The sequence below is a fragment of the Vigna umbellata genome, chromosome 7 (genome assembly GCF_029865625.1).
Source record: "Vigna umbellata cultivar VRB3 chromosome 7, Vumbellata_1.0, whole genome shotgun sequence".
Taxonomy (NCBI): domain Eukaryota; kingdom Viridiplantae; phylum Streptophyta; class Magnoliopsida; order Fabales; family Fabaceae; genus Vigna; species Vigna umbellata.
This window is the reverse complement of record NC_142171.1, coordinates 49,558,051-49,627,974: the sequence shown is the minus strand read 5'-3', so window position 1 is coordinate 49,627,974 and position 69,924 is coordinate 49,558,051. Positions and strand designations below refer to the sequence as shown.

The following is a 69,924-nucleotide window of genomic DNA, read 5'->3' as shown; positions in this document are numbered from 1 at the left end:
TGGTATGATTAAATAAATTATGTAGTCGGTAGAGAGCGAAAGGAATTATAAAAAATTTACAGCAACATATCCGCGCGTATTCAAACCCAAGTTATATATTTTATTAATACACGTGAATTAAATGAGTGTCTCTTCATAATATTTATAGATTATAATATAATTAAGTTTTTAACTTATGAATATCTTTTAATTATTTTTTTGGTCTAACTAACATTTTACAAAAATTATTTTGTTCTAACTTAGATTTGAAGCATCTATTTTTAGACATATAACAAGATCTTTGTAGTGACTTAAATTTTCTCTATGATTATAATCAAATATTTCTTTGTTCAAAGAGATAATATCAGCTTGCAAAAGACTTTTTAATGTTCAAATCAGTAAGAGAGCTTTAGGATCTATATAAATGTATGAGTAAGTAAAAAAAATTGTGTATTTCTTGGTGCAATAACATGTGTATTTATAGGTTCTGTAATGTTTGTTATAAAAGTTGATAATATAAAAAGTATATCAAATATAACAACTTACCACGTATATGATAATTGACAAAAAAATAAAAACAATATGATACCTTATCTGGTATACCAAATATTTTGAAAATATATGATATTAAGAAAGATCATAACAAAATTAAACTACATTTGATCATATATTGTTAATATATTAATATCACTTAAACAATGAGTTACTAATATATTAATATCACTTAAACAATGAGTTACTATCACATGCATATCTAATGTTAGTCAAATGTTAACATTTAAGTAATGAAACATATAATTTAAGTTATGATTTGTAACATAAACTATATATGTTAAGATAATTTTTTTCTCATTTGAATTAAGTGAAAACTTGAGTGATAGAAGGTTTAGACGTTAAGATGTGAGGATGGTATATAAAGTTTCCTTAACATGTTACCAAGTAACTACACATCATCATTTAAATAATGATGTAATTACTTAAGCGATGAGATGAGAGTGTGCTTAGAATTTTGGAAATTGTTCAAATATACAATGAGTTAAGTAAGTAGATTTGTAACCACTCAAATATGACAAATAAAAAAATAAACATATTATCGGTTTCAATTGAATTTGAGTTATAATAGATGAAAACATATCAATAATAATAGATTTTATCGATAAAAATAAAAATTGAATTACAATTTTATTAATTAATACCTGAACCGATATTAATATCATTATTATTTTCTAAATAAAAGTAAACATAAGTTTTACATTTAGTCTTATTTAATATTTTATATATATATAGTTAGTACAATAAGCATATAGGTCTTAGTTGTATGTACATAATATGCGAGTATAATATGTTTTTCATAGCGTTATATGTCATCTACATTATTTTCAGTTATAAAGGATAAAAGAAATACACGGCGGCTTCATTATCAAATCCGAATCTAACTGTACTGAGATAATTTGACAATTAATCATAAAAAAAAAAGGGTGACTTCATGGTTTTTTTCTCGACGCAACTTCAAGTTTTAGTTAAATGAGGCACGACGGGATGTTAATTTAATTAACTAATGATGATATTTGTTCATTTATACAATAACAATTATTTAGCAGTCTAATAGGACTACTTAATCTGACCACATAAAATAAAGTTCATAAATGATAAATAACTACTATAATTGTTTTTTTATATTTACATGTTACTAAAAGTAGTAAATGATTGCATTTGTTATTTATCCAAATAAAAAGAGACAATAGAAATTAATAATTCACGGTATTAAGTGATATGATAGGGAATAGAACACGTGTTTGTGGCCAAGAGAGATATTTAGTCGCTTGAATTCGCATTAACCGAGTCAATATTTTGTAAGAACGTGAAACATGATACCCTAACTCGCGTTGCTCGCTCGCTGATTTGACTCGTCTCGAGTGTATTTAACTGATTTGACTCGTCTCGATTGTATTTAACTTAGCCGTGGACGACCGAGTGTTCATCTCCTTCGTTTCATTTCAATTCAAATCAAAACCTCCTTTCTGTTAATCTAAATAATAACAATATGAAGATCCAGTGCGATGTCTGTAACGAACACCAGGCTTCTTTATTCTGCATCGCCGACGAAGCCGCCCTCTGCGACGACTGCGACCACCGTGTCCACCACGCCAACAAGCTCGCCTCCAAACACCACCGCTTCTCTCTCACCCACCCCTCTGCTAAGCATTTTCCTCTCTGTGATATTTGCCAGGTACATCAACTAATAACAATTATATGTTAATTACTATAATTATTACATTAATATTGTTACTTATTATTACATGGTTTAGTTTGAGTTAACGAGTTTGCGTTGTGTTGTAGGAGAAAAGAGCTTTTGTGTTTTGTCAGCAAGATAGAGCAATTCTGTGCAAAGAGTGTGACGTGTCCATTCATTCTGTCAACGAACTCACCAAGAACCATAGCAGGTTTCTTCTCACCGGGATCAAGTTTTCTACTTCCGCCATACCTTATTCTTCTTCTTCTTCTTCATCATCATCATCAGCAGCAGCAGCCAAGAAAAACCCTGTTCTCGATACTTCACACCCACCTTCCAATCCTCCTTCAACACCCTCACGGCCTAAGCCTGGAGGAAACTTGCAAACAAATCAAGAACCTGGTTTCACTGGTAGCAGCATATCAGAGTACCTGATAAACACTATCCCAGGCATGAAGTTCGAAGATTTTCTCGATTCCCATTCAACCTTTGATTGCTCTAAGGTTAGTTTGTTCTGCTTCCAACCTTCCATCAATTAATTGCCGACCATATTTAGTAATAAAAATGTTTCTTTTTTATTTTACAATTGTTGGGGCAACTGATGTTGGTTTTATTGGATCTGCGATTAACACGTTGATGTTGAATATCAGAATGGTGATGAGATGCTGTCGGTGTTTGGTGAGGGAAACATGGTTTCGTTCTCCTCTGGTGGGATCTGGGTTCCTCAAGCGCCACCTTCTGCTGCTGCATACTGGGAACAGATGGGTGAGCAGAATGGGTACAGAGAGGGAAGGAAAGGTAGCGTCAGATCAAGTTTGGGCGATGATAATAATTTCGAAGTTCCTCAGATGAGTCCTCCCAGCAACGTTTCGAAGAAATCCAGGTTTCTTTGGTAGAAATCCAAGTTCGTGTGGCTTCGTGTGACTTGAATTTCTCTCCCCTTGCTTTATACTATAAATTTGTTTTGTTTCCTTCTTTATAATCCTCAACTACACTCTGCTAGCTGCTCCTCTCGAGTTATCTACATATTACTGTATCTCTTCTAAATTGTAAATACCAACGTTTCGGCAGAGCTCTCTGGGTTCAAAGTTGGAATTTTTTTCTGTTTCTGCTGCATGTTAGAAAACAACCAAGCTTTTAAAATTAGAAGTAAACGCTTATCGGATCTGGAGAAAAGTCTTAAATACATTACTCTGTTAAACATTATGAGAAATAGACTACACCACTATTATCTGGTGACAAAGATAACTTTGGTCTATGCAAAAATAGAAAGACGAAGAGTTTGTTTCCTCCATGGTCTCTAAATTAAAGAGCATCTCTTATTATTAGATATTAGGAGTTTTTTCTAAAAAAATATTTTCAAAATATACTTCAAGTGGTATATATATAATATGCTGATAAAAATTGTTTAAAATACAAGTTAGCTATTCCTCACAATTAAAAATATTATCTCAATAAATACTATTATACATCATAATTAAGTCTAGATGAGAAATCTAAAATAGTAAATTATTTAGAATTGTTTGATATTTGTTTCTTGGAACAGAGACAACAATTGAACTGAAAATTACTTTAAAATAGTAAGATATTGTATGACACGCTTTTCACATCTTCGAACGATAAAAACTGCTCATAAATGGTTCCGTTAGAGACAGACGTCCCTGAAACTTGGAAACCTAAGACTACGATGAAATCGTTGAACTTTTCGTTAAGGATAATGTGAAACTAATTCTGAAAAAAGGAAAATGTTTTATCAATAAATTTTTTAATAATTTTTTATAATTATTAACGTGATAATTTGTGATTGGTTGATTTTAAATGTACGAGTTAATAAAATAGTGACTTATAATTTATTATAAAAAGAAATTGTTAAGAAGAATTGTTAACCAGTCGTATAGTCCTGAGAAAAATAACCAATAGATATCAAATTCAGTCCAATTTGGAATTACAAGTTCACCAGAGATCCGAGAATTCCACTTGCCTTAAATATTCACACCGCGTAAACAAAAGGACAACAGACTCAGGCGATATTATTTTTACTCGCTTTTACATGTCAATTTTTGAAAATAATTTTTAATCTTAAAAAATGATTACTTATATATTTTGCATTTATTTTATTTAGCATGTCTTTGTTGCGACATTGAAAGAGATGTAAAAGAAAATGAAAACAGAATATTGAATATTGGAGGCAGAGGAACTTTTCCAACATTTTAATATATTAAGAAGAAAGTTTAATGAATACACACGATACCTAAGTTCAAGCATATAAGATTCACACCATTTTTAGCTTAAAATTTAAAGTCAATAGATTTATAGGTTTTTATCTTGATCATCCTCGTAATTTTCATTTTCGTATTGAAAAAAGGTTGTGGTAAAGAATTTGTTATTGTTGTGAGGTTTGGCTTAGACAATAAACGACACGACAGGAGTAGGTAAAAACAGTTTGCGATGAAAAAACAGGATTGGTTATATCATGAACACTGCCCTATAATTTATCATCACGCTGTCAACAATTATTGTTCATGTTTGATTGGCCAACAAAGTATCAAATCTTGTCAAATCTCCCCTCCATAAAATAAAATATAAACAAATACATTATTGCACTGTCATATATAAATATTTTAAATTTGGAACAACACTTGTTACAGTTCTACTGAGTCATATATACGAAAAAAGATCTGCTGGAAATTGTTTATGGCTACACTAAGAAAGTGACATTAAGAAAATGTAATAGAAAAGATAAAAGTTATAGGAAAATCCGAAGACATCCAATCTACTTTAGGGAAAAGATTTAAAAGAAGGCGTAGTGGTGGTACCTTCCTATTTTTTAAATGGTCAATTTTCATCACTCCTTCGCATGATCCACATTATATAATTCCTGTTCTGTTACCATGTTACCAAATCTGTAGTATTTAGTTTCTAAATATACATTTTAAAACAAACCCCACCTTTACAATTTACTTTTTCAGAAATAAAGATTGTTAAAAACTTTATATTAATATTAAAATATTGAATAAATAGAATTTTGATAACATCACAAAGTTATTCAACAGTAAAGAGTATTTGATAAGTGTATTCCGGTAATTAACCATTTGAAGACTTAATTCATGAATTAAAAGCTCAAAATAAGAACCGCAAGATCTAAGTAATTATTATTGTATTTTTTAAAATAGTTTATGTATTATTGGTTTTACCAGAAAGAAACAAACTTAAAACATTTTTTTTTCTTGGAAAAAGTTATTCAAAGTGAAAGAGAGAGAATGACAACTATGACCTTCAAAAGGAAAAGGTACAATACAATTCACATATTATGAGTTAGATGGTATTTTTTTGAATTTCATAAGATAATAAAGTAATAAAATAAAATTAGGTGAGTTGATGAACCAATCCGACTCACCACGGGTCAATCCAAATGAACCGAGTTTAAATAAAACGAGTTTAAAATTGACCTGCATAAAAAGAATACATTTTTTTAAACTCAACCTAACTCAAACATGTGATGAGTCGGATTGGCTTGCAGATTATAACACATTCTGACAACTTTATTTTTGTATTTGAAGTTGTTTCGAGTATATTCATACGTTTCTGTACCACTAATATATTTTAAAAATTGAGATCATCGTTGAATTGATCTAAGACGCATTCAAAATCTATTTGTCAAATAGGAGGTTTAAACCATAATATAATAACATATTTTATAAATTTTCAACATTCAAAATACAAGAATAAAATAGAATATATTGTTTTGGTTTAAATTTCAATAATAATAACAATATTATTTAATAAACAACAAGTTTCTCTTAAAATGCTAAACATTTTACATTATTTTAAAGAACTAATAGAAAAATAAAATAAATAAATAAAATTAGAATAATACATTAACACACTTTAAAACTGATTTTCTCTTATTTTTAACCGTTCATTTGAATAAAATAAATTTTATTATTATTATTATTATTATTATTTTGTTATTATTGTTATTTTTATTTTTCTTCTTATTATAATTTTTGTTATTATTATTATTATTATTTTCGTGATTGTTATTATTGTTAAGTAAGTTTTTAATTTTTCCTTAAAATTAAAATTAGTTTATTTAGAAATTTTGGTCTAATTTTGTAAAATTTTGAAAAGAAATTAATTTTAATTTCAATTAAAAATTAAGATATTACATATTTAAACTTTATTATTATTATTGTTATTATAATAATAATAATAATATTGTTGTTATTATTATTAATTATGGAAGCATCAAAATTCATGGAAATTGATTATTGAAAGAACCAAATAATGGGAATCGATTCCCTCACTTCATATGCACCCGCAAAATCAATTCCATCTCCACATGTGCATTCACAAAAATCGATTCCATCCCATTTATGAACATATAATCGATTCCATCCCCACACATAATCCATAGTCCATTGTTCCACATTTTCAACCTCTTCACCAGCATCACAAACCATGTTTATGCAGAACCTCTTTCACAATTTCAGAGGTAAATTTTTAGTATAATTCTAATTTTATTCCCTATATATTTTTAAGTTCTCATATATTTTAAAAATAATTTTTTCTATCGTTTATTAACAATATGACAATATAAATAACGTTTTGCTCATAATGACGAAACTTAAATATACAAATTTTTTTCTCAGTTATATATTATATAATATATATATATATATATATATATATATATATATATATATATTATATATATATATATATATATATATATATATTAATATATATAGTTTTGATGTTATGAGTAACTAAAGGTTGACATTTTACGTGTTGACTAAACTTTTGACATTATTGAGCACACGTTTCATTTCTAAATATTAATATAACATTATTTTCTAAATACATTAATATACACATATATAAATTATTTCATCACACTAATCAAACTAATTATACTCTTTTCATTTATTTCTCTTTATTTTTTTTCTATTAATTCAATTAACTACTTGGCATATTTTTCCTTTCCTTCTATATTTTTTGTCACTCCCTTTCCATTCAAACAAACCATTATAATTATGTATTGGTAAATAATGCATCTTTTATTGAAAAAGAAAAAGCCTAATAACTATTTTTTTTTTCAGATAAAAGAAAAAAAGGTAAAGATTCCGGTTGTACAATACTATAAGAAAAGTCTCTAATATTCTAACGTGGTTGCTGACTTTACTTTGTCTTAATTAATTATGGATAGTGTGTATGGGCATGCCAACTATAATCAATAAAAAAAAACACAGGTCTTCAATATATGTAGTGGCAGGAGTATTCTTTACCCAATACAATCAAACAATCTTTGTAGGATATATATTATAAGTATTCTTCCTAAACTTTTTAAAATTTAAAAACCTATGTCCTCACCCTAGGTCACTCACCACAAACTTCAAAAAATTCCTTACTATAAATAGCCCTAATATTTGTGAAAGAACGAAAGAAAACCAAACACAAACAATTTTAAAAGTATATAAAATTAAATATTTTTTAATTAAATATGTTTTTAAGGCTTGTTAATTTATGATATTTATGCGGAAATGTTTCAAACGAGGTTTAAATATATGTTTAAAATGTGTTTGATTCGTCATAAAAATTTAATACAATTAAATTAAAAAAAACTATATATATTTATTTTAAAATTTGAAAATCTCAAAATTTAAAATGAAAATAAATTTTAATTTTACAATCAAAATTAATAAAATAAAAACATATTTAATCTAATTATATAAAATATATACTTACTGGATTATATTGTTACTTGAACTTGATTCATTACTCTACTGACACCTTCTTTTTGTAGGACTATATCAGAGCCATTAAAAATCCATTTAGGATTTGTTTTAGTGGAATTCACGTGTCAAGAGGGGAGCTCGACACTCAGCTGATGGAAGACAGGTGTTAGCAAATGAGCGGACGTTCGTTTTGATGTTGGAAGGAAAACTTTGATTTTCAGAAATCCACGCCACTCATTGCATGCACCCTTCTTTCCCAGATTCTGAAAAATCTCATTTTTCTCCTCCTTCTCTCTACATCTCCTTCATCTTCTCTCTAAGAAAGCCTCACTGTTTCTCCTCCGATCCTCACTCAGGCAACATTTCCACTATGCCGGTGTCAAGAGCTCCAATTTGAGACGATCGATTTTGGGTTCTAAACTGGTAAGTTCTTCTTCTCCTTTAGTCGTTCGTTTTCTGGCACATGCAAACCACATTCTGGTTGCATGAGTTCATAATCTCGTTCTGACCCCATTTCTGGCCTTTTGTTTGGTTTAGTTTCATAAAGAGTGAACCGTAAGATTCTAAGAGTTTTGGTGGTAAGCTATTCTATACGAGCTGTGAGCGTTCAGTCACATTAGAGGTAAGGGAAGCTTATTTAATTTAATTTGTATGTTGCTTGTATTGCATGTATGTTTGTTGAATGGTTGAATTGATATGCAATATGATTGTTGCTATGTTCTGATTGTATGAAGTATGGAAATTCAATATGATATGAATGTATGAGATTTTGAAGATAAATAATTCTAAGTATGAAATTCATTATGATAATGTATGTTCGTTACTGAATGGTCTTTGACCGTTCATTTTTTCTCGGGGACTCGTTTAAAACTGAACTCTTTCATTTGGAAGGAATTTATGGAGGACGAGCGTCTTCGTCTAGTACATTTTGTGTACAGGCGTTCCACCAAGGATATTCTTTTCTTGACATTTTGATATAAATTTAAGTATGTCCATAGGTAGTAGTATATTCGTTCGTTCTTGAATATTAATTAAATAATATCTTATATTCCAAGCGTTCGTACGATTTAGTGCTAGGCCTTTCACCAAGCGATCGTGCTATTTACTCATAGGTCTTTCATCAAGCGCTCGTACGATTTAGAGCTAGGTCTTTCACCAAGCGTTCGTACTATTTAGTGCAGGATCTTATACCAAGCGCTCATTCTCTTTTCTATAATCTACCTTAATGAAAATAGCGTTCGTCCAAATTCAATAGTGTACTCTCTACCGTGTTCGGTCTTTGACTAACATTCGGTTTTCTTGATGTTAAACTCAAGTAATCTAAATATTTATAAGCGTTCGGTCTCTTCATATAATTCTTTTAAGTACTACCCTTTGAATGTCTTGCAGTGTCTGTCTCCATTGGTTTCGGCCTAGAGTCTTAGTACTTGGCCTGGGCTTTTCGGTGTTCGGTTTGAACTCTTAAGAGTCAGTTCATTAAATTGGTTCACTTTGTAAATAACATTCGTTTCTATTCGTTCTTGTGAAATATGAGTGTATTCGGCTTCTTTTTCCACCCGATAGTAACCCTCTCAGTCTTAATCTGTTTTGGGACTGGAGAGCTCTTGGTCTCGTTCCAACTGTGCGGTCTCGTTCGGGGTTGAAGGTGTACGTTCGGTATTTGTCATCCTAATGGATTTTTGTTCGAATTGATTGGAAATTGAAGTTTGAAAATGAAAGATGATGAAGTATGTTATGGAGGAAACATATTTGATTTTGAACGAGTATTCCGGGGAGGAATATCTCATGAATGGATATTGAAATTTGGTAAAGTATGAATGTGGACATGCTAAGCTGGCTGTTCATCCTGATGTTTCGTGATTACTCGTCCTCATGTAGAGGAGGGTAAGTCATGTGTGGGAACGACAGGATGTCCTAGTCCTTATGGTTAATTTGGACAGATAGGACTAACCTCGGGTGCCAGCTGTTGAGGGTATCCCAGTTACTACATCACCCGGGTGCACGAACGTCGTAGCTACACAAAATTCATACAGTCCGGACAGTCAGTTTAGTATTAGGCTTTGCATGAACGAGTGATGAAATTATCTTGTTTGGTTGATTGTGTGAAATATATGTTTATACATGAATTGAATTACATAAGCTTACCCTATGTCTTTTTGTCTTGTCTGTTTTGTACGTTCGGTTGTCTTTCTGTTGCAATGATCATCCATGTGGATGTGAGCAGAAGGAGACGAGCTACTGGAAGAAGCGCTGGAAGAAGAAAACTTAGTCGAGGTAGAAGTTAAGACTGAACAGTAGAACCGTTCGGTCAGTAGTATAGCTTGATATTAAGGTGATCGTTCGATCACCTTTTCCCTGTTCTTTTGTATACCGTCCGGTGTGGGTTTTTGTAAACTGTTCGGTCAGAATTATTTATCTTGTACAGTTTAAGTTTTTAGTTCTTTCTATAAGACCGTTCGACCACAAGTATACTTCTCTATTAATGTAAGATTAACCTGTAATATTATTAAATGTGATTATTCTATTATATAGTTTTAGAATGTATTTTTGGGATGTCACACTATATATAATAAGTACATTATTCAACAAATGTTAATATTTTTAAAATTTGTTTTTTATTTGTAATTTTTTTTTAAAAATTAGAATCTTAAAAGTTGAGAAATTTACTGCTTATTCTGTTTTGATCTTTGGTTAAATCCATCGCAAATGTTTCTTCTATAAATAGTTATTCAAATCACTTATTATTTTTCCATGCTGGATTGTGTACCACGTTGTTGGCTATTATTATGAGTTTGTTGACATAGTTTTACGTCAGGAGGATGCGGCGACAGTGAAGGAGATGTTTAGCAGCAAGAGAGAACATCATAAGATCATGTTGATGTCGCTGTCAATCCTTGAGATTTGTGAGTTCAGAAACTATCCGCAGATTGTGAAGGGACAACAAGATCAAACACAACTTTGCCTAACAAGACCAATTCGCATGGAATGAGTAAAGCCAAGTGGTTTAATGACTATCACACGTGAGTTAACCAAAGCCTCACACAAAAAAAGTAAAGAACTTTTATTTTGTTTTAAAATAATTAAAACAATTTGGAAATTAAAATGAAATTTGCTAAATAGTATCATATTTATGGCCATACTCCAAATAAAGTTATTTAGAAAAGTTAAAATATTCATAGAAAAATGGTCATTAATATGAAAAGAAAATGAGACACGGGAAATAAAAAATGTATATATTTATAAGTGATAAGAGAAAAAATGTGTAACCTGGTAAGAGAAAAGGGGTTTGGTGTCTAGGTTTGGTGGCAATGAGCCTTACAGAAATTGTGACAATCATAGAAACAAGGTCCTCCACAATGAAGGGGGCATTCCAACCTCATTCCCCAGCATCGTGTTCTTCCCTTGCATTCTGCATATTCTCCCAACCTATACTCTTCCTCCTCATACACCTCTTTCTTCTTCGCTTTGTAATCATGCCCCTTCCTTCTACCATGCCCCCTACATCTCCACCCACTACCTCCATCACCACCACCACCTCCTCCTCCTCCACCACCCCAACCGCCTCCTCCTCCTCCTCCTCCACCTCCACCTCCCCATCCACCACCTCCTCCACCACCACCTCCCCCTCCTCCACCCCCACCACCACCCCATCCCCATCCTCCTCCTCCTCCTCCTCCTCCTCCACCGCCTCCGCCTCCTCCATAATACAAGCTGTTCTCGACGTGAACTTTATCATTACTGTCGTATGAACTGTCGTGTTCTCCTTTTAGTTCTGCATTTATCCCTTGATTAGGGAACGTTACAAATGTCGCATTGTTGTGATTATGACTTGAAGAAGCGTTTCCATTTTTCATATCGTCACATCTAAGCCCAACAATTGTTATCAACAGTGCAAGGATTAGACAGAGGACCCGAGAACTTGTTCTCGAGGTCTCCATCTTCCACTTCACAAACTACACAAAACAAAATTTTGTACTACACATAAACCACAATATGACTTATATAAAGGAGCACATGGTTGTGACAATTTTATTAGGATGTTGGATCAACAACTCAACACCGTGGGACCCCACTAACGTTGTAGTACCTCGAAAGCAGCGAAACCCGCTTGTCCCCAAACCTCTCCCACTAACGCTGCACACTGGATCCCCTTTGCCTTGTTGCTTTCCAATAATGGACTCCCACCATAATATTCTATTTAGTATGGAAAAAATTAATGTTTAATAAATTGAAAATAATTCATGTAACAATTATTAAATGTAATGTTGTAATATTCCTTAAAGTTAATTAAAGCTATGCATCATCAATGCTCTGTTAAGTATGTCTGTGTATATATATTATTTAGTTACGACTAAATGCTTGGCCTTTAAGCCTACGATTTCATAGAGCGAATCATAAAGCATAGCTTAATGGGAAAGTTGGGTTGCTGTGTATACCATCCACACCAGATATGTAATTCAAAATACAACCTTCCGCCATACACGTGACCACCGATACAAACTAAAAAATCGATACCTTATTATAGTATTCAGGTATATCATAAATAAATGAAATGATGCTATAAGCTTGAAATGAACGTCATAAACATTTGGTCCTACACTTTGCTTTAAATTAGAAACTGAGGATCATTGAGACTCAAAATACACAGAAATCTTGACCATTCTATTTCAAGTCTCGAGCACCAATGTAATTTGGCTTAGCTACATCATGTTGGGGAAAACTAATTATTTTCCAAAATCTTCGCCTATATATCTATATTATTAATTTATTCTCAACACATATTTATTTGTTTAATTTTTTATTTTTTAAAGTCTCCACGTAACATGAAGATCGGTATGAATTAAAGACTTTGATAGTCTTCCACTACCTAATAAACAACTGTATTTTAGATTAAGATACAAGCACTAATCTGTTGAATAAACAATATATATATTGCTTGTCTCCTTTCACAATAGATTAATTAGCTTGGGCAGTGTGTCAATCAAACCTGTAATGGTAAGCTTTTGTTGTCTGTTTTCTTTTGTTTACTTCCCGCCGCGATGGACAATAATGCACTGCCAGACAGTGCTCTCCATCTGCAGCTATTTACGCATTTTTTTTGTCAATTAGTGAGCAAATAGTTACCACTAATAATTTAAACGAAGCTATTTATGTCTTACTGTCCATGTAATTTTTATGTAAATATAGACATGGAAACATATTTTCAATCTTTCTTTCCACCGCACCATAAAAAAAAGCACAAACTTTCTTATCCAACGTTACATCTTTAAATAGCGTTTGACCAATTTTTTAAACTTAAGTCTTAATTTAAAGTTATTTAACAATATAGAAATTTATGTTAAAATTTTCTAAGTAATATAAAGTTCTTAAATCTTGAGAATAGGATAAACAAAAAGAAAAGGTCAAAAACTTAATCATTGTAGCTTTTTGGTGAAAATATAATTCATAGTTTTTGTACATAAACAATATAGTAGACAGCTAAGACACAGATTGTAGTTACAATTAAATGTTCTTTAGTAGCTTGTATATAAAGCTTCATTATACACTATTCCAGGTCCTAGCCACATTTTGGTAGTTTATGGTTCAGGTGTGGCCTTCCTTATAGTCTGTTTCCAAAAACTGCCAAAAAAGAAGTAAGCGTATTGCATGTGTCTATAATAGATAAAGCATAAACCTTCTATAAGATGTGTCACATTCTGAAAACAGCACAACAGTTGTCCAATTGAAGTTCCTCCAGTATTTTCTGTGTCATCTGAAGGTAGGAAGAGTGGCCTTCTATAAGATGTGTCACATCGACCTGCAAAGCAACAAAAAGAAAAAATGGCACCTTCAAGCAATAAATCCTTGCAAATAAATAGTTGCATTGAGCATAAAATGGAAAATAGCTTACATTCTCAATGCCATGAACATCAACAGATTGGATTCCAGCTAATCCTTTAGAGAATAAACTGTGCATTCAAAAAAAGATTGGAAATAAATATACGACCTTGTGGTCTTTGACTAGTGTGATTTGTAGCACGTCAAAATTGATGGAAATCATGTATTTCCTTCCGGTTAGCACATACCTGGCACGGAAAGTTACACCTAACGTCCAGTCATTGGAAGAGTATGCATTCACAAACCTTCCGGCCACCATCTGCATGGTGGCACCATCATTAAATGCTAAACAATAAAAGTTCATGGATGGAATAATAAGAAAAATTGTTGAGAAGTTTTAGGTACCTTTCTAGCCTTCTCCCAGCTTTCGTCCGAAATTGAGATAGGTGCTCCAAGCAAAACAACCCTTTCCACTATTCCAGCTGCATAAGACAGCACGGTATGAAGAAATTATAAAGCAAACAATATGAATTTCCAATACACATGGGGGATTCCAGATTACCATTGTCTCCTTCGGAGTGAGCCAAAAATTGAAGACACTTGAAAATAACGCGGGCTCCCAGTGAAAAACCTACTAGTGTCACAGGCCTGGATCATACATAGAAAGCTACCAAATATATTACAATGAGGCAACATTATTGTCAACCTTTTGCAATTTAGATGGTGTCACCTGTTTCCTTGCAAGCCTGCCAACAGCACTTCAGAAAGCACCTTACCAGCCTTGTCTGATCTGCTCCAATAAAGACAAACCGAGGCTAAATATAATGTAAAAAAAATTAAATGGTCATAATATATATGGCTCACAACAAGATACTTTTCTCCCACGGTTTATACTTCCCACGACGTTAAAATTGTTTATAGTTGCCACGACGAAGACAAATTTGACATAATGGCAACTGAAACATTGATGTCCACAACCCAATTAACAAATTTGAATTCGGATTCATACGTATCAAAGTGTAGATGTATGCAATCTTTGCTACTTTAAAAAACCATCATAGCTTTACTAAATGGATACTACGTACCAAGAAAGGCACTTACCTGTCCACTGCAATTGCCCATTTGCTGTCAATAATATCAAATGTGGTAAGTAAAGCTGTTGGCCATGCTAGTGCTGTAACTAGTGAGCTTAATACTGTCATCATGGCACCATCTTTCATCAACCGAATCGCAATCTCTACAATATTATTAATCACCGAAACCTTAAGTTTGATGTCAAATCTATTTAATCATATAAAGGGGATTCAGAGAAACTACGTGAAGTAAGCCAGTCCCGGACGGCTGTGCTCAGTGCAATCAAATTTTTAGACTCATATTGGAGCACGTACCTATACGCACAGGTTGTTAGTATAAAATATTAGAAATACTAAGAATGTAAATTCAGGAAGAGGGTGTTTGATTCCATCAGAATCATATAACATTCAGTAAAATTAATAATTCATCAGAAGAAAGTTATTTACTGAAGAGGAGCACATAAGTTCTTACAAGACTTGAGTATTTACATAGCCTTCCCTAGTAGGTACGCGCTTTTATGAAAATAACCAATTAAAGATTGGGAATGAAGTTTTAGGAAAAACAAAATAAGCAAAAACCGATGAAAAAACTTGACCAAATTATCAAATAGTGTGAGAGAAATTTTGAAGTAATTGACTTCTGCTTGGCCCACAAAAAAAAAATGTATTAAAGGTGTATCTCAAGAAAAACAAAGCCACAAAGAGGAATCAAAGATAAACCTGCTTTTGACCACAGAAGAGCACATTGTAGAGGATTTTTTTCATACCTCTCCATGTTATCATTGAGACCTTCCCAAGGTTCTACGAAATCTTTCTCCTTAAATACTTGCCCAGAAATGGAGATTCTAACTGCTAGGTGCTGAAAATTGAAAATAGAGGTTTCGCTTCAAATTTCAACAATCATATTAGGGTATTTCACAATTAACTTCAATAAGATCCTCCTGGGTTCATCAAGTCAAGCACAATACAGAGTGCCTCCTAATGAACCTACCAAGTGTTCCTGATCCAGCCAACCCTGAAACTCCTAACTGTCAGAAGTAATCAGTATAATGTGATGACATTTTGGAACTTACTCCTTGATTAGTGCCTCCAACACTTTTTAACTCAAATTCATCTAGACTTCCAATTCTTGTTGCCATCTTACTACCAGTAAGGCTAGCTCCAGCAGCTGGATTACAAAAGAAGCAAGTCACTTAGCATTAATCCATGTACATTGAAAAACTAGAAAAGTCCCTTTTGCCTCAAATAATATAGGTTGGACGTATATTTTTAGTTGTTCGATGCTGAATGATTTCACAACGTATATAAACCAAATTTAGTTTTTACACCTCCAAATGATGCAGCCACAGCCACAGATCCAGCAGCAGATCCTGTAGCAGTTGCGGCAGCTGCAAATCCACTAGCTCCGATGGCAGGAACAAGACCTCCTAGCGCAGGAGCCAAAGCACCCAATCCATGGGCAATTGCCGGCGCAGCCAAGCCTGTCAAAGCATTTCAATGATTAAAATATTGCTATTATCTCACCTTACTTTGAGTTAGAAATGCAGTATCGGATACATGCCACCAGTTACAGCCATTAAGGCTCCTCCAGTTACAGCAGCTGCTCCTATGATACTTCCACGCTTCCATTTATCCAGGCTAGTTTCTGAACCTACAGATTCTTCTTCCTTAGCACCTTCTTTACTCGCTGAATTTATTATAGAAAAAGCAACCATAGCCTCCATTGCTTCCTGCAAAATATCACGAAGAAGGTAGACTTTCAGAGATACAGAGCTGCCGGAAAACCAGCAAAGCATTGAGACATTCGAACATATACATCACATTATTAAAGAAAGAACTTTGTTTTGTGAAATTCACACATCACAAACATAACATACAAGATTCACATGTCACAAACGTAACATACAAATTATAATACCATATGGTGTTTGAAATGCAGGCTAATGTTCCAAGCACACAGACCATTTCAATCCATTCGACACCAAGCCATACAGAAAGCAACCGCAGAGCCACACGGTGACGAGCATCGTAGCCCTTCCTTGACTTGTCAGTGTCTGCCACACAAGCCGCAACTAGTGTGTACAGAACTGACACTTTCTTCTGGTAACCAATAAGGGTTGCCTCCTCTAAAGATTGTTCAAACGTTGCGATTTCTAGTGTACCAGAAGCTTTTTTCTTTTCAGACAGCATAGCTGAGCTCTCCATACTGTCACACATATCATCTTGGTTCCCAGTTTTCTGCCCACTTGGACAATGGGTAGCAGAAGTATCATTCAAGCTCAAAGCCGAGGCATCAACAGCTTTGGTCAACTCAGCTTCTTTCTTTGATTCACCACCTTCCTCTGATAGTAATGTCAACAACTGGAATGAAGCAACCATCATTTTATTGTTATATTTTAATTTTAACAAGAAAGAAAAGAAGCGATATGTAAGCCATGAAACATTTCTAATCCACAATATAGAAAATGGAAATGAAGGGAATGAACAACATACAGATCCAAGGTGATGTCTGAATTGAGAAGAGGAACAGGCAGTTTCCTTTATGCCCTGCCAGGAGTCCTCATCCACTTCAAGGAACCTGACAATTTTTATCATCATATTGTTATTACGAGTTTAATCCTGATACCACTTACACTTCTAATACGATATTTGGTAATTATTAAAAAAATCAATCAGCATAATCATCATACACATAAATGCCAACAACCTATAATTTGATCAAACTACAACTTTTTAAAACTCTCCCTCGATTCTAATTAAGATGAATTCTCATAAATGGGTTCTTAATTTAATTCCAACAAGTATAGAAAGAAACTCGTAACAGAACAAAACAGAATTAAAGATTATATATATATAAAGAACAACCTGATAAGTTTAAGTTTTAAGAAGAATCAGAATTGACAAATAGAATAACCTATATATTCAATTATCATCTTACAACACAGAATCAAGACCCGTATATTACAACATTGATTTCCTTGTGTTTATTTATGAATACCTAAAAATTGGGCCGAGCAAATGAGAGTTCTGGTTAAACCAGACTTCCGGGTCTTGAGTTTGAGAGTCGAGAGAAGTAGCCTTTGTTAGACGAATCTGAGAGTGGTGAAGTGCGAGAGCGAACAGAGAAGCTGCTGTGTGTCTACAAGTAGGTGACAAGATCGAGGTTCTTTCTTCCATCGTTTAAAACCAATGGATACCAAGGCGTGAATTGAACTGAAATGTGGATGCAATAATTACAATCTATCATCTCCCTACTACTTCAAACACAAGAAAAAGAAACATGCAGTTTTTGTTTAGATCAAAATGTAGACCTCACTGTTGCGATTTCCTTCACTTTTTCAAACTTCAGAATCGCTTCTGGCTTAGACGAATGAATGATAGGAAAGTGCTATTTCCTCTCGCACTAGCGGGAAACCATGTTGCTCGCCGTAACTGGAGCACGCTATCACCACCTGAAGGAAGGGCCCTCCTCTATTTCATTTTTCTTAAAAAATTATAATTTTTTTATTTTAAAAATAGTTTCTTTATAATTCTATTAAAATGACAATTATATTCTTTATCATTCTGATTACCACATTCATCTTTTTCGAGGGAAATTAGCTCTTAAATTAGAAGTTCTTAATTCCAAAAAAAAAGAAACTTTTCCGTTATCTAATTCAATCTATTTATACTCTTACACAGTCACATTACACAGATAACATCATATTATAGTTTCCACACTACAAAAATAAGTAATAATTTATTTTGAACAGTAGAATTTTGAGAAAACCAAGAGATTCTGAAGATAACGATGACTATATGCATGATACATCATGGTAATTTCTGTTTATGTTGCTGATGAGGAATGGGAGCACCGTGACCTATTCCCCAATAACCAGTAGAAGGGTTCCAAATACCATAATCGTCTGCATCATAAAATCCATCACCTTCATCCATGTCATTGAGCTGTTCCGGTGTTGAAGATGATGATATCAGTGTTGTTGAGGACGTAGATATTATTGCATACATTCCTATCGTCACAACCACTACTATCTTAATCAACTTCAACAATATTTTAGAGGTCATGATTTTCGTTTGAATCATTGTTCTGTCCCACACAATTTCACTCATTTAACTGCTAAATGTAGTTTTTGCGTCACTCTAACAAAGTCTCATATTATAATGCTAATTTCTATCTGCCATAATTATAATTTTTAGTTCACGATTTTTCTTTTATTTTTTCTATTCTATTTTTTTTTCTTAAAACTATATCATATATTATAGGCATTATAATGTTATAGTAAAATTATTATTTACATTAAAAAATTATATGTATTTTAGATTTTTATACATATTCAAATTCAGGGATAATATTTTTTTACCTTTTTTTTTTTTATAGTTTTTCTATCATTTTCGTGTAGTTTATACATTTGTTGTGTTTACTCAAATGCATTCCGACTTTCTTTTCTGCTTTTCTCATTCATTTTCATGTTTTCTTTTACTCGTACAAATAAATAAATGTTAAAACTTCATGTTATCGATTAAATAATACTAAAACCTTAAAAAATCTGAATCCAATACTAACATATTATCTATCATGTTCAAATGTAACATATATAAAAGAAATTACAAGATCTTAAGACAAATATTATTTGTTTATCTTAAAATAGATGCTATAAATTAATAATAATAACTTCAATTTATTTAAGAGTGAGATAAAATAAACATACTTAGATTAAAATAAAAACATATATAAGGGGCTCAAAATATACTTAAATTTTTTAGAAACTATTATCCCTTGACAAAATTCTTTTGCTCACACTAAATGAATGATATATCATGATTCTTACATGTTCTTGCTATCCTTGCATGCTCTTGGTAGTAATCAGCTTATGAATAACTAATATGTTTAATATGTTTTTTGGATGTTAGGGAGTAAATGCAACAACTAATATGCTTTCTGATTTAGTGAGGAAGCTTGATGATTATTTTGAGAGTTAAAGTTGTAAAACATTCACATGCACTCCAATTTAAAAATAACATAATTATATTCAAACTACATGGTAAGGGTGAAATGAAAAAAAAAAAAAAAGTATCTGTGGTGTAATAATGCGAATAATTTAACATTTTAATAAATTGTACGAAATTATTAAATTATAAGTATTAGCTATATTAAATACATATAAAATTAAGATTAGGTCGCGTTGTCTTTATTGATGTATTTTGACAATTTAAAAAATAATAATAATTGATGTAAAATAAGGTTGATTAAAATTGAAAACCTTAAAATTTCACTTTATCTTAAAATGTAAAATATATCCACGTGATATAAAATAAATAAGTGTTTGATTTGTCAAAGAGAAGTGACATGTCGTAATATACTCTTAATATAATTTTAATTTAATAAGAACTCAACTTTATAATTCAAGAGTGATAGTTATATCCTTGTAAATATTAATAAAAGCTGCGGTTTTTTCAGTAGATACGGTATAACAAACTATTTTTTATGTAAGACGTATTAAAATAATTATTGTGGAATAGAAGTATTAAATTATTATAATGTTATTTTTTATTTAGTTATCTGATATCTAAGTTATCTTCAAATAATTGTGTGATTATAATGTAAAATTGATTAGGTTGGGCCAATAAAAGTGGCTCATGGAGTTCTTAATTCAGAATAATAGATTTGCAAGTTAATTATTTGATTTTATTTCTTACGAAGTCATTTTAGTTTATTAATGATAAAAGTTAATAAAACGTATATTATAAATAATATAATATCATTTTTTGGTAATAGAAAGCAATTAAAATCAATTAAAATCCCCATAACTTACACGAAGAGAAACAGTGTAGGGACTGAGGAGTGTTCTCTCTTTCTCTACGTGCGACGACGGAAGGCGGTCTGTAGACGGCGGGTGATTCAGAAGAAGGAAAGAACCAGTGCGGGGCAACAGAAGAAGAGTGAAACCCTAATCTCTAATCAGTAAGTTTTCTTCACTCTCGCACACCAAACCACCATTGTTTAGAGTTTTAAAAAATCTTCTCTTGGAACTCGCCAATTCGATTGCAAAATCGCGAGTTTAGCCGAGTTCAACTATTCTACCGACTTTATATCAAAATTGAGCTTGTTTATGAGTTGACTTATGTGTAGAAACGTAAACTCGTACTAGTTAACGAGTTAACTCGCAATATAATCATGAGTTAAAACTAGTAAAACAATTATTCACAGAAACAGAACTGAAAATTGGAAATTACTGAATGCTTATGAAACTGAAACAAAAATCTAGGATTAACTACTACTAAAATTTTAACAGAATTGAAAGAGATAGGGTAAGAAAGGTAGAACCAGGAAAGAACTGCAGCTATTAATACGTGGATGATGTGAGAACTGATATTAGTGCAGCAGACATGCTGCTTAGTAAAAAAAAATAATTAGATTTTCCAGCATCGATTTCACACCTTCTTCAATGAAATCTGCACCATTCAGTGAGCATTTGCAATCATCAAGGTTTATCAATTATTCATGTATGAATGAAGCTTATTTGTGATATTCACAAGGATGAATTTTATTGTGTGTTAAGTGGAAAAACTAAAAAAAATGTTCAGCACACCGAAATTTACGTCCAAATCAACTTATTACAAAGAAAATTTCCTAAGTTCATGATATACACAATGGACTTTGAACTTCAGCATGTAATCTTCAATTTGTTCCAGACTCTGGGTTCACCAATGGTTGAGCTGGAAGAGCACTTGATCTTTGGTGTACCAGTTCATTCGCAGTTGAAGCTAGCTGTCCTATTTGAGTCTGCAAATCCTGGATAGTTGCTTCGATGGAGGGATCAATTCTGCTGTTTTGTTGTTGTGCCACGTATCCTTGTGGCCTATCAAAAGCTGAGTATTAGGTGTAGGCCTAGGTACAGCTATGGTATTCTGGAAATACTGTGCGTGTGGTAGAGATGGATCTGCTGGAATGTAGTTTTGGTTAGGGATCCATCTCGGGTTGCCTTGCTGCTGATTCCCCTGCTGATTCTGGAAAATTCCAGCCACTAGTTGTGCATCCAAATTGGCTACATCTTGCAGCTGTGGGCGTTGGTCCGTGAAATGGTCATCTGCAGCACATAATCCGCAATGTAACCTACTGATTCAAGGCCATCTGCCCCATCATTGTAATTGTTGACTATAGTTGAATATACACATATGGTCCTCTGTTTATAATAGATGAAATATGGGCTAAGCCTAAAATACAAATAAAAAATAATAACAAACTAAAGATAAAAGATAAATATAAAATAAAGATAATATATCTCCTCAAGCTAGTGCATACAAATCGTATGTACCAAGCTTGTTACTAATATAATCCATAAAGACTTAGTGAAAATATATGCTTTTGCACTCGAGTGACACCAAATTGATAATGATTTGCAAGACGAGATAAAAGACGAAATACCAACCCAAAAGGCTCCCCCTGAGCAACAAATTTGGGAGGTTGCTCCATGTAAATCTCTTCTTGCAAATCATCGTTGAGGAATGCCACCAGTGGATAAAGAGGTAATTGTTGGAGAGCCACCACGGGTATAAATAAACTAACAAAAACCATCTTTTTTCATGGGAAAAAAACATATATGAACGGGGCAAACGCAATGGTGACAAAAGAGAGGTCAAAAGAGACAGTAGCGGAAGAAGCTATGGATGAACAGGAGAGAGAAACTATAAAAATAAAATATTCTCCAATCAAGACACCTGAAAAAGGAAAAAGAGCAACCTCGATGCTCCAGATAGCGGCCTGAGAGGAGACGGGACGTGCAACAACACACGATGAACGCGACCTCGACGCTCTAAATTATTACTAGACATGTCACCATGCACGACGGAAAAGGGAGCAAATCCATATCTTCAAAAGACCCTGAGAGCGCGTAGGAGCTTCAATGAAGGCGTCGTTAATGACATGGTGGTTGCTTGACCGAGACGATCAAAACCATGTGATCATCGATAGAAACTTGAACTCCGACAATAGCGGTAGACGACGGTGCCGCCGGCTGTAGTATATGGCGCCACCGCTCGTAGCAGTATATGGCACCACCGCCAGCAGCAGCGGATGTAGTGACAGAGACACCAATAACTTTTTCCTCAAAAGAACTTAGCTCTAGATACCATGTTGAATATAGTGAAAAACTATATATGGGATTAATCTCCCTTGTGTTGAATATACACATATGGTCCTCTATTTATAATAGAAGAAATATGGGCTAAGCCTAAACTACAAATAAGAAATAATAACAAACAAACTAAAGATAAAAGATAAATATAAAATAAAGATAATATATCTAATAGTAATCAATTCCAAAGTTGTGTTGCCTATCTTCATATTATCTTCAGTCAACAAATTTTGTCCTTGAGTAGCATTTACTTCAAGCTCATGAACTCCCCTGATGGTACTTCCCCTAATGATGAACTGCTGGCTGTTTTCAGCTATGTTAGAAATCAAGTAACGGCCTGCAGCTGGTGTCTTATCCATGAACACCCCTCCACTAGCAGCATCAAGCAAATTCCTGTCAACCAAGGTCAATCCTTCGCAAAAGTATTGTAGTAAGAGCTGTTCACTAATTTGATGATTAGGACAGGTTGCACACAACTTGTTAAAACGTTCCTAATACTCCGAGAGGCTCTCTCCTTGTGATTGCTTAATTCCGCTGATTTCCTTTCTAAGATGCTGTCCTAGATGTTGGAAAGAGCTTCTCCGGAAATTTTCTCTTCATTTCTACCCATTCAGCTATGGGCTTTAGTTGAGAGAACAACAATGTTTTGGCTGCATTACATAGAGAGAAGGGAAATGCGTTCATTCGAACCACTTCTTCAGAAATGTTGGCCGGTTTCATGGTTGAGCATACAATGATGAACTCCATCGGGTGTTTATGCAGATCCTCTCCAATCATTCCATGAAACTTTGGTAATGATTGAATCAGTCCAGATCTCAATTCGAAGCTAGCTGCTCCTTTATTCTGAGGAATCTGAATACACAAGGGTTGGTAACGAATATCCTATTGGCAAGCTCCATCAATGTTCTTTCCTGCTGTCAAGCCATCTCCTCACAGCTATCAATTCTTGTTTCAGAAGGTGCAGTGAACTCTAAGTTCCTCTGATTCAGCTTAGCCTTTTTCTACAATCGCAAAGTTCTGTCAATCTCAGCGTCAAATTGGAACAATAGACCTGATTTCGACCTTGTCATGCATTCTTAAGCTCATCATAAACTGGTTAGCTCACACAAAAATACAGAGCAGCAGCAAAAAGAGAAAAATCATCATTTCTAAAATTTATAATCTTCAAACACACAACACTAACTCAAAAATCACTCAAATTTTTCTGTCAATCTCAGCGTCAAATTGGAACAATTGACCTGATTTCGACCTTGTCATGCATTCTTAAGCTCAAAATAAACTGGTTAGCTCACAGAAAAATACAGAGCAGCAGTAAAAAGAGAAAAATCATCATTTCTAAAATTTATAATCTTCAAACACACAACACACTAACTCAAAAATCACTCAAATTTTGCCTCTCCCCAGCAATGACGCCATTTGATAAACTCTTTTGTCACTAAGAATTTATGCAACATCGATTTCCTCACTTCTATAGTATGGTGTGAAACCAAAGATCAATCCTAGGAGAGACAAACTTGCTTTTTGCCTTTGAGTGTGTGCGTATGCAAATTGGAGGAAATCTAATTATACTAATCTAAACAAACTAAAATCAACCTAAAAAGAATACAAATCGTGTTAAGAGAACCTAAATGTAACTCTGATTAAATTCTTAAGTCAGAAAAACTAAGAAAACTATGAACTAGGTGTACTCAACTTCAACTTTCCTAAATGCACTAGAATGGAGTTTTTCACAATGTAGCTATCCTAACCTAACCTCTATGCTTAAATTAACTCAATTACACTACTTAAACTAGATACAAACCTATATGTCCAAGGAATGATTGAAGTCTTATAAGAATATCTAGTGATTTTGTGAGAGGAAACGAGTTATTTAATATTTTGCTGGGTATAGTATTTGTCTTATAATTACCTATTTCCAGAAATATCATTCCGGAATATCTTGTTCCCGAGTACTTAACATTCTTCATCAAAACAAATGCAACAATTTTCGTTCCCTGACAATTTTAGGCAACTTATTTGCTTTGGAATAGATGGAGGCCAAATTTTTTCGCTTTCTCAAGATTGTGGGTGTTGGATACAAAGCCAGAGCTGAAGCTGCAGGTCGTCTATTGTATCTCAAATTGGGGTACAGCCATGAGGTGGAATTAGCTGTCCCTCCTGCTGTCCGAGTTTTTTGCTTCAAGAACAATGTAATTTGCTGTACAGGAATTGACAAACAAAGAGTGCACCAGTTTGCAGCCACTGTTCGGACCTGTAAGCCTCCTGAAGTTTACAAAGGCAAGGGTATAATGTATGTTGATGAAGTTATCAAGAAAAAACAAGGAAAGAAGTCTAAATAGTCATATAATCTTTAGGTGATTTCGTGAAGTCTAGACTGAGATGTACATTGGCTACACTCTGTCTGCACAAATTGCTATGATTAGCTCTAGCCTTCAAACAATTTTAGTGTTGGAATCGTTGAACATTATGGTAATAATTTATTTGCTTTGAAATAACTATAATTTCTTGTTTCAGTAGGATTGATATGTACTTTTAGAGTTTATCTTACTTTGCTGAGACATTTTGTCTAAGAATATAACATTACTTTGAAAGGCTCGTTTTCTTTTCTTCCTTCTGATGGTTAAAATTATTATAGGATGGCTCGTCTTAATTTTAACCTCACCTCTTTCCCATTTTCCTCTACACAGTTTTATTTTGCTTTATTTTTTATAATTAAAAGCTCTCTTGTCCAAATTTTTACCCATGATTTATAACTAACTTCAATTTTATTTTAGATATGTGCGCATTGTAACGGTTTATTTTGATGTTAACAACGTGGTTAAATGCCTATATTGTGCTCTAGGCTTTTAATGTAAAGAAGCTTGTTGTGCTGGACGAATCCACCATAGAAATAATCTGTAAGGAATCTGAATGATCTTTTCAATTTTGTTATCCCACGTAGAGGCTGGATTATTTTCGCCTGAGAAAACAAAGAGATTCTGAAGATAGCGATGACTATATACATCATGGTGATTTCTGTTTATGTTGTTGAGGAATGGGAGCACCCTGGCCTATTCACCAATTACGTCTGCATCATAAAATCCATCACCTTCATTCATGTTACTAAGCTGTTCCGGTGTGAAGATGGTGATATCAGTGTTGTTGAGGATGTGGATATTATCGCATACATTCCTATCATCACAACCACTACTGTCTTAATCAACTTCAACAATACTTTTGAGGTCATGATGATTTTCGTTTGAATCATTGTTCTGTCCCACACAATTCCACTCATTTAACTGTTAAATGTAGTTTTTGCGTCACTCATTTAACCTCATTATAATGCTAATTTCTATCTACCATAATTATAGTTCACGATTTTTCTTCTATTTTTTCTATTCTGTTTTTTTCTTAAAACTATATATCATATATTATAGGCACTATATTGTTATAGTAAAACTGTTATTTACATTATAATAGGATAATATGAAGACATGAAAATATGATCAAGACACAAAATTATGATATATATATCCTTTCGTCGCAGTGTCGTTCATTTTGACAGACGAGACATGAAGTTTAATGGAGAGACACAATATTAATAAAATCTGAATTTAACACAGAATTGATATCACTTTCAATCCAAAATATTAAGATAATTGATTAATGTGTTTTCACTTTTATTGATGTTTTACTTTTTCATTTATATTCAATATAAAACTTAGATTTACTTAAATTCTTGACAATTTGAGCTAAGTAAATATTTTACTAAGTATAATTATTTGACAAAATAATTGAGAGAAAATTTAAATCTTCAATTTTGATTGTTTTTCAATTTTAAAAAAGAAAGGAGAAAAGATATCCAAATATATTTTTTTCAATAATTTATTTCATAAAATATGTTAATTAATTTTAATATACAACCAAAATAAATATTAACGTATTTATTAAAGATTGAGAGTGCGGAATTAAAATAACATTCCATAAGATGAGTTATAAAAGAACTACTTTATTGACTGTTTGATAGATAAAATATGACGTAAACAATTGTGTATATATTGTATACTATAGATTGAGAATAATATTGTATGCATAGATTGGGATAGTACTGGTATTTGTTGGTTTATGAGGTATAGAAAGATAAATTATTTTCTTACAACTTAACAAGTACTTGATAATCCATTTTTAAGGGTATATATCATTTTTGAAAAAATTATTTATTAGAAAAAGATAAAAGTAAAATAATTAATATAAAATGGGTATAAAAATTTGTTTATCAGGGCAAGTAAAAGAATTGTTAATTTAAGTAAGATTATTAATTAACGTTTAAGATCAACTTAACTCGTTTTCGTATAATAAGTTATGTATGGATTATGGAGGCTCTAACAAAAATATTAAAAAAAGGGAAAAATTAGTGGCACGTGTCAGAGAGGGGGTGACATTGACACGTGAAGATGAGAAAGATTTTGATCGAGGGTCAAAATAGTGAATGAACTTGAAAATTTTAGCGGGGTTAACGTAACTGTTTTATGTCTGGCCGGTGGGTGCGGAATCCAGAAGCGTGGAAAAGAACACAACGGTTTTGCCATCCATTACCAAACCTGTTCTGCTGTCTCTCTTCCTCCTCTCCGTTCTCTCTTTCTCTGGTCACCGCCGGTGACAAGGATGCAGAGAATGGTAATTCTGTTTATTTCATCATCCACATTTTTGTATTAATTGAATACAATCAATTGTTGATTTGCTTCCCAGATATTTCATTATTGCGTGGTTTCGTCTTTCTATCTGTAGGGTTGAGACGCTGTGTTTAGGAGTGCTAAGTGCGTTTCTCGTGGATGGTGAAGACGAGAGACAGACCGTCCATGGCGGACGCCAGAGAGGAGCGGGGGAACTTTGCACTTTCAAATGCTGAGGAAGAGAGGATCTTCGTTTCGATCAGAGTAAGACCTTTGAACGAGAGAGAAAGAGCGAGGCACGATGTGTCTGATTGGGAATGTGTTTCTACCAACACCATCAAATTCAAGAACAACGGCCATGCAGAGCAGCGTCCTCTGTCAATGGATACATATACCTTTGGTGAGAAACATGAAGCTGCTACTTCTTCCATGTCCATGTGTAGCCTATACTGACATCATTAGGCTTCACGTGAATCGTTATAATTTATGGATTTTTGAATTTTTTTTTTCACAATTTGATATCTCAGTTTTCCGGGTATTTGTAATCTCTGTCACAATATTATTATTTAATCTGATGGTGTATTGGAAACAGACAGGGTGTTTGGGGAAAAGTGCAGTACAAAGCAGGTGTATGAAGAAGGGATTAAGGACGTTGCCCTTTCTGTAGTTAGGGGTGTCAACTGTGAGTAATCTTCTTCATGTTTGATGATTCCTGATTGTGTAATGTGTTTATTGCTGTATTGGCTGGTGGTTTCTTTTTTTCTTTTAAGGGGTTTCTCATTGGTGAAATGTAATCAGCTAGCATTTTCGCATACGGGCAAACAAGTAGTGGAAAGACGCACACAATGACCGGCATTACTGAATTTGCAGTAAGGGATATATATGAATACATAGAGAAGGTATAGAACAATTCAAATCCTGGTCTCATCTTGCAATGAAATGGATATTGTTGTTCTTCGATAGCTGCCGAAAGGTTGACATCTCTTGTTACGTTTCAGCATAAAGACAGAGAATTTGTAGTCAAATTCTCTTCCATGGAGATCTATAATGAAGCTGTTAGAGATCTTCTCAATGCAGGTTCTACTTCACTGAGAATTCTAGACGATCCAGAGGTAAGTTGGGTGGTATAATTTGATTGCTCTGTTGAAGAGTTCCTTGCTTAGTTCTTTTGAATGATTGAGAATATATGCGCCTCAAACAGAAAGGGACAGTTGTGGAGAAACTTACGGAAGAGACACTGATAGATAGGGGACAGTTACAGCGACTCCTTTCGATATGTGCAGGTATTGGGTGCTCAATTACTATATTGTTTTACGATTTACAGCTTTATAGGCTTTCCGGTGCTCTACTTCAAGCCATATATGCGTGTGTTCTTGCAGCTGAAAGGACAACGGAAGAGACAGCGATGAACGAAGTTAGCTCCAGATCTCACCAAATTATTCGATTGGTATTTCTTTTATCGTTAAATTGCTTAGTAATTGAGATAATTATTCTCATTTTATTCCTAAATTTTCTCAAAATGATTATTCCTGCAGACAGTTGAAAGTAATCCTCGTGATTATGCAGACGTCGCAAGATCTGGAGCTCTATTCGCCAGTGTGGTATGATCTTTGTCCTATCCCACATATATTATTGTAGGATTGTCTCTGTTTGTTAATTGACTCGTAGATGAAATGAACAAGATTTGGTTTCTTTTGTACAGAATTTTGTTGATCTAGCAGGAAGTGAACGTGCTGCTCAAACATTGTCAGCTGGTACAAGATTGAGAGAAGGTAGCCACATAAATCGTAGTTTACTGAGCCTTGGAACTGTAATCCGTAAACTAAGGTATAATTTACTCCTACGTACTAATTTAAAATTTGGGTAATTATACCTAATTGCTTTAATAAATTAGGTGATATATGATAGGTGATATAGCTCAACATGATTAGTCCGAAAAATGACCACATAAAGTATGTACCAAGATCCATCAGATTAAACTAAAGGCACGATAGCTAGATTCTTATATCTTTGAATGTGGTCACTGGTTTGATGATGATTATGTACATGGATCCGATCCATGAAGTCCGGCCCGTGGACAATGTTCTAATGAATCACTCTTTATGGAAAAAAGAAAAACAATAGCCGGTATCTCATAAAGCAATCATTGTACTTGAGGCCACTCTCCCATCTTTTTGGGACATGAACACCGTGATAATAGAGATTTCCAAAGGAAAAAGAGAAAAGAATTTATATGATCAGTGATCCAGTCTGATAGTAGAGATCTAGGGAAAAATAAAACAGTTACTCTAATTTTATATTTTATTGCTTCTTATTCTCTTTAAGTTTGTTCGCCATGCAAAGACAGGATCTTGATACAGTTCATTGAAACTGCTGCTTAAATATGCTTATTCAAATAAACGAAACATTAAAAGAATTAAATAATTAGTTTTAATATAAAAAACAATGCGTCTCCCGAATTTATTTCAAAAATGTTATGACTGAAATATATCTAAATTTTAAATTTGTCTATTTTGTTGAATACCTGGTCTCAAGTTGGACATTGTAAACTTAATTCAATTTGCGTAAATAATCTATTAGTTTGGGCATGACTAGTTTTTTTCTAGTATATAAGGATATATTAGCTTAATAAAAATATCTGATGAGGACTAAAATATATTGGTAGAAGCTAAACTTGATCAACGAATCACTTGACTTAAAATCTAAAAGTATTTGTTTTGATTCATCTTTTGACTTGGATATTCCTGGCCAACGTTTTTATCAATGAATATTCTCTTATTTTAAAGTTCCTTCTATCTTTTTTTCTTCACTTTGTTAATTCATCAATTGCATTTTTTAGTATAAAACCCTAAATACTAAAATATAATTATTGTATGCAGCAAGGGAAGAAATGAACACGTACCTTACAGAGACTCTAAGCTTACTCGCATTTTACAGAACTCCTTAGGTGGCAATGCCAGAACAGCGATCGTTTGTACCATTAGTCCTGCAAGGAGCCATAGTGAGCAATCAAGAAATACTCTGCTTTTCGCTGGTTGCGCAAAACAGGTGACTACTAATGCTCGGGTCAATCAAGTGACGTCAGACAAGGTTTTGGTAAAACAACTGCAAAAGGAATTGGCCAGATTGGAGAATGAGTTAAGGAACTCCACCCCAAATACCATCTTACTCAAGGAGAAAGAACTCCAAATTCAAAAGGTGAGGGCAGATTCAATAAGTTGAGTTCTTTTGTTTTAATCTGTTAGTTTGGTTGCGGGTCATTTATATCGTTTTAATATTTTTAGTTTTTTTTTTCAATTTAAAATAAGTATCTTTTTAAAATTTTCAAATTAATATTAATCTTTTATTCTTTAAAACTTGAAAAAAAATTAATCTTTTTTGTCCAGACGTCTTGTACGTACCTAAACACGTAATTATAGTGAATACTTAACCAAAAATATTTATTATACACGTTAAAAATATATAACAATATTTTAAAAAATTAAAATGATATATTTTAAATTACAAAATTAAAAAACTAATTTAAATTTATAGAACCAAAAAAAATTATATACGAAGTATATTCAATTGAATTATATTTTCCAGCAAGTTGAATATTATACTTTTTGTAGGTTAAAGATAATTTATTCCATGGTTTTGCTGGGACAAAAAATAAATAGCCTGAACGCCTACGTCATGACCATTTCTTTCAGCTATGAACCATAATAAGAGTAGTTTCATTTTATATATATATATATATATACATATACACATATATACATACGAGAAAATTGATGGATATGATTCATAAATTAATTGTTTAAATATACGATGACTAGATAAAAAGGAGTTTTTGAGTTCAATTATATATAATTAACTTTTAGAATAATAATATTTTGATAATATGTTTTTGATAATATTTTAATATTATTTATTTGTTATCGCGTGATTAATTTATGTTATTGATTATGATTATTATTATTATTATTTTTAAGTAATTTTCTATATGTTAAAATTTTAGTGTTGAGCGTTCTAATTTTGATAATTTTTATTCAGTTTATCCTGTTTTACTCACATGATTCGAAAGCATGCAGATGGAACAAGTGATCAGTGAGTTGACTCGGGAACGTGATCTCTTTCAATCTTCTGCTCAAAATAAGCTTCAGTCTGCTGAAAAAGATCAACCTCTAAGAGTAGGCAAACATTCAGCCTCTGAATTGTCAGGAGCTAATAATTTCCTTCGCAGGATGGACAGCGCATCTGAGAATCTTGACATAACAACAACCAGTTTACAGCATACTGGAAATTCTGATGACGACTTTCTTTTGGATGGCAGTTCTCCAACGTTTGTTGGGCCTGATCCGTGTCAGGGTTGGGAGGAGATGGCCAGCAGAGCTGCTGAACCTGATGATGACTGCAAGGAAGTTCCATGTATTGAAGTAAAAGAAGTGGAAACAGACAATAAAATAGATGTTAAATCATCCTCAGGGAATGAGCGGTTAAATCCTGCTGTCGTAGATAATACTAACAACCTTAATGTGGACCTCCTAAAGGAACCCAGTGGGTCTTCTACTCAAATAGATAAGGTGGATCAGGAATCTTCAAAACATCCTCACATAAGTAATTTGCAGCAGAAACCTGTCACACCTCAACTCAAGGAGCCGGAAAAGGTATCCGGCATATTCCCAACTGAGGTTGAAAGGGAAAGCTCTAATAGTTCGGTTTGCTATGAGGACAAGCTACCCGAATCAAAGTTCCAAGCCACAGAAAGAAAGTCTTCCAGAGAAAGATCTTTAATTCAAGAGAGGAAGGCTTCAGTTGAAGACGTAGAATCCCTTTGGGATTCTGATGCGGAGGATACTTCCAGCGTCCTCAATTTTGTTGTAGGAATGAACGAAAGGGCTAGGCAAAAGCCACTGGACGAGGGCATGGATGATATTATGGTAAGCACCAGACGCACCCACTAAACACATACTCTAATGCTGTCTGTCCATTTTGCTATACTACTCCAATAATTCTAAATTTTATTTTATTTTATCAGGTACGAGCAAGAGCATCTGGAACCGATAAACGTATGAACAGAGTCAGAGGTGTCAGTTTCAGCGGAACTCCGGCGCCTTGGAATTTTGAGACGCAGCTGAGAGATACAATTCAACTTTGGGATGCATGTAATATACCCTTGGTACATAGGTCCTATTTTTTTCTTCTCATCAAAGGCGAAATTTCGGATGCAGTGTACTTTGATGTAGAGCTCAGACGTTTGTCTTTCTTAAAGGACACGTTTTTTAGCGCAACAAACAGTACAGGACATGGTTCGGATGTCACACCTAATTCAAGGTAAAATATTTTTGTTTGATTAGAGTTTAAACATGCAATTCGCATTTATCTTTGCCAATATTATCAATCAGATTGGTTGATTCTCATTGTGACAGGGCACTCCCCTGCATGTGACTTATTTTTGTTGATGCAAGACATTTTGTGTCTATGTAGTCTTCACATTTTTTGAGATGAAATTTTATAATTTTTTTCTTCTTAGTGGAATGTTTAAAGGACTGGTTAGATCATAGATGTCGAGAATTAATTCGAAGCAAATACATCACAATGGGGATTATATAGTAAAACTGGATATTATTAACATACTCATGCTTGTGTAAGGGCTAAAAAGATACTGAAAATATGAAGCTCTTAATCATCCCATGTGAAACTTTACATCAATAGTACTGTAAAAATATTTGTCATAATATTTCATTTTGTTTTTGTCCTTTTTACTACCAGTTTGATGGCACTGAATCGTGAGAGGAAAATGCTAAGCAAGCAAGTGCATAAGAAGTTTTCGTGGAAGGAAAGAAACGAACTTTACGTGAAGTGGGGTGTGGACTTGAAATCTAAGCACAGAAGTGTACAGTTGGCATGGTGCTTATGGACGAATACAAAAGATTTGAACCACGTAAGGGAAAGTGCAGCACTTGTTGCGAAGCTGGTTGGTTTTATAAACTCGGGTGAGGCCTCAAGGAAAATATTTGGATTAAGCTTCTTATCCCGCTGGAAGCCCTAGGAATCCCATACTCCCAATGACACATCATCTCAATTTTTTGTTCAGTCTTTTCTTTCCCTCTTCCCACTGACATCTGAGAAAACCATGAATAGTGGGATACAAAAAAAAAAAGAAATATCATTTGTAAGAAATCCGGATGATATTCAGCAAGAGAAATTGAAATGATACCAATAATATTTATGGAAAAAAGAAAAAGGAAAATACAGAGACAAGACAGAAATGAAAAATGAGATACCATGGAAAGAGGCGAAAAATTATTGTTGTATAAAGTTTATAATTTTTTGTAGTTACATAAGTTGTTATTTAATGTTAATGTATAAATATGGAATAATTCTACAAAAATTATAAAATATTTCTATTCATCTTATTTACCAAATAAAATAAGTTCATAATACTTTCAAAATTATAGCCAACTCTCTACTCTTTACACGCATCAGTTTTTCCTTTTCGTATTTTTTTCCTTATAACATTAAGAAGTTCTTCTTTCTTTTATAGGATACAATATCTTGTGGTTATATCAATTATGTAACATTTAGCTAAATTTTTCTCCTAGATATAATCTAATTGATATAGAATATAATCAGACACAAAATTATAAAATATATTTACGATTTTTCATTTATTTTATTACAAAAAATTTAGACATTCTATAAAATATAACGAAGGACAACAAAATATACACTATAATACACATATATAGAAAATTCTCCAACTTTAAAAATCACGAAGTTTTCTTTCACTCAAGACTTGTTATTTTGTACTAATATATATATAAACATATGATAATGTTATTGGCTTATTTTTTTAGAGAGGAACCAATTTTTAGATTAACATGTTTTATGTCTTTCATAATTTCATTAATCAATTACTCATTCAAAGAACATTTTTGTCTTAAGGATCAACATAAAAAAATCACATATATTTCTCATTAATCTACATTAATTATCAACATCAATTCCAACTACTATGTATAACCAGTTCATTCAAATCTCAATCCAAATTGGTTGAAACAACAAATTGTTCACCTTATAAACTAACCTAATAACATAAAAAATTCTCAATCATCAAAAATCAATTACTAAGTATCAACCCACAAGGTTCCAACAACATGCAACTCAAAGTAGCTCAAACAACACACTAAATAGAAACTTTGCTTCTGAAAAACTAATGTATTGAATGAACTCGTAAAACTCTGCACCTATCATGCTTGCTACCAAATCTTCCATTGATTTGACCATTGTTGTCAAATCAAGTTATGACAAGTTTAACCCTACTAACTTCCTAAGTATGATCATATTTCATATCATATGGTATCCATCTAGAGCTTCCTTCGACTCATACCACCTAGATGTGGTACTCTATATGAGTTAGACATTAGTTGAGTCAGGATAATCCCAATCCCAATTTTCTTTCAATACACTTTGACACGTTACACAGTATTTTGCCATAAAAAATAGCTATTATGACTCAACCACACATAACTACTTCAAGCAAGGTTTTAAAATAATTATTTATAATATTTGTATTTAGAGTTCTCGCCCAGCACCATTGTCTTAGAAATAACTAATTTGACTACTAATACCACACAAAATTTCACAAACATTCCTTATTAACAACTATAACCCAATATACTATAATTACAAAATGTGAAAGGTAAAGAATAACTACATACCACTTTATAAATCACTTCTAATAAGAAATTTTTTCACAAACTACCGCCCATAGCCACAAAGAGTCAATGATTCATCGTCATGATTGTTCTAGTGGTACTTAATAATTAGGGTTTGATACCAAATGATGGTATAAGCTCATCTAAGATATATGACTTAAGCAAGGTGGAGACTTCCAAATGGGTTGGTAGTTGCGTAAGTTTGATGGTGGTGGAAATATTTTGCATATATAATGGGTTTTATGTGGTGAAAGAGTGGCTCATCTTCCAAGATATATGACTCAAACAGAAGGGATGGGGCTACAGTGGTGTTTGGTGTGCTCTCAAGAGAGGTTTGGTCAACTCAAGAAGAAGGATGATTAGAGAAACCTAGAAGTTGTAACCTTGGTGACCTAAGTTGAAAGGTATGACACAAATTTGACAACATAACAATACTCAATTCAAAGGTAAATTTATATGGCATCATAAATATTCTTGAATTATCAAAGCCTTTTTTATGGAGGAAAATAGGTTCAGTTTTTGTTGCTCATTTTCTCTTCCTAGCTTAGCCAAAATCTTTCACTTTTTCATATTTGTCTTCTTCATACAATGTTTGACTTGAATTTTTGTGGTTTTGATGATTTGTTATTTTTTGGATTTATCTTTAAGATGTCATGAAGTCTTAAATAATTTATTTTCATACCTTTATAAGGTCGACTTAGGTACAATTATAGTGGCATACCTCAAAATATAGAAAGAATATTTATGCAACTTAAAAATTATCTTTAATATGTTATTATATCTCATGCTTCATAAACACAACTATAACCAAATTCTAATTAAAATAAATGTTCAAAGGATAAAAATCAATTAAAAATCCAAGATTAAAGGTTAAATGAAGGTATAAATATACACTTGGATTTAAGAAACAACAAATTACTCCACTGATAAGGAATAGAAATGTGAACTCACCATTTAGAGAAATTGACTTTGAGTTTTTATAGAATTTTTAAACTATAACTAAATAAGAAATTTGAGAGAAAAAATAAAAATTTTGTAGAGAACTAAAGTTGGAGAGAAGAATGAAGCTTTTGAAAAATAAGAATTTTGGATTATCACAAGTTCTCCCATAAATTATATTATAATGGAATGGTGACATTTAAATTATTATGTTTTTAACTAGAAAAGAAAATATTTCAACAAATAATTATAAATTTTGGCATAATAATAATGTTTGAACCAATAATTTCACTTTCTTTGTTTTCTCTTTGTAACCAATATATCCTAAACTTATTTTGTTGTAGCCGCTTTGGATATTCTTCTAAAAATATTTGTATCATCATTGTGCATTAGTGTCTTTGAGTTGTCTTTCATTCTTCAGTGAGATTATTTACTAATTATTGAAATATCAGCTTTCAGCACTTCTATTTCTTGTAAATTTAATATAGTAGTTATTTTCATCTTCTAATAAGGACATGCTAATATAACAACTGTACTTATTGTGTTCACAGCTAAAATGGGTTGATTGATATTACAATGCTGGCTACCCTCTACACCCATTTATGATACAAGTCTCCAATAACCAACTCCCTCTATTTGGTGGGTGAACCATGAAGCCCCTTCCTTTAAGTTCAATGTAAAGAAAATCAATTAGTTGTATTAAATTTTACTAATCCTTTAATTCTTTTAAAATAATCTAATCAAATGTCAGAATTAAGATTAGAATATTTAGAAAATTATCATTAAAAAGTAAAAGTAATTACAAATATATTCATAGTGTTTGTTTTGTTTATAAAAGAGACGTACGTGGTCCAAAGATTCACTATAAATGTTGTTTTATTTGTCTGAGTTCTTCTCTCTTATATTTGGAGGATACATAATAAAGTCAACCCACCAACTTCTCACAAAACCATACTCCTTTCCTTTATTAAAAAAGGGTCCAAATTATTTTTTATTTAAATGTGAACTACACAAACTATCATCATTTAAAAAACAGTTTTGTACATTAAATGATAACATATCAAATAGCAAATGTAGCCCTAAAAATGTTGAATGGTTAGTTAGGGTTTGAAATTACTCTTGTGTGGATCTTTGAAGTGGATGTGATGTTGTACCTTTTTTAATTACCTAACACACAATACAAAAGAAAACTACCATAAAAGGTTTGATAACAAAGTGAGGTTGATAATTTCTCCTGAAATTAATGAAGAATGGATAATAGTATATGCATTCTTCTTTATGAAGAGATACCTTTCTCTTAATGTAGTATATGCATTCTCATAATAAAATAAAGTTTGGTAATGTTGCAGATTACGGATCACGCGCTTCTTCCTTCTCTTCAACATACTCTGCTTATTTTATAAAATCAACATAAATTTAACCCATTCATTTTACACTGATTTATATAATTTCCATTAAACAGAACATGGACTCACTGCCTTTTAATTTAATATTCAAAAATTGAAATTTAAAGACACATAGTTAATCATTCTTTATTGCTGGAAAATGTATTTTTTTAGTAAGTGTAACTCATCTTTTATTGACTTTTTTTTAAAGACACTTACTAGTGTTTGCTAAACAAAAGTTGGAAAATTTTTGTAAGAGAACAAGAAGAAACATTTCATGAAAAGAAATTAAAAAATTAATGTTTTTAAGAGGTTAGTTGTAGCAACTTTTAACTATTCTCATTATTATTTTAAACACAAGATTCAGGAATACATTGTTTTAAGAACTTTTAATTTATTTTTTAGGTTTAAAAATGTTATTTTACCTTTTCAAATTTAATACCAACACTAAATGTGAAACGTAGACAAAAAAAGTTGTTCATAGTATTAGTTAAAAATAAAATTAATTTATAATATATAAATGAATATTTTACAAATTAGTTTTGTAAAATTAAAATTATTTTAAAATTATCTTGTTAAAGTTATGAATTTGAATTGTTTTATCGAAATTTATTATTTATTAAATTTATTATTTCATTTATCAATATCTAATTTCACACACTAAATTTTAATAATTTAGACGAATTTAACTATTTAAATATTTTTTAATAAATAATTTTTGTTTCTGCATTTTTATATTTCAATAATAGACAATACTTTTTTTCATAAGTATTCATCAGATATAAAAAATAAACCGTGGCAAGAAAAGTAAAATTTACTAATAAATTTATTATACATTGACAGGTTAAACTTTTAAAAACAATAAGATATTATGAAAATTATTTATCTTAATCAATACACATTATTTATATCATATCGTAATCAAAATTTAAATAGTAACAATATTAGCTAAATTTAAATGCTTTTATTTGAGAATAACAATGGCAGAAATAAAAACTAGTAGTATGTTCGAAATTAAAAACAAGAGAGATAGACAGTTGAAGTTTATATTACATGAGAACAAACCTTAAATCATAGTATAAAATTGCAATTTTAATTTACATTTACGATTGAATAAAGTAAACTTAAGTCATGATAATTACAAATGATAAGAAAATATAAGTAAAATACAAAATTATTTTGTAAATCCTATAGTTTTCATTTTACTAAACTCAGTCTCTTTAGATAAAGTTTATGTTTTACATCTTGTTGATGAAAAATACAATTAGGAGGAAAACCTCAAGTTTTCAAAGTATTAGTCAACAACAATTTGATTATTCGTATTAATAACAAAATTATCTAAAAATTTGTTTCATAATTTATTTAAAAAAAAAAAGAAACATAGTATATAATCCTTCACAAGAAACCTACTTGCATGGAAGCTAATAAAATCCTGTACCTCCTACTATGTCATTCTTTCATTCATGATATTGAATGTTAATTGATATCTTCACGATACCATTTCTATTTTGGTACTCTCCATCACCATTCATAATATTAAATGTTATTCACATCACAACTACTCATGCCTATAATTAACCAGTTTCAAGTTTTAAATTAATGCACAAATCTGAATAAATTGATGTATTTTATTTAGTTTGAATGCATTTATCACGTTATCAAATATCCGGTCTTATTATAGTTTTTTTATCAATGAAAATATTTTTAATTAATCATTAATGTACTTTTAACAATTTTTATTATCCAATTACTTAAAACAAACTAAATAGTTTAAAAACAGAATATACTTAAAAAGCACTTTAATTTTTGTTTTCATATACCCAAAAATGGAATAAATATACTTAACCTATACATTATCATTTATCAAAACTCATGACTTTTAAGATTTAATTTATTACATTAAAAAAAATCATTTTAGAAAAAATGTCTCTATTGTAACTCTAGTAATTAGTTTTTAAATAACTATATTACCTAGTGTTTAAAATAATATTAAGACAGTAGAAGTGACGTTCTCTCAACCTATATTAATCATTACTAGCTAACTTTAAAATATTCTGTGGATTACATCTATAGAAAACAAATACAATAATTCATACAGGTTTTTAAGTTAAAAATAGTAGTTATGTGATATCTATTTCAAATTATCCAAATCAGATTCTTTAACTTTTTAACTAGTATGTCTATAAAAGAAATTATTGACTAATTAGTAAAAGAAGTACTATAACTTACATCGATATCATAAATTATAAATACTCATATAAAGTAACGTTGGATAACATTTCCCGTAAAATTTTAAAAAGTTTACATCTTTTCCAATTAAAAATTAACGGCAATACATTATGAATGTATTAAGTTGTTTTATTTTCAAAACAAAACATTGAAAGTAAATATTTTGAATAAAATAAGATTATGATATATATCATTTAGAATGTGTGATATGAATAAGTGAATGCATTGAGTCCGAGGTGAGGTGCAGAAAACAGCTAACAAACAGTAACAGGGTAGACCACGCCACACACCATGGTTCAAAAAAACCCTTCAAATCAAACCATTTAAGGAATAAAATAGCAATGGCGACCAAAGCCATTCATAAGATAACTTAAAGCCTTGTCATTTGCGGGGAACATGGCTAGCTAACAAACGCTCCTCTCTCTATTTTCCAAACTCCAAAGTACACAGAAACACAACACAGCACTACCAAACAAACAAATGCTGTCAGCCCCTGAACCTAAAAACTCACTTTAACCTCTCACAATCACCACCATCACCACCACCACAATTCCAATAATAACATCAACACCTTCTCCAACAACACACACCTCCAAATGGCAACAACGGTTACATTTTTCACCCTCAGACTCGTCGCTTTCTTCGCCTTCTTAACCATAACCATAACCATAACCACTGCGCAGAACACCACTGCTTCGGAGATTCAAGCCTTAACAGCATTCAAGCGCAACCTCCATGACCCTCTGGGTTCCCTCGACGGCTGGGACTCTTCCACGCCCTCTGCACCCTGTGACTGGCGCGGCATTGTCTGTCTCAACAACCGAGTTCACTACCTCCGTCTTCCCCGTCTCCAGCTCGCCGGTGAACTCTCTCCCTCCCTCTCCAATCTCCTCCAACTCCGTAAACTCAGCCTCCACTCCAACAATCTCAACTCCTCCATCCCTCCCTCCCTCTCTCAATGCCTCTTCCTACGCGCAGTTTACCTCCACAACAACCGCCTCTCCGGTCACCTTCCTCGACAGCTTCTCAACCTCACCAACCTACAAATTCTTAACCTTGCCCACAATCTATTCACCGGAGAAATCCCGGACCAGCTTTCCGTCTCCCTACGTTTTTTAGACCTATCTGATAATGCCTTCTCCGGCGATATTCCGGCTAATTTCTCATCAAAGTCTCAGCTTCAACTCATGAATCTCTCTTACAACAGGTTGAGTGGAGGAATTCCTGGTTCACTGGGAAAGTTGCAAAATCTGCAATTTCTTTGGTTAGACTCTAACCATATTCATGGAACATTTCCGTCTGCCATTGCCAACTGTTCCTCTCTAGTTCACCTTAGTGCAGAGGACAATGTTCTGACCGGACTTCTTCCTCTTACGTTAGTAACCATACCAAAACTTCAGGTACTTTCACTTTCAGGGAATCAACTTTCCGGTTTGGTTCCCAAGTCCTTTTTCTGCAACAGTCACCTACAAAGCTTGAATCTTGGTTTCAATTCCTTTACGGGGTTTTCTGCACCTCAAAGTGAAGAATGCAATAGTATTTTAGAAATTTTGGATGTTCAAGAAAATCACATTGCTCCCACAAGATTTCCCTCGTGGTTGACCCAGACTACAAAATCGTTGAAGGTGCTTCAGCTCTCGGGAAATTTCTTTACTGGTTCTCTCCCTGTTGATATTGGTAACTTTTTAGCTTTGGAAGAGCTTAGAGTCGCAAATAATTTGTTATCCGGTGGTATTCCGCCTAGCATTGTGAATTGTAGGTTGTTAAAGGTTTTTGATCTTGAGGGGAACCGTTTCTCTGGGTTAATTCCTGAATTTCTCGGGGATATGAGAAACCTAAAGGAGTTTTCTCTTGCCGGTAACCTTTTTACCGGTTCGATTCCTTCTAGTTTTGGAACACTTTCTGCACTAGAGACGCTTAATTTGAGTGACAATAAGTTGACGGGTGTGGTGCCTAAGGAGATCATGAAACTGGGGAACGTGACTGAATTGAATCTCAGCAATAACGAGTTTTCGAGTCAACTTTGGTCAAATATTGGAGACATGACGGGTTTGCAAGTTCTTAATTTGAGTCGATGTGGGTTTTCAGGAAGGGTTCCTGCTTCGTTGGGGAATTTAATGAGACTAACGGTTCTGGACTTGAGCAAGCAGAACCTTTCGGGTGAGTTGCCCCTTGAGGTTTTTGGGTTACCTAGTCTGCAAGTTGTGGCACTTCAAGAGAACCGTTTGAGTGGTAAAGTTCCTGAGGGGTTCAGCAGCATAGTTAGTCTGCGATATCTTAATCTCAGCTCTAATGAATATGTTGGTGGCATTCCAATGACTTACGGGTTCCTCAGTTCTTTAACTATTCTCTCTCTGTCTCACAATAGTGTTTCTGGTGAGATACCGCCAGAAATTGGTGGTTGTTCGCAACTTGAAGTATTACAGCTGCAGTCAAATTTTCTACAGGGTAACATTCCTGGTGACATCTCTCGGCTATCTCATTTAAAGGAGCTTAATTTGGGGCACAATAGGTTGAAAGGTGATATCCCAGATGAGATATCAGAGTGTTCTGCCTTGAGTTCACTCTTGTTGGATGGTAATCACTTCACGGGTCGCATTCCCGGTTCCTTGTCAAAACTGTCTAATTTGACCGTGTTGAACCTTTCTTCAAATCTTTTGAATGGGGAAATTCCCGTTGAACTGTCAAGCATTTCTGGTTTGGAGTATTTAAACGTGTCTAGTAATAATCTTGGGGGTGAGATTCCATACGTGCTTGGTGCCAGATTCAATAACCCTTCCGTGTTTGCAATGAACCAAGGTTTGTGCGGGAAGCCCTTGCAGAGGGAATGTGCAAAGGTGAGAAGGAGAAAGAAGAGAAGGCTAATAATGTTGATAGGCGTGGGAGTGGCTGGCTTGTGCCTTTTGGCGTTGTGTTGTTGTGGGTATGTTTACAGCCTCTTGAGGTGGCGGAAGAAGCTTCGAGAAGGGGTGACGGGTGAGAAGAAACGGAGCCCCTCAACAAGTGCAGGTAGTAGAGGGAGCGGTGAAAACGGAGGACCAAAGCTAGTGATGTTTAACAACAAGATCACGTACGCGGAGACATTGGAAGCAACGAGAAACTTCGATGAAGAGAACGTGTTAAGCAGGGGAAGATATGGCCTCGTGTTCAAAGCCTCCTTCCAAGATGGAATGGTTCTCTCCATTCGTCGCTTCGTTGATGGGTTCTTAGACGAGGCTAACTTCCGCAAGGAAGCAGAATCACTGGGCAAAGTGAAGCATCGAAACTTGACAGTTCTTCGTGGTTACTATGCGGGTCCACCAGATGTGAGACTTCTTGTGTATGACTACATGCCCAATGGAAACCTTGGCACACTGCTTCAAGAGGCGTCTCAGCAAGATGGCCATGTGCTGAATTGGCCAATGCGTCACCTCATTGCACTGGGAATTGCTCGAGGGCTAGCTTTCTTGCACTCGGTACCAATAGTTCATGGTGATGTGAAGCCTCAAAATGTTCTTTTTGATGCGGATTTTGAAGCCCATTTGTCTGAATTTGGATTGGAGCGGTTGACAGTGGCAGCAGCGGCAGAAGCATCGTCGTCGTCGACTCCAGTAGGGACATTGGGGTATGTTTCAGCAGAAGCTGTATCGAGTGGGGTGGCGACAAAGGAGAGTGATGTTTATAGCTTTGGGATAGTGTTGTTGGAGATACTAACGGGGAAGAAACCGGTGATGTTCACGGAGGATGAAGACATAGTGAAGTGGGTGAAGAAGCAGTTACAAAGGGGCCAAATATCGGAGTTGTTGGAGCCAGGGTTGCTTGAGCTAGACCCAGAGTCATCGGAATGGGAAGAGTTTTTGTTGGGTGTGAAAGTGGGTCTCCTCTGCACAGCAACGGATCCTCTTGATCGACCGTCAATGTCGGACGTTGCTTTCATGCTACAAGGTTGCCGGGTCGGACCGGAAATCCCGTCATCGGCCGATCCCACAACACTACCTTCTCCTGCTTGATTTTTTTATTTTATTTTATTGTTGATGAAATTGTATTGTTACTTTTCTGAATTGAATTAAATTAAATTATCCAAATTTTGGAGGGGTCCGTCCATATGGTTGAGTTCTTTAATCATCTTTTCTCGGTCCTGTTATTATTACTGCTGTTGGTTGCGCCAAAAGAAGAATTCGTGTGGCTTTGACGAACGGCGCCGTTTTCATGTGGTCAAATTACGCTCACCACGAAATTGCTTGTGCGAGAGATGGACCAAATGATTCCCGCCAAAAGAAGTAGCTCCATGATGGCCGTCGCACAAAGCCATGTGCCCACGTGTCGAGTCAGGAACATCCAGGAAAGTTACCGTTATAATGACATGGAGCTTCAAATGGATCAGACAGACGCATTGAAAAAGGGGAATAAGACGTTTGAATATGTCGGGTTTCAGATTTTTCCTTTCATTCTACATTTATTTTTATTAACTTTTAACTTTATAACGAAAAGGTTGGGGAACGAAAAGAGTTCATAAAGAAAAACTTAAGTGGAAAGATTTTATTTTAGTTTTGAATGTTTTGTAATAAATCAAATGGAGTAACGAGTTAGGAGTCAGAACAGCACATACACGTTGTGCTCCCAAAAATGTTTGGGATAACATTTTAGTGGAGCGGTATCACTAACCATTTGTGTTTTCGAGCTTCTCTCGCATGGTTGATTTCATTGCCTTCCAACCATATCACAAGTTGAATAGAATTATTATCCTTTGGTTCACAGAATCATTTGAGCTATACGGACTTAAGTGATCTAAACTGTTTCAATATGATTATATTAATATTTTTGTTACAAATGGCGTGAATTTTTCGTGTATTTTGTTATTGTAACATGTACTGATACTTTTTAAACATAATTATATCGTTCATTATTAAATATGTACGTGTGCTTTGTTATTTTGAGTAGTGAGCTGGGGAAAGAGGTTATAGTTTTATTTTTTGTTCTGAAGTATATATCTGCAGAGGACAAATCCAGATAGAAATGATGACAAGAACTGCTAAGTGGGGTCCATGGTAACATTTTTAACGTCACCATGGTCTTATATATTGGTGAAAAATAGACTAAATACTAATTCGATTGCGAGGTATTCTTCGCAGAAGGTGGACCCTCCGAGTGCGTTGTCGCAACCTCACTAATTTTGTGAAGCCATTATATATTGGCACGAATTATGTCATGTATGTTGATGGGCCCAGTTAAAGGAATCCAATTCCGAGGCACAGACAGTTGAATTGGCAAAGACGGTAAGATGTTACGTTGTTTGTTTGTGTGATAAAATAAATACGATGTAGGTTTGCCTTGCATTGTAGTGCATGGTCGAAAGGAAAACAAAAACATGCGTTGATGTTAAATTCATTTCAACATGTAAGAAAGAAGGATGGCCCACAACCCAAAACCCGGAATTTAAAAGCTCATGCACTTCTGCACCTGCCAGACTCAGTCACTCGGCGTATTTAGTGCAGTAAACGATGGGTCCTTTTCACTTTTCCCTTCTATGACAGTCCACGGCAGAGATGCGAGTGAATAGTACAGGGAAAGCATGTGACAGCCATTGTTTATGACATTTTCTTTTTAATTTAAATGAACTCAATTATCATCTCAGTAGGAGTTTAAAATACATCCATCCAGTACTGGTTAAACAACTGCCTCAGTCGCTGCTTAAACTTGTATAGTTGTTTTCGCACCTGAAAGCAGTGCTGCAGTTCCAATCCTTTCTTGATTGGGACATCTTTTCACTACAACCAGAGTTGGAGAAAAACCGAAAAAGTGTAAAAAGTTGTAACTTATAAACCACAGTCAGCAACGACTCAACACTGAGTGTGAGGGTCAACCAATAAATCAGAAGATATTTTATTCTCTCATGAAAAATATTTGCTCATATTACAATAAGTCCTAAATTTGCCTTCACAGAATATATCTATCGAATGGGTAAAGAAGCTTTGAATGGAACAAATTTCAGTAAAGAAATTTCTACTACAAATAGTTTCTTTTTTTTTTCTTTTGTTGAAGTTGTAATTATAAATTGGTCTCTGTAAATTCTAGTTCAGTGAAACTATACGTGCACATATAGGAGGGATTGGCACTAAGACCTACACTATGCAAAGGTTAACCCTTTAGGAAGAGATTCGTTGTCTGGATCAGGAATAAAAAATCTTCGACAAGCATAAAAAACAGCTGAATGGAAGGCAGTTGGGTTGTCAATGAACACAAAGTGCCCGGCCTGCAACAAGTAATTATTATTTTTAGTTAGAATAATATAAAAAAGTTAAATATATTTTTATTCCTTTTGCATAGAGGGTGACATTCTTTTTTAATCTCTCTAAAAAAAATCATGTCGTCATAATCTCATTTATAAAATGCATCAGATTATTCTTGACGGGAATTCGTCTCTTATTTTAGTCGTTTTGTTATCATGCATGACATATTTTCATAAAATAATATGATCTTTTTTGAAGGATTACAAGTGAACATTTCAAAATTTGAAAGGATTAAAACCATATTTAATCTCATTAAAAATAACTCTGCATCAGGAGAAACGTGAAAAAAGATATACCCGAGGAACCCTGATGATTTCGCATGGAACCGTCATATGCTTACGAGCTTCTTGGGCACCCTGATAATTCATCCAGTCTTCGAAACCATATATGAAAGTGGTGGACACCTTCCACTCGGAGGCACTGCAAGACCAAAGCGATGGAGGATAAACACAGGCTTTAACTTATTCCACTCCACTAATTTATTGATCCACCTTCCATTCATTCCAGAATATATATTTTACATTCAGGAACGTGAGAGGTGAACCAAAAAAATACTGTGATGGAGGAAAAAGCAAAAAAAAATCTTGTGGTTTAGAAAAAAAATAGTGGATGCAGAAAAAAATACCAATAAAACATAGCACACGAAGTCAAGAAAAGTGGAGGCTCAAGTAAACCAGTATCCAGGTAAAGCCTTAACGAGAATTCCACTGAAGCCCACATATGGCATTGACATTAAAATTTACTATATTCATCTAAATTTGCGAAGCGAGAAAGTTGAAGTTTGCCTCATGATCTCTCTATGAACAAATTTCTTTGTAATGTTTTAGTAAATAGACACCTAGAAATTTATTTTCATTCTAATCCATCTATACAATTAATCTTTTTCGCAAATAGTTCCCTATATAAAATTAGAGTTAAATTATTTTATGTGGAATAATCATTCATTAATCGTTATCTTTTTCTTTTTTGTTACAATCCATTTTTTATGAATAAAAGTAAACAAGTATAAATTTAGAAAAAATAGAAACAATAAAAAAGTCCAATTGGATTTTTAATTTTTAATTTTATTATATTTTAATGTTGGGAAATGATTTATAAATTATCAATAATAAATGACAGAGGTTTTAAATAAATCAATTGTTAGGATTTCTTCTTTGTTAGTAGTTTATCTCTTTAATAATTAGTACAAGAGACTACTTACTAAAGGGTAAGTTTTTACGGAATTAATTGAGATGAGGATCTTTAAGTATATAGATGCGTATCTTTAAGTACACAGCATCTTTAAGTAGTTTATTCACAAACTTCTTATGGTGGATATGACAGTTGAATAGGAGTGGAAGTTGTAATTGAGGTTCTGCATAACCTTAATATTAGTTAATATTTATTTAAATTGCTCGTGATATCTGGAAGGTAGTTGGTGATATATTTAATACATTCAGATTTGAACTGCAGTGGTGGTTCTAACGTCTGCTAAGATTTTGGAATTTAACACACAAGAGTTCAAGGAAGCACTTGAAATCACACCAATATATGGGATGCATAACATTAAACGTAGGGCACCTATATCCAGTAGAATATATGTATTAATTTTTCTTGATTGATTAGCTGGTGGAATATATATTGTACACACTTAAGATAATTTCTGCTGTACCGAGTGGCAGAATTGTTTTTTGCATCTCCTAATTTGGTTGTATTTCTGTTTTACAGGCTCTTAGTTACACCTTGTGCTTGGCTTTTTGCCTGTCCTTTTAATATAAGTCACTTAGTTTCAAAAAAGATTTGAGATGAAACTAAAATTGATGTTTATGCACAGAAACAAATATAACTAAAGGATTAATTGGGGAAAAAATCAAAATTTAAGAAATTTGTTTGCAAAGAGAGTAAATTTCAAGGATTAATCAGATCAGAACTCAAATTGAAGGTGTCTATTTGCATAAAAGAGTTAGCATAACGATACTTTGACAATATCATTTTAACAATATTTTAACATCATCTACGTGTCATTTTGTGATTGGTCCAAAATTACTCCACAATCAATAATAATAATTATAAACACCAACATGGATCAATCACAGAATGACACGTAAATGATGTTAAAATGTTGTCAAAAAAATATTGTCAAAGTATCATTATCCAAAGAGTTAAGTACACTTTTTCAAATGTCTGTCAAGAGTCCACCCATCCTTGGACGATACTGACTTTAAGATGACTCACGCAGTGTTTTTCAACTAAAAATTTGTTTCAGAAATCATTGTAATGTATATGCTGATTTTGTATTATAAATAAAAAATTATTCTATTTATGACATGTGATTGTTGAACTTCAGTTAACGGAAGACTACATCAGAAATCTGAATACATTTTTATACGATAACAAAGTAAGAACGAATCAATTGAAGACAAATTGTAATTTAGCAATAGGAAAGATAATAATCACCAAACCTGAGAAGAAGGGGCATCCTAGCAAATGCTCCAAATGAAAAAATATATTTTAAGCACAGCTCCCCACTAGCTTTGGCCGCCAGTGTGTGGTAAACATAATCTTTAATGCACAGAAAGACTAAAATTAGAATGCGCTCTTACATCTATACCATATTTCAATGAATTATCTTGCAATACCTGTCAGCAATGTTGATTCCTCTTCTGTTAGTATTTCCCCAGTAGAATGTGTACCAAACCTAGCACTTGTATACTTGCGGACTATGTTGGGACCCCAAGGACCTAAACCTCTGCCAAATATATATAAGAAGAATATTAAACAAAGACAACTTAATAAAATCAAATGTTCAACTTGGCAAAAATTAATGGTATGTTGGTATTGACAAATGATGATTCTATTGCAATGCTTTATTGTATGGAATATGCGTTCTCATGTTTGTTGACATGACTCATTCCACAGAACTGTGTTTCGCCATTCCTCGGCAAAGAGGTTGGGTTGGTGATTCCATAATAACTCATGGAACGAGATTCAATTACTTTTCCAAAAATATTCTCATTTTTTAAACTATGACTAAATTGTCACCCTTTATTATAGTTTACCTTTTATAAAATCTCATTTTATTTTTAACCAAACTTTTGTGTCTAAATTAATTTTAAATATTCATGTAAAAAAATTAAAGAATAATGATTATATATAGCAATGTTGTTTGAATGCAATTGTGTAAATGAATGAAAAATGTCATGAAAAATGAATGAAGTATTTTATCCAGAACATGTGTATATACTCAATCATTTTCCTACAAAATAATATATTCTCTAGTTTTTGGTAAATGATTCTCTATTAAAATTATGAAAAAAAAAATGAATTCAAACACTATATAGTACAAGTGTTGATCCTCCGCTCTAGTAAGTATGTTTATACAATTGGATATTCAATCCTGCATTTATTCCATGTACCAGACAATTGAATTGCTCGGAAAGTTATTCCATTTAAAAAACGAACAAATTGTATATCGGGAACGATCATTTTAACCAACTTCATTCTATTCCTATTCTGTATATTTGTCATTTATTGTACCAATTGACATAAACATACCAAGTGTCAAACAAAACTAGTGAATTAAAGATAAACCATATTGCTTGATTTATAGATTGAATGTTAGATGTGGCATACAGAAAATACAAATTTATCCGTTCAAGCAGAATCAACCCCTTGTCACCAAAGCTTGTTTCACCCAAAGCACTTACAGATAAGATAACAGAGACCGAGTAGTTTTACCTGACAAGTTTTTGAGGTGTAAAATTAGATTCCCATAGATGGTTCAAAACTGCTCCCTTCCATGTTGCTCGAAACCTTGTAATCCGCTCAGATTTTGCATCTGATTCTGATGAAAATCCAGCAGATCCAACCAGAATCAAATGTTGTACATGCTCAGGGTGCTATATTAAAATGATTACAACGTGCATCAGAACAATCAACAAAATAAAATAAAACGTCACACTACTTAGTATTTTAATGCCGTGCAATGTAGGAAGAGATTCACCTTGAGCGCATATTTAGCAGCAACATAACCACCAAAAGAATGTCCAAGTAGTATAAAATTGCTCAAATTTTTGGCTTTTCTCCATTCCTCAAAAGAATCAATGAACCATGCCTCAGTTTCTGCACGATCAACAACCAATTATGATTTCTAAGAAGCTGCCACAGTAGCGACTTCCAAGTTGAGCAACATTGTAAAACTTCACCGTTAAAATTTCAAACCAGCTATATCATTGTATTCTTAACATGACTCTTAACTAACCTTCAGTGCTTTTGCAAGTAAAATCAGGTCTGCTTGATGCACCCCAGCTGCAAAATAAGTTTCAAAATTGGGAATGAGAAAAAGGCACGATCATATGCACATGGCAAATTAGAACGCCAAAGTTTGACACTGCTTCTCCCGTCAATTACCATAGTAAACAAAAGGAACCCATCTCGAAGGTTCAACAGCAACGGCTTATTAAAGGGCTCAAATAAGATAGATAAATGAGCACCCATCTTTTTATGATATATCCAATCCACTTATCCTTTCCCAGAACAAAATGGAGCACAAGACCAGAAAAGCAGTTTGAGACAGCAATAAAATGCGGCCACATTAGGAAGAAGAAGAGCATAACTCACTCACCCAAGTTGATCAACAGCAATGACTCTAAATCGAGAGGCAAGCACATCAAAATTGCGAAAAAAGAACCCCTGGGAAGCAGCATAACCATGAATCATCACAAGCGTAGGAGCATCAGGTTTACTGTCAAATGTGACGCTGTGAATAAACCGCGGCTCGTTACTAGCTGAACGGAACCATCTCACTTTGGAGCCAGGAGGACCAGAACCTATGTTAACGTGCTCTTGAACATAACCGGTTCTGCCAACCCAAACAACCAATTACCATCGTAAATTAATATTCAAACGCACATAAAAACCCCATTGTATAAATAAAGGATTTTCAATTTTAACATAAAGAATCCCCGAAAATTTTTGGGGCGAATACATTTGAAATTTAGGGTTTAGAATTAGTTACTTGACGACGGAGAGAAGGCGCTTCTCGGCAGCGATGATATCATCGACGGAAGTGGGAATCCAACGAGGCCAGAACCTGGAGCTTCTCGACGTTTTCAACGTTGATCCGACGTCGTTTTCTCTAATCGTTTCCGACATTATTAAGAATCTCCGGTGCTATTCCTTCTAAATTTATTAGAAGATGAAGTTATGAACGGTGGTAGATTGCGGAGTACGCAATACCAAAACAGGAAAAAACAACAAGAAAGTGATTTAGACGCGGAATCAATCGATGGAATTGTAATCAATCGGTTGAAATGATCGTTATCATTGAAAAAAAAATGATGGAAAGACTTTGAATGCGAATTGAGAAGGCAATGGAATAAAACTATTTATGAGGTAGCAAAATATGGAAACAAGATACCGCAGGAACTGCTTACGCGAGCAGTGACGCGCATCCATGATCATGGTGCATGCTGTAAACACAAACACGCTATCCTTTTGACTTCGATTCAAAGAACAAAAAATCTTCCCACAAGGTCAAGATTTTATTCAATGTCAAGGCTGTGTTGATTTACTGTTAAAAGAGACTCTGAAAGACTGATTTGCGAGTAAACATAGCTTATTAGAAGGAAAGAAATTTTTACAATATTATCCCCCTTTTAATCATCGTACAACGTAAAAGAGGGAAATTAGTTCTAAAATATTATAACTGATTTGGTGGATGATGAATAAAAATAAATCACTTTTGGAACCGATTATGAAAAATCATAGAATTGATTCTGGTAAGCATGAAAATCGATTCCATACACATATTTTGATATAATCGGTTTTCTTAGTATTATCAAAATCTATTTAATTTGTTCGAAGTCTTACTTATGTTTTATTGTTTTGTGGTTTTATTTTATTTTCGTGTTGTTTAATCCATGATCTATTTTCCTAGTTTTAAAATGTGATTTTATTTTATTTTTCGTGTTGTTTAATAATCCATGATATATTTTCCTAGCTTTAAAAATATACATTTTGTTTTCTAAAATGTAAAATAAAAATTATTTGTTATTTAAATTTTACAAAATAAAAATTCTCCTATTATTATTTCTTTGAATGGTAAAATTTTAGTGGAGAAACTTTCATCACGCTAAATTTTATTTTCTTATAATTTCAACAAATAATACATTCCTTCAAAAAAAAATTCGCAGGTTCTGTTTTTCGAAGCACAAGGTGTTCTTCTCCCCATTCAAGTTTTAAAAAATAACACTCTTTTCTCTTCCTGCATCCTGTTACAACGAACACCACCAACTTTGGTTTATTACTTTTTCTGCTACACCGAGCATCCCCATTATGATTTGGACTTGTGATTCTTGCATTCATGGATGTTCAAGCTTCTCTCATCTCGTCTTCAATTCAATGGTGGTTTTGGAAGTGGTTTTCCTGCATAAAAACGCAGTAAAGGGAGACTATTTTTGTCTGTGTTAAAGCTGAACAATATTTTCTCACAAATCTCGTGTATACATGTGAATGCTTGTCACTGATATCATCGACCTCAAATCGCTTTAAAACCCCTTAAATAAACAGCCGAGTTATTGTCAAATCCGTTTTCACGTTTCAACTCTGTGGCACTCGGAAACAAAGAGTGTTTTGGATTGAAAGATGAATTTGGAATAATAAATTTGAATGGAGTTGAAGGAAAAATAAAATTAATATGAGAGATTATTCGTGTTTATTTCTAAGGATTAGCAAGAAAGAATTTGAGATATACGGGGGATTGATATTTTTTGTATCTCGTTAAAATGTTTATATTTGAGCTGATTCATTGAGAAATGTCGTTTTTACCCTCAGCCTTTTAGTCAAATGTCACCTTTTATTTCAAATAATCCATGGCAAGGAAGTTATTATCTTTTTGATATTTGGAGGTGGTAAGAGTGTTTGGAGGTTGGAGATGAAGAAGAATGGAGGTTGAAGAAGAAGATGATTGACGTTGAGGATGAACAAGACGAAGTAGAGAGGAGGTTCAACGTGAAGAAGATGAAGAAGAAACGTTGAAGAAACTTTCTGGATTGATTCAAGCGGTGATTCAAGCGTTGGTTTATTCGGTTCCACTAAAAGATATTCGGTTCCAGCTCGTAGAAGATGTATAGAAGTGGAGGCTGTATTCGGTTCCATCATATTTTGTGTTGCAGCATATTCGGTTCCAGCTGCTGGGATTCGGTTCCCTTGAGAATTGCTTCAACATCTCGTATTCGATTACAAGGCTGAATGTAACTGAATACACTGCTTCGTACTTGAGAAGTTGCTCCTTTGAGCCTCTCACCAGAATTTCAGTACCAAAATTTCACCTGACACTAATGGGATATAATTGTATGTTATGTTTGTGTCGATGGGAGGTAGAAAATTCCACCAGCTTTGCGGGATTGGCTCAGTATATAAATCCTTTTGGGGTAACCATCAACTACTCAATAACTGCATCTATCAGTATGGTGTAAGTTTCCACATGAAGTTTTGACTTCAAAGATTGTGTGAGAGACTAGTTTTTTAATATGTTATTCTTTGATATTTGTTGAAAATTGATCAGGGTAGTGAAGGGGTCGAACTGTTTTCACAAACATGAACATGGAGACAAGTGCTACATAAATAACTATCCTTTCATGATCGTGTTTGTCTGCATCCAAATTGTTCTTAGCCAAATACCAAACTTCCACAAACTCTCTTGACCTCTATTGTTGCAGTTATTATGTCTTAAATATATATACTTTTTAATGATTGTATTGTTGAAAATAAATATGAATTAACTTCTATCTTTAAAATGTTGATAAACTAAATTACTTAATATCAATATAGTTTTATAAAAAATATGTTACATATTAGGTTGATGAGTTTTGATTCTATTTATTAATAAAAACATGAGTATTATGAACCCACCCTAGTATTCTTTCTAACACATTAAGAATTACTTAAAATTACAAAATTAAGAAAGCTATATAAATAAATTAAAAAATTACATTTAAAAATAAATTTATTTTACTAAATTAATTTTAATAATTAATATTAAATTTTTACTTTTTATAAATATTTTCACAATTAAATATAATATTAACAATTATAATTTTATATTACTTTAATAATTATAAATATTTTGATAATCTTTAATTTTTATCCATTAAAAAAATTATGTATCACATCAATCAAATCTTTCATTAATTTTTATAAATTTTATTTTTAAGTTCACTCCCGTCTAACTGAATCTATTTAAATAAACAACAATATCACCCTCTCGCAAATCTTTTTTCTCTAAGTAAACACGCAGATCATGTGAGTTGAATGAGTTTATAATAAAAATATATTAAAGGTTGTGTATATAATAATTTTTTTTAATAGTTCAATAAATAAAAATAAAAATTATTATTTTGCCTTAATTATAAAAGTAGTTTAATATCTTTTCTTCTCCTTGACCAATTCAAACAGACTGTTCTCCTTCACTCTCAAATTTCTTCGTATACTCCTCCCGCGCACACCGCCGTGGCAATCGCGGTCTCCAGCCTCGGGGGCGGGCTCCAAATCTGCTGTCGTCGCTGGCGAGTCGCTGGCGGGCCTTGACTTTTAGCGGCAACGACTTCGCCATGGCCACTTGCGCATTTTCTTCTCCTCCGCCCTAGCCCAGTGGCCATTTCCTCTTCACCGCCAGACCCAGAAGAGAGCATCTTCTTTCTCCCCCAAAGTTCCGGCGAGACTCCAACGGGCCTTGACCATCAACGGCGTCAACGAGAACCACCGCGCGTCAGCCGCTAGCCATTCCTCCTCCGCACGAGCTCGCCGCAAGCTCTCCGTCGTTGAAGCCCTCATCTTCTTGCCGCTCTGCGACGTCGGAACCCTAGGCCGTCCGCCGCTGCCATCTCCGGTGAGATTTAATCACACTATTATCACCCTCTTCTCTGCCACGTTTCTCTGTGTGCGCGTATCAGCTTTTTCCCTCCTTTCTCTGTTTTGTTTCTTTCTCGATTTGGATTCGTTCCGGGGGTGATTGGGGCTGATTGGGTGCATTCTAATGGGTTGTTGCTACCAAATAGAGAGATGGTGAAGCTGATAATTCCTCACGACGATTGGCATCATTCCTGAACTTTGTCCAATTGTGTTTAATTACTTGAGACGATTGTGTAATTTGTTGGATTGTTTGATGATTTATTTGATTGCGAAATTCGTTTGTTTACTTTGATGATTTGAGTTGCTGCTGAGTGATGTTGAAGAGGTTGAGTTCGGGGTGGGGTTTATCTGCACAGGTTATTTAAAATATGACTGTGATGGCCTGCAACCTAATTGGCGAGTTCATTCTGTCTTTGAGTGTTTAAAGAGGCCTATTTTCTCAAATGTGGAAAAGGCAATTTGTCGTAATTTGACAGCTAAGGTCGATGCTTGTAGTTTTTGGGTTCATATGCATTTCGCAATTAATGATTATTGGGTCATCATTAACATTAATGAAATTCATGCCACTAGGGCTAGCGGAATCAAAGAAAAGCAATTGTAGTCCAGTGCTTTCTTTATGCATGAATGGAGCTCAGATTATTATATTATTCAATTAATGCTTTTGGAACATACTTAAGCTTGCAAGTCAGGCCAAAGCATTTGATGTATTTGGTTTCTTTTTGGTTCTATATTTATATAATGTGTCCAGTTTTAAGCTTAGTTTTGAGTTTGCAGTTTAATAAGTCACGGATAGCTTTTGATTTGGAACTACTTCCCCAATTTTTTTATATATTAAATTGTGGTAATATAGGTTCGCTTGCATCGCTTTATATCTGTTTTTTTAAAGAAATTAATTGATAATTTTTTTTCTTTTTTTGGGTATCGTTTGGTGGTGCGTGTCATTTGGTACCTTTCAAAAATAAGTGTTGATACATGTACGATTGCCCACATCATCTTGTATTCAATACTTCTTTTTTTAAAAATATTTTCCTTGCTTCTTTTGGATGTCTATGACTGTTCGTCTCATCTGATATCTTTCCAAATAATGGCTTGAGTATTTGTACGACCCCTTGTGTCATTTCAGTACCCAGTGTCTATTTTTCAAGAATATAAAATATAAAAAATATAAACGCTTCAGTACTCGCTCGAACAACTCTATTTAGATCTATGTAAAAACTGATTTTCCATTATAAAAGAAAATATTAATCTCAAAATCTTAAAAGAAATATGTTTGTTTCTTTTATACTTCTTTTTCTTGTTATTTTAGTGGAAAAATAAATATTTCAGAAAATCACATCATTTTTATATATTTAGTTAAAGGTACTTAATCGACTTTCGGACTCAAAATATGGTTTATAGACCATGTTTTATCTTTACGATTTTTTATAGGTTTCTAGAATAGTGGCAACTCTAAACTCTATATTCAAAATTATTCTCTGGTTTGACTTCCTTGCAATTTCTGCTGTGACAATGGAGAAAAAATCAACCCAGCTTTCGTTGATAATGTGTATTTTGCTCTTGTGAATGTGCTGGCTACTAGTAACTTGAGAAACAGAACTTTGAAAGTGAAATGTTTTGAATTTGTGTGAAAGTGCCGAGTTTAAAACATTGGTTATGATTCAGTGATTTACAGGATAGAAATCTGAAATTAGAACATCGTAAAACCTGTTCGATGACAGCTAAGGAAATTCAATTTTTTTACTTGACAAGTCAATATAGGTGAGCTGGATAGCCTACTGTCAGTTCAGTTCAAGTGGATCATAAAGAAGAACAAAGAATGAGTAGAAGACCACCTCCTGATCCCGTGGCAGTGCTAAGAGGCCATCGAGCTTCGGTCACAGACATTTCTTTTCATCCCTTTAAGCCGATATTATTCTCCGGGTATTCATTGCAATTGTTTGTCGTTTTTTGTTTTATGGGCATTACTCTGGTACACATTTTTTCCCTGGGTATGGGACATTGGCATCCAATATTATTTCTTTGGCTGCTAGTTACTTTTATAATAGTTTTTAACACTAAAAGTAAAATCTGTGTTCAATAAATGATGAGTTGCCTTGGATGCCATACCCATCGGTGTGCCACAAGAACTCCCTGATTTAGTTGGTTGCGTATACAATTAGTTTCACTTAATAATTAGTTGCATCATCCTCTTCTTGCTTGCAGTTCTGCTGATGGTGAAGTCCGAATTTGGGATACCCTTCAACATCGAACTGTGTCATCTGCGTGGTGCTTAGTTCTATAATTTTTTGGCATTCATATTTGTGAAGAATATCGTTGATTTTCAGAAATATGATCCATGGTACAAATTAATTTTATACTGCAGGTTACATAGTGCTGCACATGGTATTGTTGCTGTTGCTTGTGCTTCTTCCCTCGGAACCAATAAATTTGCCAGGTACATCCTTTTCTACTTGATCTCCCCCGGTTCTGTTTTAATATCCAAGTATATTCTTGCTTTATCAATATTCATTATTCTGTATATGTGTAGCCAGGGTAGGGATGGAACTGTAAAAGTTTGGGAATTTGATGATGCCGGTTTGTCAAGGTGTTGTAGTTCAACTTCTACAAATGTCTTATCCTTTTAGTTTTGAAAGGATAGCTTGTGTTTTTGTGATACAAGCTATGGAAATGTTCTTGTTATCACCTTACCTTCTGTTTTGCTGCACTCCAAACACAGGATCCCATCACTTACAATCAAGACAAACAGTTACCACTTTTGCAAATTTTCCGTGATGAAGAATGATTCTGTTGGGTCAACAGAAGGGAAAGAATTAGAAGATTGCAACAGAAGAGACCAGGAGGAATGTCTGATAGAGAAATTCTGGAGGTTAAAAGGGACGAGGCTTACACCAATCAAAGTTGTTCTAAAAGCTTTGGAGGTTTGTTTGTTGAATTCTATATTTAACGTTTATGAAGTTTTGAAACTTCTGACAGATTTTCCGTTCTGAATTTAGAATTCCGTCATTCTTTTACAATATTAACAAGGCATCAATGAAATGTGGTGATTTCAATACTATAACCTAAAGGTAAAGGATTAGGCAATCTTGTGTTGGCATGATGGTTTTGGAATGATAGAATTTTATCATCTAGCTAGTGTTGTTTTTATCTTTTGCAACCCTAAGCATCAGCATGCATACCCTGGCTACTTCTGTGAAACTTGTTGGGAATGACTTGCACATTTTACAAAATTTAGGAAAAAACAGTATTTGAGCTTGCAAGAAGTTATGTGATTTATTACTGCCACTGTTATTTTTCTCTTATACACATAAAATAATATGGTTTAACATCATCCTAAAATTTTCAGACCTATATTGTTTGGTTCAACTTATTTTTAAGAAATAATTGCTTACTTTTTTAGTTTGAAGAAAAAAAAAACATTTTTCCAAAATTAATCTTAACCAAACATGCACTCAGTACACTTTTGCTTGTGTGCATGATAATAGATACTTGAAATTTAATAATTCCACTGTCAAATTCTGTATATTTTTAAAAAGGCTGCAAAGGCCATTGCACTTCTGGAGATACTGCCTTGGTGGACTAAATTTCTCATCTTACAGTTCTCTAGTTCTCCTTTTGTGTTCCTAAAGTGTTTATGCTTTATATTACTGAAAGATACTGTGATATTATACAACTGCGATTGATGAAATCTCGTTGTATTCTCAGAAAATACATATAGTGGAGGGCTACAATATGTGGCTTTGTCAGGGGAGAACTCTTCAGAGGTAGACGTACCTTTCTCATGTAAAACTTAATTTATTCTTTTAGATATATTTCATTGTCAAATTATGAACGAACCCCTATGCTCATCTATTCAATCATTTTTAAAGGTCGAAATTTGGGATCTCAAGTCAGCTCAAAAAATTGTACAACTCCCTTCACGCAATCCCAGTAACCCTTCAAGTGTTAGCAACAGAGGTAGAGATTTGTTTTGGGTCTATATTGAGGTTCAACTTTACCATCAATCTTTTAAAATTCTCATTTCTCAGGATACCTGGTGCTTTCATGATGCTTACATATTTTTTTCCATATCAACTCCTCCCTTCTTTTAAACATTCTGTTGCTTATAATTTATGAAAGTACTTTCACTGAATCATCACAGCTGCTTCTTGTCAGGGATGTGCATGGCACTTCAATTGTTTTTATCATCGGAATCACAAGGATTTTTAAATGTCTTGGCTGGGTATAGTCTCAATCCTCTTTTCTCCCACCCTCCCTCTCTCAGACCTGTAAGTGTATTATGTTAAGCATATCAAGTGAAAAGGTGTCCTTTCAGTGCAGAGAGCAAAACACGATCCTTGGATCAAGTATTATGGTATAGGGTTAGAACACAATAGTCTGTGACTTTTCTGTTTCAGTGGTCATGTTCCCCAAGTTCTGATACTGGCCATCCTCGTGAGATTGAATGGTCAATGTTTGTTCCTTTGGATCTCTTGGAGGTTATATGATGTGAGACTGATTATTATGAAAAGTGAAATGAACCAATGTTGACCATTAAATATTACATGGATGACCAATATTAGAAGTTATTTAGGTGTCACATAATTACTATAAACTTGATGTTCTCTTGACTGTTCATGTTTATTCAAAGATTTTCTCCTCTAACTCTTAATTAAAAACACCCATAGTGGGTGTACTTCATATGTGTTTTTGAATATAAGAGTATTGACTAGTCTCATCCTATACCCCCAATGTAGATATGAAGATGGTTCCATGCTTTGGTGGGATATACGGAATCCTAAAGTTCCAGTAACTTCTGTAAAATTTCATTCTGAGCCAGGTGTGGAAATTAGCTTTCTCAGATTTCATTTTATCTTTTGATACAAATTTGTTAACAACTGATTAATTTTTTAGTTCTGAGCATCTGTATTGACGGGTCTTGCAAAGCGGGTATCTCGGGAGCAGCGGATGACAAAATTATAATGTACAGCCTGGATCATTCTTCGGTAACATCCTTTTACTTTTATTTTCTTCTACTGAAACTTCATGCTCATAAAAGTTGTTGTTAATTGTTATCATTCCAACTTCATGTTGATAAGAAGAAAAATCTTAAGAATGAATCTGTTATGCTTCTTGTAGTTAGTATAATCTGTAGATACTGCTTATGTTAGTGTTTATGTTTCAATTATCAGTTTATTTTGTTTTTTTGATTTTCTGACTCTCTGGCTTCCACTGACTCCGAGAAGACAGCACTTACCTCCACCCAGCCATAACAAGTTTTTCAAACCCAATCAGCATGTGAACAAAATGTGTAATAATGATTCTGGTTTAGAGTACACATCGGACAGCTCCAGTCAGAATCCTCGTGAGGAATATTTCTCCTAAAGAAGTGATCCCTAGTTGGTAACCTGTTTCAGATCATCCTTTATGTAAAAAAGCTTACCTTTGGTGCTACCTTAGCCTCCCATACTTCTTTGTAAACTACGTCTTACCGAGTTATTACCTGTTCCCTTGTATAACTAAGTAAGCAGACTTCACCATATACTCCCCACACGTCAGCCTTCCACTTCCACTCGTCTTGAACTTTTGTTTTAATTTTCACCACCCTACTTTTGGTGTTCTCCAACTCAATTAAACAATTCTTCTCCCGCTCAAATAGCTCTCTTCTCCATTTGAACTTCCAACTCCAGGTTCCTTCTTCCGAGGTCCCCATGTCGTTAACACTATATCCAATTTTTGTTCTGGCGGTATAAATAACCACACATCCAATTATGCCCCGTTTCAGCTTCTTTGTATTTTTTCTTATATAAATCATGGTGACTGTAGGGTACTTGTGTAGTTAAGAAAGAAATCAGTTTGGAACGACCAGGCATATCAGGCATCTCAATTCGACCTGATGGAAAAATTGCTGCAACTGCTGGCTGGGATCACAGGTATCCTATCTAAATGACCGACATATGTGACTATCAGTTGGAGAAATTCCTTTATATAAACTAGAAAATTTATTATGCATTGCACAAGCGTTTTTAAATGAGTTAGGATCTGTGTACCAGGTGTAATGCTTAGTCAAATAATACGAACTTTTATAAAATGCAAATTTATTGTATTCAACCGTTCAATTCAATGCCTTCATTGATTAGATTATGTACAGAAAATTTAATACAATTTTGAATTATTTAAAAGCTTCTCACATCACTTAATTCTAATGAATAATATATTTAAAAATATCTAATTTTCATTATTAGACCATATCTATAAACATTTCAATTATTTCAACTATTAGATGGATTGAATTTGCATTCTACTCCAAAAAACAGTTATGTAAGTTGCAATTTGACTATGTTCACAAGTAGTATAAATGGCTCCTCACAAAATTCATAAAAACATTTACTCCTGGTCATGTACAAATCTTTTTATCAAAATTACTAAGATATAACTATTTTCGTCACCTCATATGAAGGCTTCACTACCTACTAATGTTTCTCCAATTTTTTAAATTTTCGTGACCTACACAACTGGCTGTTAAACTTTTATCTCAAACCAAATATTCAATATTTCAAGAGCTAACTATAAAGAAATCACTCTCCCGCCTGTTGTGTATTTCGATTCATTTCAATGTTGACAAACAAATCAATCATCTATGCATATCTATGAATAATATAAATTAAATTAATATAAGCATTTAATATTTCTGTTGTATAACATTGCAGTGGTGCTATGTTTTCACTGGTGTTAATGAAGAAATTAATAAGAGAAATAATAAAAATGTTAGTTTATTAGATAAGAAAAAATAGAGATATATTACAATTTTGAAATTGAAGAGAAAACCATGCGAGTTATGTTAACCAAGTCATGTAGTCTGTGTTTTCTAATTCAATACAGTATGTAAAAATTTATGTAATAATTTATAATAAGAGATGTAAAAAACATAATGCTAGACTTTTCACGAAGTCTTCTAACACATTAAGAGAGGAAAATAGGAGGGTATTTACTCTCAAGAACCAAGATTCAAATTTAATATATATATATATATATATATACATAAATATATACATACATAAATATATACATAAATATATATACATACATATATACATACATATATATATATATATGTATGTATATATATACATGTATATACATATGTATGTATATATTGATTATGATTTAGCATAAATCAAAATGAGCAGTTCATTTCTTTTGCTCTTCACCACTGGTATCTTTCCTGGAAGGTGATCTATTTAGAACCCATTTTTTTTCATATATGCACACAAGTTTAAACAAGAGACCGTGTTCAAATGCAACTCCTCATTGGTGGTACTCGTGCTGCTGTTTGATATCTCTGTTATCTTTATGTTAGGGTGAGGATATACAATTACCGCAAGGGAAATGCTTTAGCTATTTTGAAGTATCACCATGGCACAGTAAGTCACTGTTTCTTATATCTGTGACAATCTAAAGAATCTTATTGACATGAAAAACGACATTTTCATTTTGGCAATTCATAATTTGACTGACTGTTTTTGTCTGACATTGCAGTGCAACGCTGTAACTTATTCCTCTGATTGTAAACTTATGGCCTCTGCATCGGAAGACACAACCGTGGGGCTATGGGAATTGTATCCTCCTCGAATATGATAGGAATTCAATGGTTAAGTAATTTTGTGCTAAAAATATTTCCTTCTAGGTTTGCACTTGGTATACCCTTAAAATAGAAGCGTATGTTTTTCTTTCTGAAGAGATTATTTAGCGTTAATGAATTTAAGTATTCTTCTTTGGTATGTATATTTTTCCCTTTGTATATTTTGTATAAATATTAGCAGAGAATTTTTTTTTTCATGTTTTTATTTCTTTTCAATAGGTAGCCTTCTACTTTCCCGATGTCTTTTGAATTAGTTTCATTGTAAAGACATGGTTCATGATATTTATTTGACTTAATATCATCTTTCTTATTGGATTAATTTTAATTTATTTTTTATTATATAAGGTTCCTATGTTTTTTAAATATACTAGACGTGTTCCATTCCATTGTATCAACATTAATAACATTCTTCTTATTTTGTTTTTGGGATTGAACAATGATTCTATTGGTAAATAATAGGTCGATATTAATGTTAATTTAGTGAAAAATATCACGTTGAGTTAAAATTAAATAAAACAAAATATTGAATCATTATTACAAACACAATAAATGTTATTAAGTATATTTCTTTTAATGAAATTTGAATGACTATTTTTTTTATTTTTCATTTTATAGAATTAGTTAATACTAGATTGAAAAAATTGCATCAGTTTTATCATTTTCTTTATATGGACTCTTATTAAAACTTTCGCATGCATTTAAATTTATAGTCTTCTTAAATCTTTTATATTTTTAAAATGCAATTTCAATTACAAAACATTGTTAGGGAATTGAAGAACTTGTACTTGCAATTGTAGGTAAAATTTACAATGAATACTATATTGATATTTCTAATAGATATCTGCATATAATGTTTATGAGTATTTTAGACTTTTGTATGTTCACGGATGAATATGGGTGATATTTCACAAATGTCACTTGTTAATAATTATTAATAAATTTTATTTAAAATATTTTTAGAAAAGACAAATGATAAAATAAATTTATTAATGAGAAAAATGATGGTTTATAACTTAATCTTACATATATTTATATTTTTATTTAGAGCTATGGATTTTAAAAAAAATAGTTCTTTATAATTTATATAATTTAAATTTATCTTTTCAGAAAAATTAAATTTTTTTGTATTAATATTTTAATACGTAACTTTATTTTTATTATATTTTAAAATAAAAAATTATCTTATTTATATTTTAAAGATTTATTTTTAAATAATCTAATTTTAAATTAAAAACAAAACAAAAGTTCATAGGTATAGAAAAAAATTTCCATTATTCTACCAAGTAAAAAGAAAAAAATAAATGTTATGTAGTAAGGATATTTATGTAATAACATAAATATCTTAGATATTTTAGACAGTTAAAATATCAGTCAAAGCCACTAACCACACTTTTAGGTAAGGTGGTTATTTTTATTTTTATTTTGCTTATAAATACAGTGACAGGACCCAAGTCCAGGTACGTTCTCTTTATGCTCTAGAGATCCTGAATAATATTTCAGAGCAGTATCATAATCATTCTCCTGAGAGCTTCAGCTCCATAATTCACATCTGACTTGAGCGTCGGAGTATCTTTGCAGGTACCTCCTCTCCTTTGGCGAGTATGAAGAACAACAATTGAAGATCAGCAAGCAACCCAGACAGCCAAGAACAGTAAAGACACGCAGGAAAATGTACACCGAAACATTTTGGCGCCCACCGTGGGGCCGAGTGCCAACCCAAAGAAGCCACGAGAGGAGCCTCGGCCTTGACGAAACCCTTCTTCAGATAAAGCTACTGCCGCATCACTGCCAGGAATCTCCTCCGCGAGCCATTGACGCCACCGCGAGCACCTCTGCGAAATCGCGCCATTGAGCACCTCCGCTAAATCACACCCTTTGCGGGAGAGAAAACTTCTTTCACTGCCTCTTTTAATCTCGACGCCGTCACCCCAGTTTTCCCTTCCGTTTGGAGGAAACAACAATGTCCCAATCCCATTATTCAAGAACGGGTTGAAGACTGATGCAGGGACTGTGACGCATCGGAACTGTATCTGGCTTCACCGTCTCCTTTGTCGGTAAACGTGGGAAATCTTCGTCGGAGAGGGCTGCCGCCTTCATCATCGCCGCTGCGAAGATCAAAACCACAATTCCAATCAATGAAAACCCAATTACAACAGAAATCCCTAATTTTCCAATTTCCACAAAATCCAAAAACAATCCCCAAATCGGGTCCACCCATCAGCCTCCGTCGCGCCACCAGGCACTGCTGTTGCAGGAGCACCGTTAGGTCATCCCTATCATCTCCATGATCGCACAATTCGCAAACCGAAAACCCTAAATTCCCAAACTCGGGGATAAGCCATTTCGGCGCCTCTAAGAAAACCGCATTGCCAAACTGATCGCAGACCCATTCTCCACGTCTTCCGCAACAATCGCGCCATCCACGCGTGATTCGGTTCTTCCTCCACGTCATTCAACCCAAATTCTAATCCCTAAAATTCAACCATTCGGCAATTCGACGCCACGACGTTCCTGCTCGCACTCTCGACGTTACTGCTCGAACGCTCGACGTTCTGCCTCGACGTTCCTGCTCGCACGCTCGACGTTCGGCCTCGACGTTCCTGCTCGAACGCTCGACGTTCTGCCTCGACGTTACTGCTCGCACGCTCGACAATCAGTGTGTGCGAGCGCCCAACAGCCAACGTTCGGCCTCGACGTTACTGCTCGAACGCTCGACGTTCTGCCTCGACGTTCCTGCTCGCACGCTCGACGTTCGGCCTCGACGTTCCTGCTCGCACTCTCGACGTTACTGCTCGAACGCTCGACGTTCCTGCTCGCACGCTCGACGTTCGGCCTCGACGTTCCTGCTCGAACGCTCGACGTTCTGCCTCGACGTTACTGCTCGCACGCTCGACAATCAGTGTGTGCGAGCGCCCAACAGCCAACGTTCGGCCTCGATGTTACTGCTCGAACGCTCGACGTTCTGCCTCGACGTTCCTGCTCGCACGCTCGACGTTCGGCCTCGACGTTCCTGCTCGCACTCTCGACGTTCCTGCTCCTACGCTCGACGTTCGGCCTCGACGTTCCTGCTCCTACAGCCAACGTTCGGCCTCGACGTTCTTGCTCGCACGTTCGACGTTCAGCCTCGACGTTCCTGCTCGCATGCTCGACAATCAGTGTGTGCGAGCGCCCAACAGCCAACGTTCGGCCTCGACGTTCCTGCTCGAACGCTCGACGTTCTGCCTCGACGTTACTGCTCGCACGCTCGACAATCAGTGTGTGCGAGCGCCCAACAGCCAACGTTCGGCCTCGACGTTACTGCTCGAACGCTCGACGTTCTCAATTATCAGCCATCCGGAGTCAGTTCCTCCTCAAAACGTCACACACACAACCTCGCTAACGTTCGGCCTCGACTTTCGTGCTCGAATGCTCGACAATCAGTGTGTACGAGCGTCCAAACAGCCAAAGTTCGGCCTCGACGTTCAGAATCGAGCGCTCGACAATCAGTGCGTACGAGCGTCAAAACAATCAGTGTGAAACCGTTCGGCATCCCTTCGCTTTCAACCGCTCATCCTCACGTTCGGTCTCTACCGCTCGACCATACTTCAAGAGGAGCGCTCCCACATTCGGCCTCATTAGCGTTCGGCATCTTAGCTACAACCGTTCGGCCAATCACTTCATTAGCGTTCGCATATTTCCGCAGGAAGCATTCGATCACTTCATCTCTTTGACGCTCGGCCTCAAGCGTCCAGCCACCAGGTTTGCAACTTGACCAAACGGTCTCACCTATATGCTTAATATTATTTCTTACAGTGCAGATAAACATATCTTGTACATAAAAGCGGACACTTGAAAGCCGATCATCCTGAAGTACTTCTAAACCCAGCAGATGTTCGCCCAAGAACACCCACGTGCATAAAGGGATACACTCCCGCTGGCCGATGTTCGCCCTAGAACACCCAGGTGCATCGAACAACACATGCATAAAGGGATACACTCTCGCTGGCCGATGTTCGCCCTAGAACACCCAGGTGCATCGAACAACACATGCATAAAGGGATACACTCCCGCTGGCCGATGTTCGCCCTAGAACACCCAGGTGCATCGAACAACACATGCATAAAGGGATACACTCCCGCTGGCCGATGTTCGCCCTAGAACACCCAGGTGCATCGAACAACACATGCATAAAGGGATACACTCCCGCTGGCCGATGTTCGCCCTAGAACACCCAGGTGCATCGAACAACACATGCATAAAGGGATACACTCCCGCTGGCCGATGTTCGCCCTAGAACACCCAGGTGAATCGAACAACACGTGCATAAAGGGATACACTCCCGCTGGCCGATGTTCGCCCTAGAACACCCAGGTGCATCGAACAAAGGGACACACTCCCGCTGGTAGATGTTCGCCCCAGAACACCCAAACAATCAAACTTAGGGGACCATCCCCATAGCCTAGCTTATGTTCGCCCAAGAACATCTACTTTCAAAGAATCTGTCGTTCAACATCGAAGGCGTTCGTCATTTGGTCTCAACGCACGACATTCAATTGTCAACGAGCGTCCACTCAGTCAGTCGTTCGGCTTCAACCGCTCGACAATCCATGTACGAGCGTTCAAGCAGTCGGCCGTTCGGCCTCAAAGGTATTCGCCCTTTGGTTTCAACCGCTCAACAATCCATGTACGAGCGTTCAAGCAGTCGGCCGTTCGGCCTCAAAGGTGTTCGCCCTTTGGTTTCAACCGCTCGACAATCCATGTCCACGAGCGTTCTACGGGATACACTCCCCCTGGTAGTTGTTCGCCCGAGAACACCCAGAACATCAACCGCTCGACAATCCATGTACGAGCGTTCAAGCAGTCGGCTGTTCGGCCTCAAAGGTGTTCGCCCTTTGGTTTCAACCGCTCGACAATCCATGTACGAGCGTTCAAGCAGTCGGCCGTTCGGCCTACCTTTGGTTTCAACCGCTCGCCAACTCATGTGTATGAGCGTCCATTCAGTCAGTCATACAGCGTCAACGCTCGACATTCAATTGTCAAAACGGGCGTCCACTCAGTCAATCGGTCGACCTCAACGCTCGACAATCAAATGCACGTCAACGAGCGTCCAAACATCGCTCGACATTCCGTTTCAACGAGCGTTCCATAAGCGCTCGCCAATCCGTATCAGCGAGCGTTCGAACATCGCTCGACATTCATGTTAACGAGCGCTCAAGAAGTTGGCCGTTCGGCCTCAAATTTGTTCAACCTTTTGGTTTTTGCCGTTCGTCTTCGCCTCCTTTTTGTCCATCAAATTCCTTACTTGCACACGCTCTCTAATTACAGCGAAGGCAGCCTCCATCAAACTCATAAGTCCTAGAGTTACCACGTTCATAAAACGGAACGGTTAACTCGGACTTGGGGGGCATGTTATGTAGTAAGGATATTTATGTAATAACATAAATATCTTAGATATTTTAGACAGTTAAAATATCAGTCAAAGCCACTAACCACACTTTTAGGTAAGGTGGTTATTTTTATTTTTATTTTGCTTATAAATACAGTGACAGGACCCAAGTCCAGGTACGTTCTCTTTATGCTCTAGAGATCCTGAATAATATTTCAGAGCAGTATCATAATCATTCTCCTGAGAGCTTCAGCTCCATAATTCACATCTGACTTGAGCGTCGGAGTATCTTTGCAGGTACCTCCTCTCCTTTGGCGAGTATGAAGAACAACAATTGAAGATCAGCAAGCAACCCAGACAGCCAAGAACAGTAAAGACACGCAGGAAAATGTACACCGATAAGCAAGGAAGAGTGATTTGTTTTAGATAAGACCGATAAGCAAAGAAGAGTGTATTGTCTCCACCTGTCGTCATCTTAGTAGTGTAGTGTGTGTTTCTTCATCATTGTTCTTGTGGTTTACATAAACCAATTCAATTTCTTATTTGTTGCGTTTGAAAGGTTGACGAAGAAATCTATTCTTTGACTTTGGCAAAGTGTCCATGTGAGAAAGTCTGACATACATTATGTTCATTTATTTCCAAGCATTAATCACCAATACGATAAATTCAATAAATAAATCTCTTCTCAAACTCCAATGAAACCTATGTTTTTATATGAGATCCAAAGTAATCTCATAACAAATTTAGACGTTAATGCAATTATCCTCGTTCCATCATTTCCATTTAATCTTCTTCAAATCAATATGCCACTCATCCCATCTTTATCGAACACTTCCAAAACTATTAATTACGTGATTCCACCTAAATTAAATCCCAAGATTTGACGGTAAGGAATAAAACATATCATTCTTTCTAAAGTCAAAATATTTTAGGGTCAGACGTTAAAAATAGAGAAAAAATAATTTGAGAATTAATTATCGTGTTTCTAATTACCTTGTGAATGAAATTGTTATTTGTTATTATTTTAGGTTTACTTTTATGCTACTTTTAAAGGTATGTTTAGATATAAGTTTAAAGTGTTTTTAAGAATTTCTTCTTCTTTTTTAATTCTTGACACTTTATATTAGCCTCACGATTTATTCATATTTAGAAGTGATATTATAAGGGTACGAACTTAGATCACTTGATTAAAAGTTACATATTGTTACTGCTGTACCAATCAATGTTGGTTTGGATTTAGTTGCGTTTCCATGTGTATCACATGGAAAAAAGAAATGAATTTTTTATTAGCAAAAGGATGATGAAACATAAAATTAAATGTATGGGGTATAGTCTATAAAATTTATGTAGTAAAAAGAAATTCACTAGCAAGGTAGGAATATAAATGAAACTAATCGAGTTGAGGTATAAAAGTCAAGCTTCATTTATAAAAAAACGAAAAATAAAAAACTATGGTGTTCTAACGAGCTTAATTTGTCAATATATAGAATTATGTTACTAATTTCTTCTTCTTTTTTCTACATATATTCGAGATACAAGATCATACTTCTTATGACGATTTTCAAATAAACCTAAAGAGAAGTTGCCTAAATGCCATTATTTGGGTTGATGTGAGAGATTAATTAATTGTTAAACATGTATTACACATTAAAATGGAAACTACATTGACTTCAAGTAATAAGCTTTCTGTTTATGAACAATGTCTGGATAATTAGTACCTTCAATTTGCCACCCTGTAATTAAACAATCATTCATTTCGTACCCACTTCTCAAACAGAGAGAATTTTTTATTTTATGTTCAAAAGCATTTTACATAAATTAATGTCTCCAAATCAATGTGTTAGCGAAACTAATTTATAATGAGTTAATAAGTTATAAACTAACTTAATCGTGTAAG

General features: G+C 34.2%; 9 protein-coding genes across 13 annotated transcripts; 6 read left to right on the top strand and 3 right to left on the bottom strand.

The window, feature by feature from the left end:
- Nucleotides 1-1,849: 1,849 nt before the first annotated feature.
- Nucleotides 1,850-3,284, top strand: LOC148196504 (B-box zinc finger protein 21-like). Its single transcript, XM_088094746.1, has 3 exons — nt 1,850-2,209; nt 2,320-2,715; nt 2,863-3,284. Exons 1-3 carry the CDS (start codon nt 2,024-2,026, stop codon nt 3,106-3,108), a joined length of 828 nt encoding a protein of 275 aa, XP_087950872.1. The 5' UTR covers nt 1,850-2,023; the 3' UTR covers nt 3,109-3,284.
- A 7,884-nt stretch (nt 3,285-11,168) lies between these two features.
- Nucleotides 11,169-13,030, bottom strand: LOC148196503 (uncharacterized). Its single transcript, XM_088093760.1, has 2 exons — nt 12,938-13,030; nt 11,169-12,144 (listed from the first exon to the last, which is right to left on the bottom strand). Exon 2 carries the CDS (start codon nt 11,886-11,888, stop codon nt 11,244-11,246), a length of 645 nt encoding a protein of 214 aa, XP_087949886.1. The 5' UTR covers nt 11,889-12,144; nt 12,938-13,030; the 3' UTR covers nt 11,169-11,243.
- Nucleotides 13,031-13,352: 322 nt separating this feature from the next.
- Nucleotides 13,353-18,896, bottom strand: LOC124826890 (transmembrane and coiled-coil domain-containing protein STS1-like). 2 transcript variants are annotated; one of them, XM_047299844.2, is made up of 16 exons: nt 18,152-18,896; nt 17,839-18,053; nt 17,334-17,418; nt 16,803-17,201; nt 16,402-16,570; nt 16,169-16,321; nt 15,914-16,008; nt 15,608-15,699; nt 15,085-15,155; nt 14,869-15,004; nt 14,498-14,557; nt 14,330-14,415; nt 14,173-14,249; nt 14,016-14,086; nt 13,841-13,898; nt 13,353-13,747 (listed from the first exon to the last, which is right to left on the bottom strand). In XM_047299844.2, the coding sequence occupies exons 2-16, from the start codon at nt 18,015-18,017 to the stop codon at nt 13,640-13,642; spliced, it is 1,839 nt and encodes a 612-aa protein (XP_047155800.1). In that variant the 5' UTR covers nt 18,018-18,053; nt 18,152-18,896; the 3' UTR covers nt 13,353-13,639. The 2 variants fall into 2 exon arrangements, with proteins under 2 accessions (XP_047155800.1, XP_087951639.1); XM_088095513.1 differs by having other exon boundaries at nt 18,157-18,896.
- Nucleotides 18,897-20,639: 1,743 nt separating this feature from the next.
- LOC124826889 (large ribosomal subunit protein uL6m-like) lies at nt 20,640-25,585 on the top strand. Of its 2 annotated transcripts, none has more exons than XM_047299842.2 (2): nt 20,640-20,802; nt 24,983-25,585. In XM_047299842.2, the coding sequence occupies exon 2, from the start codon at nt 25,006-25,008 to the stop codon at nt 25,312-25,314; it is 309 nt and encodes a 102-aa protein (XP_047155798.1). In that variant the 5' UTR covers nt 20,640-20,802; nt 24,983-25,005; the 3' UTR covers nt 25,315-25,585. The 2 variants fall into 2 exon arrangements, with proteins under 2 accessions (XP_047155798.1, XP_087949984.1); XM_088093858.1 differs by having other exon boundaries at nt 20,642-20,802; nt 25,006-25,585.
- A 2,163-nt stretch (nt 25,586-27,748) lies between these two features.
- Nucleotides 27,749-33,661, top strand: LOC148196502 (kinesin-like protein KIN-7F). Its single transcript, XM_088094550.1, has 12 exons — nt 27,749-28,027; nt 28,220-28,309; nt 28,426-28,526; nt 28,626-28,739; nt 28,829-28,910; nt 29,007-29,074; nt 29,163-29,228; nt 29,330-29,454; nt 30,507-30,825; nt 31,701-32,549; nt 32,648-32,943; nt 33,382-33,661. The coding sequence occupies exons 1-12, from the start codon at nt 27,787-27,789 to the stop codon at nt 33,659-33,661; spliced, it is 2,631 nt and encodes an 876-aa protein (XP_087950676.1). The 5' UTR covers nt 27,749-27,786.
- Nucleotides 33,662-40,269: 6,608 nt separating this feature from the next.
- On the top strand, nt 40,270-43,960 carry LOC148196501 (uncharacterized). The gene has a single exon (XM_088093903.1). The coding sequence runs from the start codon at nt 40,480-40,482 to the stop codon at nt 43,870-43,872; it is 3,393 nt and encodes a 1,130-aa protein (XP_087950029.1). The 5' UTR covers nt 40,270-40,479; the 3' UTR covers nt 43,873-43,960.
- Nucleotides 43,961-45,715: 1,755 nt separating this feature from the next.
- On the bottom strand, nt 45,716-51,720 carry LOC124826886 (putative 1-acylglycerol-3-phosphate O-acyltransferase). 2 transcript variants are annotated; one of them, XM_047299839.2, is made up of 10 exons: nt 51,567-51,720; nt 51,149-51,312; nt 50,756-50,992; nt 50,393-50,439; nt 50,135-50,253; nt 49,870-50,030; nt 48,771-48,880; nt 48,594-48,693; nt 46,449-46,572; nt 45,716-46,115 (listed from the first exon to the last, which is right to left on the bottom strand). In XM_047299839.2, the coding sequence occupies exons 2-10, from the start codon at nt 51,283-51,285 to the stop codon at nt 45,990-45,992; spliced, it is 1,161 nt and encodes a 386-aa protein (XP_047155795.1). In that variant the 5' UTR covers nt 51,286-51,312; nt 51,567-51,720; the 3' UTR covers nt 45,716-45,989. The 2 variants fall into 2 exon arrangements, with proteins under 2 accessions (XP_047155795.1, XP_047155793.1); XM_047299837.2 differs by having other exon boundaries at nt 51,551-51,710.
- Nucleotides 51,721-54,571: 2,851 nt separating this feature from the next.
- On the top strand, nt 54,572-62,981 carry LOC148196499 (protein DECREASED SIZE EXCLUSION LIMIT 1-like). Of its 2 annotated transcripts, none has more exons than XM_088095477.1 (14): nt 54,572-55,021; nt 56,803-56,964; nt 57,247-57,309; nt 57,407-57,478; nt 57,572-57,628; nt 57,761-57,962; nt 58,747-58,805; nt 58,911-58,998; nt 59,197-59,263; nt 59,778-59,860; nt 59,935-60,026; nt 60,847-60,953; nt 62,381-62,444; nt 62,560-62,981. In XM_088095477.1, exons 6-14 carry the CDS (start codon nt 57,887-57,889, stop codon nt 62,656-62,658), a joined length of 735 nt encoding a protein of 244 aa, XP_087951603.1. In that variant the 5' UTR covers nt 54,572-55,021; nt 56,803-56,964; nt 57,247-57,309; nt 57,407-57,478; nt 57,572-57,628; nt 57,761-57,886; the 3' UTR covers nt 62,659-62,981. The 2 variants fall into 2 exon arrangements, with proteins under 2 accessions (XP_087951603.1, XP_087951602.1); XM_088095476.1 differs by having other exon boundaries at nt 56,794-56,964.
- On the top strand, nt 56,861-57,668 carry LOC148196500 (protein DECREASED SIZE EXCLUSION LIMIT 1-like). Its single transcript, XM_088095410.1, has 4 exons — nt 56,861-56,964; nt 57,247-57,309; nt 57,407-57,478; nt 57,572-57,668. Exons 1-4 carry the CDS (start codon nt 56,861-56,863, stop codon nt 57,666-57,668), a joined length of 336 nt encoding a protein of 111 aa, XP_087951536.1.
- Nucleotides 62,982-69,924: the final 6,943 nt, after the last annotated feature.

What these genes read in the sequence shown, in the direction of transcription:
- LOC148196504 (XM_088094746.1), top strand. Translation starts at nt 2,024, where the DNA reads ATGAAGATCCAGTGCGATGTCTGTAACGAACACCAGGCTTCTTTATTC. An exon ending in CTCTCTGTGATATTTGCCAG is followed by an intron (nt 2,210 to 2,319) that starts GTACATCAACTA and finishes GTTGTGTTGTAG; the next exon opens with GAGAAAAGAGCTTTTGTGTT. An exon ending in CAACCTTTGATTGCTCTAAG is followed by an intron (nt 2,716 to 2,862) that starts GTTAGTTTGTTC and finishes GTTGAATATCAG; the next exon opens with AATGGTGATGAGATGCTGTC.
- LOC148196503 (XM_088093760.1), bottom strand. Translation starts at nt 11,888, where the DNA reads ATGGAGACCTCGAGAACAAGTTCTCGGGTCCTCTGTCTAATCCTTGCA.
- LOC124826890 (XM_047299844.2), bottom strand. Translation starts at nt 18,017, where the DNA reads ATGGAAGAAAGAACCTCGATCTTGTCACCTACTTGTAGACACACAGCA. An exon ending in TGTGGCTGCATCATTTGGAG is followed by an intron (nt 16,009 to 16,168) that starts GTGTAAAAACTA and finishes TTTGTAATCCAG; the next exon opens with CTGCTGGAGCTAGCCTTACT. An exon ending in ATGTTCATGGCATTGAGAAT is followed by an intron (nt 13,748 to 13,840) that starts GTAAGCTATTTT and finishes GTTGCTTTGCAG; the next exon opens with GTCGATGTGACACATCTTAT.
- LOC124826889 (XM_047299842.2), top strand. Translation starts at nt 25,006, where the DNA reads ATGGAGGCCAAATTTTTTCGCTTTCTCAAGATTGTGGGTGTTGGATAC.
- LOC148196502 (XM_088094550.1), top strand. Translation starts at nt 27,787, where the DNA reads ATGGTGAAGACGAGAGACAGACCGTCCATGGCGGACGCCAGAGAGGAG. An exon ending in AATGGATACATATACCTTTG is followed by an intron (nt 28,028 to 28,219) that starts GTGAGAAACATG and finishes TATTGGAAACAG; the next exon opens with ACAGGGTGTTTGGGGAAAAG. An exon ending in CTCACCAAATTATTCGATTG is followed by an intron (nt 29,075 to 29,162) that starts GTATTTCTTTTA and finishes TTATTCCTGCAG; the next exon opens with ACAGTTGAAAGTAATCCTCG.
- LOC148196501 (XM_088093903.1), top strand. Translation starts at nt 40,480, where the DNA reads ATGGCAACAACGGTTACATTTTTCACCCTCAGACTCGTCGCTTTCTTC.
- LOC124826886 (XM_047299839.2), bottom strand. Translation starts at nt 51,285, where the DNA reads ATGTCGGAAACGATTAGAGAAAACGACGTCGGATCAACGTTGAAAACG. An exon ending in CGCCTTCTCTCCGTCGTCAA is followed by an intron (nt 50,993 to 51,148) that starts GTAACTAATTCT and finishes TTGGGTTGGCAG; the next exon opens with AACCGGTTATGTTCAAGAGC. An exon ending in CTGCTAAATATGCGCTCAAG is followed by an intron (nt 50,031 to 50,134) that starts GTGAATCTCTTC and finishes ATTTTAATATAG; the next exon opens with CACCCTGAGCATGTACAACA.
- LOC148196500 (XM_088095410.1), top strand. Translation starts at nt 56,861, where the DNA reads ATGAGTAGAAGACCACCTCCTGATCCCGTGGCAGTGCTAAGAGGCCAT. An exon ending in AAGCCGATATTATTCTCCGG is followed by an intron (nt 56,965 to 57,246) that starts GTATTCATTGCA and finishes TCTTGCTTGCAG; the next exon opens with TTCTGCTGATGGTGAAGTCC. An exon ending in GGAACCAATAAATTTGCCAG is followed by an intron (nt 57,479 to 57,571) that starts GTACATCCTTTT and finishes GTATATGTGTAG; the next exon opens with CCAGGGTAGGGATGGAACTG.
- LOC148196499 (XM_088095477.1), top strand. Translation starts at nt 57,887, where the DNA reads ATGTCTGATAGAGAAATTCTGGAGGTTAAAAGGGACGAGGCTTACACC. An exon ending in TTCAAGTGTTAGCAACAGAG is followed by an intron (nt 58,999 to 59,196) that starts GTAGAGATTTGT and finishes GCTTCTTGTCAG; the next exon opens with GGATGTGCATGGCACTTCAA. An exon ending in ACAGCCTGGATCATTCTTCG is followed by an intron (nt 60,027 to 60,846) that starts GTAACATCCTTT and finishes TGGTGACTGTAG; the next exon opens with GGTACTTGTGTAGTTAAGAA.